Genomic DNA, 72,089 nt, shown 5'->3' on the forward strand with positions numbered 1-72,089 from the left:
CTGCTAGTTTGGCTTTAGAATAGTGAATCATGTGAAGAACTTTAAACTGCATGATACCTAGTGCACATGATGTAGTGGAACTTACCCCATCCATTGCTTCACCCCTCCAGTCGTCTGAACGTTCAATATTCACTTCTCCTTCCCCAGAAGTTTTGGCTTTATTGACAGATTTGTATTTAAATGACACAGAAACAAGTTATATCTGAAAAAAATAATGATTTCTGATGTGGATTTATTTTAAGTAGTACTTCTATAGCAAGATAGTTGGCAGTGAAGAAGATGAAGTAAAATGAGTGGACACAAAATGCTGTATTTGAAAATCATGAAAGAGATGACATCGTGGTAAGTCAAAAAGTATCTAAAACATGTCATCTTCTATCTTTTCCCACGAGGAAAAAGAGCAGTCCAAGACAGAGAGTTGGAAGAAATGGTTTTAAAGATTGGACCTGATGATAAGGCATAACTGAACTGAAAATGAAGCCGGAACTGACACTAGGTTTTTTAGGGAAGCCAAAACAACAGGATTTCTTGTGGAGAGAGATATTGGATAGGAGGAACATAGTAGGGCAGGAAGAGATGTTGACGTACAAGATTTACCTTAATTATACACCAGGTGTATTGCAACAATATAATAGGAAATTCCAGTAATATTTGTTGCTCCATTATTTGATATTTAATAGATGTATAACCAATCATTTATTCATGGAAGAGGAAGCATAATCAATAGTTGCGGCCCTAGTTGGAAATGTAGGGTCTGATTTTATGGAGTAAACATAAAATCAGGTCAAAACCTTCTTTTTGTCACCATTGTTTCTTCTTTTTTTTTTTACCTGACCTTTTTGATTCCCCTATAATCATGGAAGAGCCATGCTAAAATGAAAAGTGCCCAAGACTAATTTCAGTATGTCAAGTCAACCCAAGTACCACCATAGTACCACTGTCAAGGTTTCAGGAAAATGCTGATTACACACTTGACAGTGAAATCCCAATAACTAATATGTTCAAAGCATATGTGGTAGAGAAAGCTCTAAGCTGAATGCATCCATACATTTTATTTACTCCATTTTCACGTTTTGACAAGTCTTATTATTTTCAGTTCATTTTGTGGCGCTCTAGAATACAAAATAATTGGCTGGTCGCTGTGATACTCCAGACCATGACATGTTATGCTCCAATTTCACACTAGTAAGGTAAGTTAGGCCTACTTCTTTTTATATAAAGATTTATTTTTGGACTTTTATACATTTATTAGAGACAGGACAGCGGTAAGGGTCAGAAATCTGGTAGAGGAGAGTGGGGAATGACATGCAGGCAAGGAGCCACAGGTTGAATTTGAACCCGGTCGCCCGCTTTTAGGACAACGGCCTCTGTGCATGGGGCACGCAAACTAACTGCGTCCCAAAGTGAAGCCTATTTCTATGTTGTTTTGGGCTTTTGCAACTCTGGGTTTTGAGATAACTCTAGATCTCGAGAAAACAAAAGGAAACTACTCATTGTCCCAGGAAAACGGAGTTAACAAAATGTATGCATACATGTCCACCTAGGGCTTCCATAGTTGAGGTATTTTAAGATACGACAGTTCAAATGGAGACATATTATGGGTACTTTTTATAAATCATGAAAATCCCCACACCAATATAATCGTTTTGATTAAACCACGTTTTATTATTCCTAATATTAGATGTAGATACACAAGTCAACAAACATTATTTTCCATTTGTAATGAAAATGCTCCACAGCACACTGACATCGTGTGGAAGGGTCTGGTATTACAGACACGTACCTGAAAATGGACAGCAGTTACACGTTTTGCAATAGGTTGCATTAGTAACAGTAGTAGTAATAGTAACAACAGTAGCAATAATGTAATAATAGCAATTAATAATAGTAGTGGTATTAACAACTCTGAATTACAGAGGAAGGAACAGACATTGGTCAAAAGTAATGAGAGATGAAGGTAGGTGGACAGGCTTATCAAATGCTGCAAGAAAGACCACTGGATGAAAAAATACAAGCTCCCACTAGACAGCAAATATCCTGCCTTCTAAAAAATAAAGGAAGCTCAAATTGTCACCAGTCTGTTTCACTCATATCTAATACTTAACAAGTAAAAGTTGTTTTTTTTTCTTCATTAAGTACTCCATAGTTACAAGTACTGTCTTAACCAAAAACTCATCTCTTTGACATCAATAATACACACTTTCCATGTTGTGGTCAAAGCTCACCTGTAGCACAATGCCATTTGAAAAAGGATGCAGTATGCAACATCGAATCACAGCCGGGATCAGCAGGGTCGCTCTGCATTAAATACACAGTACTGTATTCATGTGGCCGTTTGTGTGAAAGAGAGAGAGAGACAGCTCATGTGTAGTATGTCAAGTACTGTATGAGAGAAATGTTTTTGCTTCACATGACCAATTTGGCCAAACTAATTTGAATCATTCACATTCAAATCAGCTGATAAGAAAATACACTGTGCGACCTTTAGACTCCCGAACACCAACTATAGGCTGCGTTCGACGTCCAGAGTAGAGAAAAGGTAGCAATATTCACTAAAACCAGCTCCGACACTGGGGAAGAATGACTCCTCCTTCAAATTCTGCACAATGTATGCTAGCTGCATCGGCTCACTTATGTATGCAATGACCTTATTTACTCGGTAACCACGCTGTAGGCTGCTATCATACAGCTAAGACTCAAAGTCTGACAGATACAAGGCGGTCAGTTTGATAAAGTTTCTGACCATGTGTGGCCAACTTGACTGAACTCTTTCAATAGTCACTAGGTGGATGTTCTGGTATCTCTCGTCCCTGACTTGGAGGATCTTGGATTTGAGCTTTTCGACCACTGGTTCCACATTCATTTTGGGACTGGAAAATAAGGCCAACCTGTTGAAACTGCAACCTAATACAAGTTTTGCTTCCAGCAGTTTCAGTTTAGTGCGACATTCCTGTGGTATATTCGGCTTTAAAGAGTTTCTCTCAAGATTAAAAAAAAAAAAAAAAAAAAAGAATATTTATTGATAAGTTGCAACCTCCTTGAAAGATTATCCATTAAGCTGTTAAACTCAGTTGTTCCCCTGTTACTTTCTGTTGCATTTTGGCAGTTAGAAAAGGCAAATTAAGTGGCTGACTTATTAACAATGAACAACCCATCTAATGGTCTCAAGTTATTTATATAAAATGCACTACTGCCTACAGTCTCACAGTATACTGTTCATTTATTTTTTTAGTTTAAACGTGTACAGTCATTTAGGAAACTAGTTGACACCTATCACTTATTAACATTTACTATATTTGATTGCCATTATCATGGTTTTTGATTATAAATGCCAATTACATGTGATTAATTGCTCTCCGGCCCTGATTATGAAGCGATCTCGTGTTTTCAGAGCACATGGACACAGAGGAGAATCGACGGCAATGATGAGACACATACAAGAATAAACCTACATGAAGTCATGCCATATACTCAAGAGCTCGTAGCTCATCTAAGAGACGATTTAGGACTTTTCCATCTCTGCAAACGCCAGAAAGCAGAGGTTTTACTGTTGATTTTTATTGTACCTGCATATATAATCCACTGACATACATTAGATCATTGCCACAGGGCACATTTTGAACACTCCTCTTAGTACTACAAAGGCTTCCTTTAGGACTGTCTCAATGGAGGATGGGCTTGTAAAAAAGGGTTCAGTGTATCTGTAGTGGGTTCAAGTAAGGCTCAGTACACCTCTGTCCGTCCGGTAGCACATTACGCGCAAATCTTCACTGCCTATCCAATCTCACTTCTACATGCCTCTCCTTTCACCTGCAATGACACCCGTCAGCTGTCCGTCTGTCCTGCTCCCAGTCTGTGGACTGCCACAGAAAATGTGCTTCAGCTTTTTGTCTACAAATTGTCCCCCATGCCTTCACACCAGTAGAGAAAGAACAGCAAGTTAGAAGACTTAAAAACAGAAATAATGGAACTGTCTTGATGAACTTCATTGGTAATGTCAGCTTACATATAATAAAAACCCAAAAAGCAACGAAAATCTAACTTTATGAAATCATTCTCGTCAAATTTGTCTGCGCTTGTGCCTGGCTTTTTGTCAACGGAGCTAAAAGCAGCATTCATCTGGCCACGTTTGATCAATAACATAAACGTGCAAAATCCACAGCACCACAACTCACACACACACACACACACGCACACACACACGCAGTCACGCACACACACACTAGAAAACTAATCTTCTCTGCTTTGTACAGAAAAAAAAAGAAAACTGAAAATCAAGCAGAAAAGATCACTCAAAAGAAATAATCAGGTACAGGCAAGAAAACAATCAAATAAAAAATAAAACCACTTATTAAATATATATATCATTTTCCCAATTTCACTTGTGATCACTTACTGCAAACAGCTAAAATTTATTGAGCTTTATTTTTCTCAGAACACCTCATAAACTCATTCCTAAAAAAGAATAATAATAATACATACAAAGGGGAAAACCCAACATTCTCCACTAGTTGAACCAAAGTTGTTTCTCTCCACAACATGAATCAAGATTATCTATTGTCATATGAATTAGTCCGTTTTTCAAACCAGCAAGATAAATAATAATAATAATAATAATAATAATAATAATAACAGCAATAATATCGGTCAGGTTAATAACATCAATACAAAGAACGGAAAGAGAGACTGATGTGATCCTTTTCAAAGAGAGAACGATTGGAAGAGGAGAAATAAAACCAGCGTGCTCCACAGCAGAAAGCAACCATTCATTTCTCAGCGAAAGTCCTCTAAACGGCTCAGCTAGCAAAGACACACTGAAATTATTCATGCTGAAAGAAGACATTTTTGGTGGATTTGAACCAGGTCTGGGTCCCTGCTAATGCCAGCCGCACTTGTTACTGACAGAGTGAAGAGTTCTGCTATTCAGCCGAAACTGGATGAGGGTGTCGTGTGCAGATTTTTGTGATAAATGCATTTGTTGAAGGAAAAAGAAACTTAACAGATAAAACTGGCGAGGGAGAGAATCAAAGAGAAAGAAAAGAAAGAAAAAGTTCTCTGTAAGCCACATACAGCAGCTGTCGACAAATTCCTCGGGGGGCCTGCGCTGAGAGCAGTGTGTTTGTGGGACCTGTTTGCAATTACTTTCTGCCTGCTTCAGTTCTTTGAAATTTTGACATGATGTAGCGTCCATCGATGATTTAACAAGTGTTCTATTTTTTCTTGCCAAAGAAGCTGAACCTCTTCTCGCGATCTCTGTCTTTCCCGTCTTTGTTGCGCATGGTAACTCCTCCTCCTGCATCACCTGAGCTGGGGGAGATGGGGGGCATCGTCATGGCACGACTGAGCGCCCGTGGACCTCCGGGCGAGTCTCCTGCTCCCGCTGGTATGGAGCCAAGGATGGATCGGATCCAGGAGCTCATTTCCGCCTTAGAGTAAAAAAAAAACCAAAACATTGTTATTCAGGCAGCGTCAGAACAATCAAGATTATTATTTTATTTAAACATCTTTTGTTATTATTTTTTTTTTTAGAAGAACTTCTCACCTCATCCTTTGCTTGGAACAGGTACTCTTTTCCATCTCCTAGCCTGCAGACACAGTCAGAAGAAGACCGTTAGTCAGGGTTAAGCTACAGGTCTGATTATCTGACTTATTTGGTATTTGAAATAGTCTTTTTTTCTTTGAGTTCATTCATCTTACAGGGTGACACAGCCTCTTTAATCTTTGCTCAATGGTTTTTACTTGCCAAGTCTCGACATACCTGAGCTTGAATACATGTTTCCTCTTCTTATAGTCATGGGCAACCTCACACACCGCCTCCCCGAGGCTGATGGGTACTTCTCCATGGTATGGAATGCCGTTGCTAGCGCTCCTGTTGTCTTTATAAAAACCAAGACTTCCTTTTCTTAAGACACAGTACACATTCTGCCAGGACCTAAGAGGAGCAGAGAAATGGGATTAAGAGCGAAACGTTCCAATAAAAGAGATTACTTTCTGTACTCGACAACAACAACAACAACACTCACCTGGTAGCTGCCTTTTTGCTGTGAGACTCCATCTCCTGTTTTCGATAAAGCATCCCCTCCATGGTTTCAGGTTCAGACTCTGCTCCGCCCCTGCTCGGTAACGTGGCGGACGGTTCAAGGCGTGAAGAAGCCAGCCCGCTGTCTCTACCTGGTCCGTTCACAGAATCCGTCTCCGAGCCCTGTGATTCAAACCAGAACACAAACAAGGTGGTGAGACCGGAGTAAAAAAGACGAGGTCGGACGGGGAGCATTGAGCAGCAAATCAGCCATTCACAGCCGTACATGGAGAGGCATGATGAGGCTCGCTCTGACGACGCTGTATGATTACCTGAGACAACAGCTTCACACGGGGACAGACAGTCAACATAATCACACAGTACACCGACTTTACACAGGACAATCACAGTCACGAGAGACAGAGGTAAAATAAGCACACATATGTGAAACATGCATTCTACAATAACAACAACATACCCACTTAACATTTCTATACTGAAAATACAATCAAAAGGTTCCAAAAACACTGCAATGTAAGATTTGTTTGGAACAAAGAACAGCTAATATCAGCTTTTAACTTTGGTCTCAGTTATTTAATAATTAGTGATGTTTAATTAACGTATCACTCTACATGGTTCCACAAAGCAGAGACAAAAACAGACATGAACACACTCACAGTTCAACTCTCTAAGGCAGGGCTATTCAACTCTATCGTTCAGGGGGCCACATTTTCAGAAAGCTAAGAACCCAGGGGCCAGACAAACAAGCCCACCAAAGCAGTACAGTGTGCAAAGCCGTATTTTTTTCACCCCCATCAACAACACAGGCTTGTGATAGGCTGCGAGCACAAGACCAAAGATGTTCTATTAAACTAGAGCGCTCTGCTGACTTTAACACTTTACTGTGGCAACAATGACAGTCATTCACATGTTTCCCCCCGTTTATTTTATTTTTTATTGTAAATAGAATTGATCTGCAGGCCAGTCTGATGTCACGGGCCGGAGTTGGCCTCTGGGCCGCCAGCTGAATAGGCCTGATCTAAGGCCTTAACTCCAAATAAATTTCTTAGAAAGGGAATATTGGCCCTTTGTAAAATAAAACCTTTAATGTGAAATCCAGAGACAGTACTTTTTTTTTTAAAGAACTCAATTGTTGCACTAATAGAAAGCAGCATCAGCTCATAAGAAGTTTGTATTTGCCCGAGGATGCAGAACAGATATAAAGACTACAGATATAAACAACCAGTAAAACAAGCTACATATAAAATTACTTTCCACAGTTACCACCACCACCACCACATTGACATTTAAAATCACGCCTGTCCTGGTCAATAAGAGCACATTTATAACAGCATACTGAGCCATGAAAACAATCTGTTCACAGCATCATGCCTTCAAAACAGCAATGGGACTCGTTAAAGAAATCGTGTTGTGCATGAATAAAAAAAAGCGATGGTTTGCATCTGTGACAGAAGGCGATGGCTTTCACCATTAAACAAAAAAAAAAAAAGAAAAGAGGCACTGCAGTTGACCAGGAGCTGAGTGGAGGCTGTGAAGGGGCAGGTGGGGGGCGGGGGGGGGGGGAGCTACAAAGCTGACCATGTCTTTGTCTTTGTACTCACACGCTCCGGCTGCTTTGGCTTACACACACGTTTAGGCTCTGATTTCTTTCCCACTGACAACGATAGCGATAATGACTGCTGGTAAAAACGCAATAAGAAAATGTTAAGAAGCCTTGAAACTTAAAGGTTGGTGGTTACAGTATCTGTCACACACTGTAAGCACCAAAACCCCACACACACACACACACACACGCGCGCACACACACACACACACACACTCGTCAACCTGTCCAATCCAGTCAGTGTGGCTGAGATTAAGTTTTGAACCCGTTCACCCCTGGTGGCTCTGATTCTTTTCAGAGAAGAGGATCCACACAAAAGACTTGATAACATGTCTCATCAATAGAACAAATAGCATACATATTTGAAAATAGATTGTTTGAATAAACACTGTAAGTGACCTCCATACTTAATATACATACTCTGCGGTCTAAGAAATCTGTTTAAAACATCTGTTAATTAGTGTTAAACAGACAGACACAGGGACATACAGCTACAATATGTATTATATGTACAGAAATATCACACCTTTTGACAACAGGCTGAGTGAAACAGTGATTCTACTTGTTACATATAAATGTCATGATGTAAAAGATGAGGTAGGACAACATGTAAGAAGACATCACAGGCCATTTCATGCTAGAGCTCTAAGATACAAACATGAACAGGAAACAGGATACAGGTTAGAATTCCTGCAACACTGAACGCTGTAATCTTCCAGAGCTACGTGTCTCACCTGTGACGTGTCGTTGTCGCTGTGAACTCCATTCACTGAGACCGACTGATTGAGCGTGGTCTGGTCCAGACTGGTTCTACATTTAGGAGCGAGTGAAGAACACATGTTTATGACAACAAGAAAAAATGTCAGCTGATAGTAAACGCCGTCTTAAAAAAGAGCTGACCCTATGGTTTACCTGGCTGCAGAATCGTGAACGTGACTTTCTGTCTCGGTCTGTGCGACTTCTTCAGCTGGGGGCGGTGTAGGGGGTCGCCGGGCTCTCTCCTCCTCCTCTCGCCTCCTTTGGATCTCATGCTCCTCCAGCTGAAAAGTAAGGATCTCAGTAGTGCTATCTTAACTTAATGCCTCATTAGTGAGGGGAATTCCATCCTGAATTCATTCATTAATGTCACTTAGAACGACCTTAAACATTCCCAAATACACGTTTTATTTTGGTAAGTGAGTTGAGGTGTCGCTCTACTTACTGTGGTGAGTTTCTCCAGCAGCACAAAGCGGTCTTCCCAGGCTGCGGCAAGTTTCTCAAAGGCCTCGTGGCGCTTTATTAGACTCTCTACCTCATCCACATTGCCACCCAGCTCAGCCGCTCGCACCAGAGGTTCCTGACCCGCCAACCAGGACTCCGCCACATAGGCGTCACGTCCAAACTGCAACACCTCCAGCACTGAGAGGTGGAGAGAAGGAGGGCAGGAGACGGAGAGATGTACACAAAAAGAAAGAAAGAGAGGGGTCAACAAACAAGACAACAGAAAAAAATTAAATAGAAATAACATAAGAAATATTTTCCAGTGAGTCTGGGCACATGCAGTAATACTTCGGGCCCTTCAAAACTAACAATGGCTCTTTGACAAAAACAAAACACAGGCTTTATTGATTTCACTAGCTTGTGTTTGTGCAGCAAAGCAAAAATAAAAACATGAGGACCAACCAAGAATTATACTACACTCCCTAGCACGATCAACACTTGTCATAATTGTGTGACCAGCCATGTTTTATAGATCTCTTTGTATTGTGTAACTAGTGATCTTGTGCAGTTTACAAATGTAGGCCTTCAAACCGGACCCGTTCATCCACCTCTTGTCTTCATTCTTTACCAAATACCATTGTGTCCACAACCATGAACACCATCACTTTTTTTGTTCTCCATACAACTGTTTAATCAATGATTAAATGATCAAATGATCTATGAAACAGTTTCTGAAACATGTAAGGCGTACCAATTTGTAAATGATCCATCTTGTCTTGCCAGTTTTTGTTGATCCTGTCCCTCTTTTCTTGGAGTTGGGTCAGTTTCTCTCGGATCTGTGAATCAAGAAACATTCATTAACAAGGGGAAACATAAAACGACTGATATTTAATAATAATCAACAATGTGGCATTAAGCATGTTTCCTTTTTTGAAATATGCTTTAATATTACCTCATCCGCTGCATAGTGATTATTGTTGATGAGGGTATTTCCCATCTCATTGCAGGCGGTGAAGCTGTCTGCTCTGGTGTCAATCTCTGACTTGATGTCTTGATGATTGTTAATGACTAACCCTGCAGAAGAAACATCCCTGAGAAACAGAAAGGAGGAAAAGAGATGATGAGTTATATACATCTGATTAGAAAAACATTAAGTTAACTTTCAAATTCAAGCGAGCATCAATATGAGATTAACCTGGGGCTATCATGTGCGTCAATCTGCAGGTTGATCCCGTCCATCCAGAGCATCAGATCCCGCACCATGTTGAAGAAGCGGAACTTCTCAACAGTGTCCAGCAGGAGGAGCCTGCGAGCTGTTCCAGCCTCTAGCAGACCCTCCCAGGCAGAGGTGACGGCATGTTCACTCCTGTTAATGTCATCAGCTTTCTCCCCGGCATAAGCTTTCTGCAGCCGCGCGGCATCGTCTTGTACCTGGTTCACCTAAAAGGTCAAAAGAGGTCGGACGTTCAGATTCATCACACAAGGCTCTCTAGGAAATCTCACATGGATGTCATAAAGAATATCTGACCTGTCCACTGAGGGCCTGGATGTCATTTTCGAATGTGTTGTGCTGTCTGTGTAGATGCTGAACGGTGTTAAGATCGCGCCCAAGGTCAGAAGGTAGCCCGTCCTTCTTCTCCTTAACGCGTCCAAGCACCTCCATGGCATCCTGATGGAAGCGGTGCAGCTCATAGGAGGCGGCTAACATTTGTGTGCGCGTGTCAATCAGCTCTAGAAGATCAGCCCAGGCCTCATTTAACCCGTCTTTCCACTCAGCCACGCTGGCGTTCTCAGGATGACCCGACTCAATCAGGTCATCTGCCAGCCCATTGACACCATCCACACGCTCTTGGCCGATGGTGCTGGTGTCACGAGCAAACTCCCGGAACTTGTCCCTAAGCATCTGCGGAAAGAAAACCAGGTCGAGGAGTTAGAAATATTAATTAATTCGGCTAAATTTCTCTGAGACTTCATGTCTCCAAAGCATGCGGAAAAACTCACAGTGACGTGTTCATAGTCCTGTCCTAGTTCGTGGGAGCCGGCAACCACCTCCCTTTCTGCGATCCACTGTTCCAGGTCATCCACCTCCCGCTTCAGCTGGGTCAGCCGCAGTCTCTCCTGGAGCCGCCCACGGCGCTCCTCAGCCAGGTCTTTTAACCCTGCGTAAAGCTTGTCAACCTGGGCCTGCCGTAAGGTGATTCTCTCGCTGTGTGAGTAAAAATATGAGTCAGAAGGATCCATGGGTTTGAGTGTAATACATCATTTTCACGGTTGAAACCGGTCAGGAACTTTTTCCGCTCTCTCACCTCTCCGGGTGTTCACTGGTGACCATGAGTCGGCTGCTGTTAGCCAGTTGGTGAATGGTTTGTGCGTAGTCTTCAAGTGCCTGTTCCAGCGTCTGGTGCTTCTTGACCATCACTAGTGCGCTTTGCTCGTCCTGATGGATAATGAGGAATTCATCACTTTTCCATGAACGAAAATATGAAAGACTGGCAGCGAGAGCTCTTCCCTTACGTTTCCTTACCTTAGCTTTTTCCTCTGACATCATGTGCAGCTCTTGCTCACCCATCCAGGCCTCTGCCTCCGCTGCGTCAGCATAAAACTGCTGGGCGCGGTTGGCTTCAATGAGACGGGCGTGACGCTTGTCTGTCTCCGCAATCAGTTGGTCCCAGAGGTCCCGCAATTCAACAAGACGCTCCTCCAGGACGGACTGTCTCTCGCCGTCCACCTGGCTCTGAGTCATGCCTCGTCTGTGGATGTCGTCGATGCGAGGCTGGTGGCCCTGGATCTCTTTCTGCAGCGTCTGGTTCGGAAACATAGGAGGTGGGTTGGCAATGTAGATCCAGACTCTAGACATGCACTGGTATTAATCTGCCATTTCATTTTCTATTTCTGGACGTTTTTTTAACATTGTACCTGGTTCTTCTTAATTACAAGCTGTACAGTTGGCAGATCTTTCCCGTGGTCTGTGGATGTTGCAAGGGGCATCCTCTCTCGTACCCAAAGCTGACAAACAAGAGAAATGAACAAAACATTAGCATCGTGCAAAACCTGGTTCAATACAAAAAACTTACTTTAAAAACAATACTTCTTCTTTTAATTGATGAAGTCAGTCAGGTTATTCGACTCACAATTTCATCCTCCAGATCTCGGTTGAACTGATGTGCTTCTTTAGAGGCGAGGAGTCGCTGCCTCCTCAGTTTCAGTGGATCCTGAAGGCCGGAGAAGTTGTCAGTGACTCGTCTCTGCTGGCCGTCTACCTCCGCCACTCCCGCGTCCTCCTGGGTCAGAGCCAGTGCCTGAGACTGAAGGGACTCTACCTCCTTCTCTCTGACCTCCATCTGGTGCTCCAGCATCTACACAGGAAGATATGACATTTGTCAGTGTCTTAACATTAACTTAACAGATTTAGCCAGTTCTACCACATGCACTTTGAAGTTGTTTTTAAATCACATTTCACAGTTCATGATGCTAATACAAACGGTTATGTAACATGATATTTTAGCTCGGTTATTCAACAATGGTTGATCAAAGATGGGATCTGTTGTGGTCTACCTGGTGCTTTTGAAGCAGAATGTTGACGCTGGTCAAATCTTTGCCGTAGTCGTCACTGTGCAGCTGGCCCTCGAGGTTTTTCAGCCAGACATCCAGAGCCGAACAGCTCTGTGTGAAGAGCTCCGCCCGGTTAGCGTCGAACAAACACTGGGCCTTGGTGCGCGTGGTGCCCTCCAGCTCATCCCACTGACGCTGCAGGTCCTCAAGGGTCTGCTGGACAACAGGTTTGAGCTCTGGCTTCTCAGCCACCAGCGCCTGACCCTCCTGTTTCAGACAAGTGACAAAGACAACTTTTAGATTTTTTTTATTAAGCTCCTTTGACAAGATTAGAGCTGGGTGACTGTCCCCATTTAATTATATTATATAAAAAAAATTATTTTATGCAACACTTTCTTACGTATTTCAATGGCTTACCCATTGAAAAGTAAATGAAGGCATTTTTAAGCATCAGTAAAACCTTTCTTCAGAAAATGTTTACTCGTTTACGACAGCAATTAATATAAAAATAGCGATACCTTATCAATTTTGTCCAGCCAGTCTTTGTTAGAGGCCAGCTCTGCCATGAAGGCCTGATGTTTCTGCCACTTGCTGTGCAGATTTCTGGCCTCATCATAAGACATGTCCTGTGCAGTTAGCATCTTCTCATTGATCCACAATGTGAGCTGCAGAAACAGAAAGCATTATGACATAAGCATAGTGTTATTATTATTGTATTGATATTATTGTATATGATTATAAAGGATACAAGTGATCAACACAAGTTGTATAGGTCAAGAAGTAATTTCTATTAAAAACACCATAAATATCTTTATTTGATTTTTTAAATTGATAGAAAATGTAAGTACCTCCTGTCCATCTTGGAGGAAGTGCTGAAGTTCACGGTTATCCTTGAGCTTGGCCAGTAACTCGTTTGCTGCCTCCTTATTCTTAAGATGTCTGGAGTGAATGAAGGAGAACGCTTAGTGAGACACTCTTTGAAAAATAAATGTAAACAAATAATTAACATCAACAGGGTATTTTTTCCCAGCTTTGACTTTTTCTCTAACCTTTCCTGGATGGAGTCGACTTTTTCCTGGATCTTATCAGAATTTGCATTCGAGTCGTTAATGAGGCGCCGTCCGGCTTCCACCACACCAGTTATCTTCTCCTCGCTGGCGTCTGTGGTGGTGAGGAAATCCTCGTGCTTCTTGATGGCCTCCTCGGCTCCCTGCAGACTGGTGGGCATCTCTGTGTGGGACAGCACGTACTCCTACACAGAAGGGAAGGAATGTACTTTTTTTTAATTTACAATTATCCAATCCCAAATATTTTTCCTGATAGCTTAAAGTGATGTGATTAGAATAATTATAGCTGTTGGAATCTGGGAATAAACAGACGAGTTTAAACTGGAGGGAATTAAACAGTATTTCTTGTTTCATTCAAGATTTTGTATTAATCTTCTACAGCTTGCTTTGAATCCATTATCTAACCTTGTATTTCTCATGAGTTAGTTTTTTGTTGTATATTTAATGTTTCCACTATGAAAATAGGTTTCTGGTGTTTATGACATTGTATAATGGTCTACCACACGGAAATCTAGACCTGTGGCCCATTTACAATTCTGCTTACTTCTCTCCACCTGGGTGCTCTAATTTGGGTTTATGTCTATTTAAACACATAACAGAAACCATAATAACTCACTCTTAACATGTTTAAGGTTATAGTTGCTACAAACAAATCTTTTTTAAAGATAAATGATGCTATTAAACTAATAAAACTTTACAAAAACCCCTAAATATCTAAAGACTTCTTCGTTGGATTGATTCATTATTTATTGAGGTTATAAAGAAAAAACATTTAGAATGTAATCATGTCTGGAAAGAATATGAGTGGCAGATTACATTTCTATTTAATTCTCATATGCTGTAGCCAATGTTCAAGCCTTTATCATCGACTTATATGAGCCAGTATTATAATGTATTTTATGGACTTGCAGTCAAGTGAGTTTGGTAATGACTGTTGCCCTACAATGCCATACGACAGCACATTAAAACATTATTTTGATTCAGAGAGAGCATACTTCTATAGTAAAGGCAGCAAGTGTAATTTCCTTACCTGGCTGTTGAGGAAAGCTTCTGCCTGCTTTGCATCTCTCAAGAAATTCTGGAAATCAAAGGCCTGGGCCAGAAGACTGTGCCGGTTCTCCCACATGCGACGCAACTCGTGCCAACCAGTGTCCAGTGCCTGGAGCCTCTGTGCCAGGAACATGTGCTGGGCATCTGTCTGACCCTGGGTCACCTCCTCACCAACTGCCCGCATCTTCTCATAGTCCTCCTTATAGTTATCCACCTCATTCTTGATGCTCTCGTGCTGGGCGAGCAGACTCTCAGCCTCGGGCAGAGAGGTGGGGATGTCTTCTGAGGCCACCGCTGTCTGGGTGCGGGACAGCCACGACTGGAAGTCATCCAGATCCCTTAGGAAGCCCTGCAGCTTGCTTGCCTCGCCGAGTGACTCCTCACGCCGCTTCATGGTGGCGTTCAACTCCTCCCACACCTCTTGAATCTCTGCCAGGCGTCCTTGAATCTCTGCAGCCTGTTCTGGATGTTCCTCGGCCAGCTTCTCTGCCTCGTTGTTCAGATCATCCAATTTGCCCTGAGAAGACATGAAAAAAAATACTGAAATAAAGAAGTGATGACAAGATATCTCAGCGTGTTTTGGATTATTCATTGCCCAGCTTGTGTTATTCCCTTCTCTTAACACTAATGCACTGCATGTGACCTTGCCTTACCTGAATGGCCTCCAGGTCTCTCTCCATGCCAGTGAGTTTGCGTTGCAGAGCCATTACTCCAGCAAGGTCATTCCCCAGGCCCTGAGTGGACTCGATCACCTTGGTCTTTTCCTTCATCCAAGACTGGATCTCATTACACTCCAAGTGATAATTCTGGATGTTAAGAGCCGACTCAAGGCCTTGTTTCTTTTGACCAGCCATTTTTTCAAACTCCATCCACCTAGAGACCAAACAAAATGTAATATTACAGTGCTCATCAAGTACAAATATATGTAAGTGTAACTACAACGTAAGTTAAGGTTTAACTAGGCCTTGTATGTCGGCTCTGACCTGTTATTCAGTTGGTCTCGTGTCTGGTGGATTTGCTCTTTGTTACAGTTGTCTGAACTCAGCAGCTGCTGGGCCGCCTGGTTCACATCGGTGACACGTGTGCCCAGGTTGTTCATCTCAGGTTCCAGTGTTTCAAACCTGCAGCCATAAATAATACACTCACATCAACTTAATCATTCTGAAAAGTTGAACCAAATTCAAACATGAAATCCATTGTAGATAAGGAAACTAATTGCTAGAAAAGGAAGTGGCTTATTTTGTCTGAATCATTTATTTTTCAATTTGGTTTCACATATGTAATTATATGATTAAATTCTTAGGACTGTTTCACAACCTGAAGTTTCAGCTTCATTTTCTCAAACTTCAACAGGTTTTGAGGGATATTAATGTTTCACTTCCATAAACCAAAAGACTAACCTCTGCTGCACCACCTCCAGATCCTCCAGTTTGGTAGGGATCTCCATGCCATCTAACCACTGCTCCTTCTCCTCCACCCACAGCTGGCAGGCACCAGCTTCACTGAACATGCGGTAGAGGGCCAGGGCCCCTTCCAAAGCCTGGCGGCGAGCTGCAGACAGAGACTCCAGCTCTTCGTAGCGCTGCTCAATAGCAGGTAGGCGGCCCTCCACCTTCGCAGGGCGATAAACATGAAGTCAGCATTGCAAACAGCATGTCATCGCTGAACCAGCATGAAAGACAAAGCACACATACCTCAGGGTAGTGTACATAGGCCTGTGGCAGTGCTTCGGCCTGTTCGTGCAGGGAGTCAATACCGGGATGGTGGCTCTGGATCTCCTCCTCTATCTCCCTCTGCTTGCGAGCGAGAGTTTGGGTGGAGAACTCATCGTGGCCAACCTCCGGACTGGACACCTGCCGAAGAGTCTCCATGATCCATGCCTCCATATCATTGGCATCTGTCTGGAATTGATGCAGGGCGACTGCTTCCTTAAGATTTTGCTCTCTGAGCTTAGTTGTCTGGGGGGGAAGGGAGAACAAGAAAATTAGAAAAAAACAAAACAATATTTGCACTTTTCAAATACAGAGAATCGTGATCACCACCCACCTCCTCCAGATTTGCCCACTGTGCACGGATGTCTTGAATCCTCTCATTGACCTCCGGGGCTCCAAAGTGTCCCTCGCTCACCAAAGCCTCTCCAGCAGCGATGCTGTTACTCAGGGGGCCATAGCGAGCAGCCATCTCATCTCTGAAAGCTTCATGCTTGCTGAGCAGATGAAGGGCAGAGGTGAGATCTCGGCCACAGTCTCCACTGGCCAGGATCTGCTCCTGCTCTCTAATCCACGCAGCCTCCTCCCCGACATCCCACATGAACTGCCAGAGGCGACGCGAGTCCTCCAGACGCTCTCTGCGCTTCCCAGCTAGCTGACCGAGCTCCTCATAGGCATCGCCGAGCAGGTCGACCTTTTCACTGACTAGTCCTGGTTCGCAAGGTTTGTACGCTGATGAAGAGAAAAGGCATGATGAAACACAACTTATTTTATTTTGGGTACAAACAGGTCTGACTGAAGCTGCATGGTCTGCACAGAGCTTGTGTGAAGGAATGTCAGTGAACTCACCCTGTTCGTGGGAAGTGAAGCGCTGTGCAGCTGCCTGAACTCCCTTGATCCTCTCTGCCTGTGCTGAAATGTCAGCCTCCACCAGAGTGTGTTTCTGCAGTAGATCCAACACGTCGTGCAAATGCTTGCCACTGTCTGGAGACTGCAGACGACTCTGAAACACAGTGACGTGTATTTGTTTTTCATCTTACATTTTTATTGTGTTTGACGGGTATGATAATATGGAAGACTTCAAACTAATAATTTGGAAAAGTTTTTGAATTAAAGACATTTTCAGAGGCGTACTTTGTGACATACAGTATTCAAACGGCCAAAAATCAATAATATCTGTTGAAAACTGAATCACAACATGTTGCAGCTTTCGTCCATAAACCTGAACAAACAATGAACAAGAGCCTTACTCAAATAAAGGCAGGGCAGATTAACTGAACCCGAGCAGAAGGTCATTAGATGACAGTGAGACAAAGAGTTCATTTTAAAGAAGAAATATTTGTAGGTCTTCCTCAAATCTATCCCAGACAAATATCTCCATCCCAGCTCTGTTTCTCTATTTAGTAATGGAGGGAAAACCTGAATTTCAGAACAGGTCAAAGCTCATAACAAACAAGTGATATATCTGTTTAAAGATGGTGGGTGTCTGCTTAGACCAGTGGTTCTCTAACTTTTGGGGTGGCCAATCAGATTTTAAGGATGGCCGAGGCCACCAATTCAGCAGCATTCTGCCTGCCCCTTCATGTCCCCACAACCCCCTACAGTAGGGGATTGACCACACAATTTGAAAAGTACTAGCTTAGACCAAGCCCTCAATTTAATAGATTGAAATTGTAATACTTCAAAAGGAGGCATAAATGCTTCTTTTTAAACATTTTACCAAATGTTACACAGGTTTGAGCTGAAAATTTCTGTGACCACACCATAACCAAAAACTTAACTAGCAGCTACATAGCCCTATTATGACCACCAGTAACTTGGCATTTAAACCAAATAAAAGTCTTGCACTGTCAGTTCAAATAGTCAACGTGAATCATAGATACAAAATGAATGACGCTGCAGAATTTTGAGGTTGCCAGGTGATGACATGGGTAAAAGGTTTCTTCAATGGCAGCAGAAATGTGGAACTCTGTGTCCTTGATTTTCAGATAACTGCATTTAGTAACACCAGCATTTTCAGACCAGCTGTGTATAATATCTAAACACGATGGAATTAAACCATGTGAAGTAAGAAAACACTACCAGGAAACTTCCTCCGCCAACCTCAGTAAAGCCAACTATGACAGGCAGCACAGCTCAAGCTAGGCCTGTGGAAAGTGATTACGGCTTTTAATGGTCCTTTCTTAAGAGCAGACACTAAAGCTGGCGGGACATGTGTGTAAAGCGACAACAAACCTAATGAGAGGATTAACTGAATTCCATTTTGTTAATTAAAAAAACAAAACAAAGCTAACATAAATGCCACAATGCAGAACATTGGTTCAAAAAGAGAGAGCTGTGTGAAACAGTGTGAGAGTACCTTCATGTCTGCCATCCAGTCCATGATGTAGCGCATCTCCTGAAACAGTCTCTGAAGGTCTCGATGGGCATTCAGACGCTCTCTGCGTGCAGTCAGAAGCTCTTTGAGGTATTCCCAGAGTCGAAGCACGTTGTCCCTTCGCACAGTCACTCGTCGTACATCATGGTAGGCCTCTGCTTCCAGCTCTATGGCAACAGCCTCCACAGCAGCCACACGCTCCCAATATGCCCCAATGTCTGTTTCAATGGCTTCATGTTTACGGGTGGCAGCTTCAACTGCTCCTAAGTCAGTCCCAAAGTTGTCCTTTAACAGAGGAAAATTAGCTTAGCACAGTTTAACTATTCACTGTATTTCAGTCAGAAATAAGATTACAATACAAATAATAGGACTAAAGCATAATATTTGGCTTTTTTGTTTCTGTGATAACCAATTTTCTCACACTACCTGAGACACCAGCCTCTGGTTCTCACTCAGCCACGTCTCTCTCATAGCAGCCTTGCGATCAAAACGTGCGGCAAGCATCTCCAGCTTCTCCTGACGAATCAACTCGTTTCTCAGCGCCAGCTCTCGTTCATGCTCTGCCTTTTCCAGTCGCTCCCATGCCTGCATCATCAAAAAAACAGGAAGTCTGTCAACAACATCCTGCTATCAGGGTACCAATACTGCATTCACGGTGAGGCCAACTTTGTTTAACCCAATAATAATAATAATACTTGTAAAGAAGACACTAGTCATTGTCCAACAAAACCTGCTTATTTAACACACAGAATTGTGACCTGCCGAGGGACTGCAGATGTAAACTAGCTCTAAGCTAACTCTGGTGCAATGCATCAAATGGCAACATTTATGTTTAATATTGTACATGGTCCCTTTACAAATAAAAAGTTAAGTAAGAAAACATGTCATTATAAAAGGGAGTATTTCACATTTCCTGGTGAAAAACAACAAAACTAGCCCATACCTTATTGATGTCAGAGATGAGTTTGCCCTCTCTTGGCATGTAGACCTTCTGATTGTTTGCTCTCATCTTGCTCTGGATGGTAAAGAGGAGGACCTCCAAGTTTCCTTTCTCTGTAAATCTGTGTAGACAGACATCACACATGTACTGAATAGTTTCCATGTTGGATCCTTGGACAGTCCTTGTGGATGAATCACAAGGACTGTCTCCTTCACTTGGTTACTCTGTTTAACTCTAAGCTCTTTTTTTTTTTGTCTTACTTGGGAGGTTTCTCAACAGTCCTGTAGGAGTTGAAAGCCTGCAGCTGGTTCTGCACACCATTCAGCGAGTTAGCTAGCTGCCGGTCGTTGAGCGTGCCAATGGTCTGCTCAATCCACTGCAGCAGCTCCGAAGCAAGGGTCTCATACTTGTCTATCAGCTGGTCTGCTTCGATAGCATAGTCCAGCACCTGCAAGCAAAAGAGACACATGAGGCAACTGGTGGTATATGGTGACATAAAAAAAAACAAAAACAAAAAAAAACACTAAAAAGGCAGCTCACCTTGCCAATGCGTTTGCCCTCCACTGCCAGGGCTTTCATTTTGGAGAAGTAATGGTAGTAGGTCGCCACATAGGTGATGATGGATTTTTCATCAGGCTGATCAACATTAACATCTGAAAAACAGAATGCAAGATCCATTTGCACCTTATTTTCTTGTTTGAATCTATGTAAACAACACATCTAGTCTTTGCTTATTTGTTTATTTTTGTGTTTATTGTTGATATTTAATATTATACCTTTTTACAAAGAGAGCACAGTTTACCAAAGCAAAATCCATTGTGTGTTTAAGCATACCTGGCCAATAAAGCTGATTCTGATTCTGATCCAAGTTTAGCTCTCACAACAGCACAATAAAAGAGCTTAATAGGTGCCGAAGTGTAACCGTCTTTGGACACGCTTTTTGTGGTGTCAGTGTAGCCGACATGTGACGTAGTGTTGTGTAAGATAGATTTAATTCCAGTAATCCGCCATAGTCTTACCCATCAGGCTGTTTTGGGACAACAGACACCAGCTTAGTGCCTTAGTGGGCAGTATCAGACTCTCAGCGTGACCTAGAGGAACGCTTCATGTTCTCGTGGAGGCTTTACCCACTCACCTTCTGGGTCCAGCAGCTTGGTTAGCCCCAGATCCTTCTCGGCCACATTGAAAGCATTCTGGAGATTGTAGTGAGCGTTGGATCTCTTCAGGTTGTCGAACTCAATCACGTCGGGTCTGCAGAGGCCAGGGAACAATTATGGGTTTAATAAGTACATGATTGTACTGGGAAAAAGCAAATGGTAATATCTTTAAGGTCGATAGACAGCATCAGCTCCTTGTTTTGCAGAGCCAATCAACTCCAGTACATGTTGGTGTTTACAGACCAAAGTATATTGAATGCATGAAAACAGGTTTTTCCATCTGTGGATTAGGCAAGCTGCTCCTGACAATTATTTCTTATTCAGGCCTTCATTGGATTCAACGACCAATTATCATGAATTATGGCTGTTGTCCAACTGTGGTTCAATGTCCAGTGATTTTAAATATACTGTGCTCACAAACCTTCCACTCCACAGCATAATACATTGCAGATACTTGGGGATCAAAAGAGGGAAAAAATAGCTCTTTGCTTATTGGAACTCCCTGCTGGGGAGCCTAATGTGTCGTTTGAATAAAGGACCTGATCGTGTGATCGTGGTTTACACGGGTATACCATGGCTCGCTGACTTCTTCAAGTATCAGGTATCGCTCAATGTCGCAAACAATGCTATCTGATGTCTTTGACTCAGGAGTTAAGGCTACACCTTTGGCTTTCAGGCCAACAACAAATCATAAGACGTGCTATAGATGACACTATTGCCAGCAGGGTGTGCAAGTGAGTTACCAAACATGGCTCTTCATAGAAAATAAATGGGTTATTATTTCTGTGATCTAGGTCATCTTACTCCCCATTTTATTTTCATCCTTTCATTGCTTTGAAGGATGAGAGAGTAGAGGAGACCTAAATAGAAAAGGGGATATAAAAAAAAAAAACACCCCAGAGAAGTGAAATGGTACAGCGACAGGTGCTTTTTGATTTATCAAAGACAGCTAAAAGAGTCTGGCTGACACCTTTATGATTTTTAGGATAAGAATCCTAAATCCACATTCACAAGAAAAGACCAGCTAACTATCTAAATCCAAGTAGAGGGAACGGTATGTGACATCGAGTACAGGAAGAAGTCAATGACCTGTGTTTGTGCACGATGGCACTGAACGCGAGACCATCTCTCCAGCTGGTGGTGAAGTTGTGGATGTTGACATTGGGGTATCTGCAGAGACCAGATCAGAAGTCATTAATCATTAATGTTACACAGCAAGAAGCAGCATCAGCAAGAACTTCATTAAAACCAGAAATAGCCCAAATGATCAAATATGTCTTTAACACATTAACAGAGTTTATGCTGCGTGCTTTAGCCCTCCCTCTGACTCTTCCCTCCCACCACTTTCTCACCCAGCAGTTTTCATTTGGCACCAAAGCAGGAGGGCATCTTTCGCTGATTTTTTCTCCTTGTTGTCTTCTGTCTCCACACTGATGTCCTGGATCTGTTCGCAGAGGATTCATTCTATTAACACCTTTTTCACATAATTGCACACCATTCCAAAATGTTTTAAATAATCTATTTTCAAACTTTCAGTGGGATACAAGCTCCCATGTGGAAGTATGGCATGTGGAATTGCCTTGTAAATCACATGGCAGAATAATTTATCTATTTCACCATATTTACGAGCTGCCTGAGGATGGACTAGGCTACATGCAGAGACAAACTCTCAGTCTGAAAAAGGTCAAATAATGTAGCAGCTGTGCTGACAGTGGAATGAACAGTGATCCCCAAGGCTACGCTGGATGTTACCTGGAAGCGTAGGATGATGGTCCAGATGAGACCCAGGGTGAGACGGTGATTCCCATCCACAATGTCATGTGAGCCCATGTTTTCTAGATGGACTTTTTGCTCTTTCAGAAACTGCAGGGCTTTATCGACATTCTCCAGGCAGTGGATACGCATGCGACCCTTTGTGGGCTTTGGCTGTTTTTGAGCAGATGAAAAAAAAAAGAATTAAGACTGTGTTACAATTATTGAACAAAAGTGATTACAAAATAAATGGAGAAAAGGGAACGTTAGAAATTAAAATAGAAAAACAAGTTGATTCAAAAGGAGGAGGAAGTCATGCTTTAGGAAAGAAGAAACGAGTCACATGAAATCCTCCTTCCAACGGACATGTGGTGCAAGACGAAGGTGATACAGAGGGCCGGGGTCAGGGTTAGGATAGAAAAGGGCGGTTTCTGTGCGATACTGACCAGCTGTTCTCCCGAGAGCACTTCCAGAAGGCGGATAAGCATACGGCCATCTCGTAGGTCAGTGTACAAGTCACCGATGCGACTGGTGACTCGGCCCAGGTGAGAGTTCACCCATTTGGTGAAGGTCTTCTTCTGCACTGCTTCACGCTCATCTGCAAAGCACACAACAGGGAGAGAAGCTAGAGTCACTTCCCAGCCAGATAACAATCCACTTTGAAGCCTCAGACATCATCATCAACATCGCTGCTGTCAGGGACATAAATAACTCTAAGGAATCAATTTGGCTCCAAACAAACAGTGGTGTTAACACCCTGAGGTGACAGGAAATCATAAGGACTTAAGCTGTGGTCCTGAGCAGTTCATTTCACAGATAAGCAACGCCATTAAGTCTCTTGGATCACAGCATTGACAGCTTAGGGAGAGGTTTTCACTCTTCACACTCTTTAGTTTACTTTTGGCTCTCCTTATGCGTGCACCGCTGATTACTCTAATGATGTGAGTTTACAAGAAAACAAAGTGACGATGCAAAGTTGCACAGACTGGGGATGGGATTTAATGAACAATTTGCTGTTCTCTTTTGGAACAGGACTAAAAAAAGAAGAAAAAAAAAAAAAAAAAGTGCCACGATAAATTAAGCTGTGGCAGCAGCTCAGACATATGGACCAGGGGAGTAAGAAGCTAATCCTGCTCCACGACCTGACAAGGTGACCTCATTTCTAGGACACAAGGTCTCCCTCTACCTTCTGAAAACACTGTTCTAGTGGTGTACTAAATGCACTGCATCCAACACAGGCCAACCTTTGTGACATGAAACATACTTGTGGTAAAGATGGATTGCATTATTACAACATGGAAAATAAGCAAATATTCATAGTCTTTCTTAAACAACTTAATTCACATTTTGAGTGAAACTGCACAATTAAAAACTGTACTTCACAAGAACTAGAAAGATCCATTAGACCAAAACCATGTTTGTTTTGTGACTGGTGTCATGCACATTGCACCACACCTCTGCACTGCTACACACTCGAGGGTGGTGCTCAACTCATGTGCTTCAGTGGTCATATCAGGAAGAAAAAGAAAATCAAAAAAAGAAACTGAATTAATGTGAAAGAAAAGTGCCCTGAGGTGTCATGTATCTGGTGAAGATTCACACATCTAAATACTGTACAACTCTTCTGTTCCTGCTGTTTCTTACCTTTATTGCTTAAATTAACATGAGCTAACCTCTGTGTATTCAAATGTTGCTCAAGTTTTTGTTTCACTGCCAAGACAGTGTGGTTTGATTTGAAAGAATTTAACAAATGAATGAACTGCGTAAATGTCAAAAGCATTCACTTGCTGATGAATAAAATCCTCTTGCAGATGGCTGTCCTGTAATGTTCAAATACAACACTTTCAAAGCCGACACTTTCAACCTAAAGGCAAGGTCCAAATATCAAGGCAGTTCATGTAACAGTGGGAGATTGTGAAGGTCAAGAAAGTGGAATACTGACATTTTCAAAGGAGATCCCCGAGATCAAATCACAAAGCCAATAAATCAGTGGCAAGACTTGAGGAATAAAAGTAAAGAGACCTGTTTGCACTCAAAGTGTTGTATAAGTAAGGTGGTCAGTAGCTCAGAAAGCACAGAGGAGTCATAACTGTCCATTGTTTATTAGGACTTTTTGGTTACTTAATGAATGCTTAACCACTTCAAAATGACTGAGCAACTTGTAGGTGACTAAACACATCATGTTATGCAATGAACCCATATCTAACGGCCATCTAAAAAAAGAACAGATTAAGAAACATCACACAACCTCTCTGGGGTGGAGTAACACCACAGGATGTTACACTTGATCTGCTGCAAGCTGACAGCTCTTCCTCAGTTCTTCAACTTTCATATAAGCAGCACAGACATATTCTGATGATGTGCTACCACACTGATGAATATATAAGCAATCCGTCTGATATTCAGTAACAATAGTCGAAGTGAAATACTGTCATAGCCCTGTATATTGATATATTTTATAATTGTGAATGTTCCACTAACATGCCCACAAGGATGCTTATCAGGATGGTGACATTTCTTTGGATTGTAATGTTTTCTGTGCTTTTTACAGCCAGCCTCGACTTGAAAATCTCAGGGACTGTAGACAAAAAAAAAACATTTTTTTTAAAGATGTGTTTTGTTGTAATCCTTGCTCAGACATAAAATGCTTTAGTTGCACTTTTCCCGACAGCACCATCTGCTGAAGTGCACTGACCAGCAAGAAAACAAACATTACACTATTATATTTCATTATTTGTTTTGTGGTGCAGGTTCTCGACCAAGGCTGAGGAATGACTGGTTCTTACAACATTTGTGTTTGCACTTGTCTGCAGAAGAAACTTAAGAACAGCATTTCTGTATGTGCAGCTCCAAAGTATCCGGCTCACCGTGTACCTCGCCGTTTTACTGCTTGGGTGCTCGGTAACAATTGGGAGGGTCATGCATTACAGACAAATATTTTAAAGCCACAGCCACATGACATGGATATGTTTGTCTTTAAAGAGATTGAACTTTTGACTTTGGTTACTGTGCATAAAAACACCAAGGGATCACAGGTAAATGGTGCAAAAGCAAACGTGTATTCCATTGAATACATTTCATGAAAAAGCCCTGATGAATTGTTACGGCTGAGGACTCAATATGAATGTACAAAACTGTAATGACAGCTGAGCTTCGTTGCGGCGCTGTTGCAGAACGGCTCTCTGAAAAAGGCCAAAGTAGAACCTTTAAAGACAGAGAATCGGTGGCTGTACAAAGATCTGTTAAGTTAAAGACGGTGACCCAGCCTTCAGGTGTTTTCGGGTTGGCTGGACCTGAGACAGAAACAGGCGTTTTTTTTCTTCTTCTTCTATCAGCCTGCTGGTCTCCAGGAAATGTGATCATTATAGTTTACTGGGACTCAAGGACAACAGGAAAACAGAATCATGTTTTGGCATCACACTGAAACAGCCACTATGGGTCATACAGTCCTGTATTTCTTTTGCCCTAGTTAGTCCTCTAATTACATTAAGGGTGTTGTTTGTCATTATTTTATACGATTATCCTTTGAACAGACTCTGCTTTAACCCGCTTTGAGTCTCTTCTCGACTCCGTCATGTACTACAGTAAATGATTATTCCAGCATTAAAAGAATCACTTTGTCATTTAGAGTTCTTCAATGAACCAGCAACGACAGGATACTGTGCCAGGCGAGGTACAGTGAAGTCGAGGATCTGCATTCCTCCTGACGCCTGGTCGTGTTGGGACAGCACCCAGCACTGACGAGGAGGCCGTGTTGCTGTGAGTAGGGGGTCCAAAAGAAGAAACGCTACTTCCCTGCACACACTGTGCTGCTAATAACAAGGCTACTGAACGAGAACACAGGACAAGACAAACACAGACTCCGGTCTCTGATGTGTTTGCTCATTATGGCAAGCAAACACAAACCTATCATCAGTTGCAGCCGCAGTCGATAAGGGCCAAAACCGGTGCAGCTGTTTGGACTTACAATGTGACATTTGTATATTGTGTTTTTAGAGCATGGGAGGAAATGTCAACTGTAACGTTTGTACGCCCACATCTACATGATCTTTCTTTTTTTTTTTTTTAACTCACCTGAATGAATGCTCAGAATCTGCTTGTGTATTTTCAACCACGATGGGCGAAGGTGAGAAAGAAAAGATAAAGGGACTGGATTGTTTTCTCCTCTATGTTGTCAGATGTCTTAAGTCGCACGTCACACAAAATGCCTGCAGAGCCTGCCAACACTGTTACACAACAGAGGAAGAGCCAAAGAAAAGGAGCGAAAACAGGAGCTTTTAGAGAGCCAGCCTTGTAATTACTTGTTAGTTTGACATTTTACAACTCTTGCATGCTTTTATGCCTGCCATGAAATGTGGACAATTCCCCCACATGTTAATGCAATGTGTCATTTTTAGGGGGATGTGATAAAACTACCTTTTAAACACACTTTGCAAAGCCTGTAATCCATCAGATCACACGTTTGTACCACTCTTAAAAAAGTGTTTAAAACTGTGTTTTTTCCTGCCGTTAAACACGTACAATTCTTAAAACTGGACTATCAGTAATATCTCACAGTGCGACCCTTTAAAGCTTTTTAGGATTAGATTGAAAATCATTCTCATTTCAGTTTGATAGAAGTGAGCCTTCAGGACTGTTTTTGAACTGTCCTGGAGCTCTTCTTGTCCTTCCTGAACTTGAGTGTGTGTGTAAACTAGAAAAACAAGTGGTTAGTGTTTTCCTCCATTGTTTACTATTTGGCAGATCTGAACTAGTGGTTAGAGGCATCACTGAATGTTTCAAAAGCATATTTGGGCATGTCCAGTCATTTTGAGCATGTTTGTCTCAGGTAGTGAGCTTAAAGTATATGTCAGGGTGGGGGAGGAGGGACGCTCAGCATGTGCTCTCTCTCTCTCTATTGTTAAGAGGTATGACATTTAGCTCACCACTCCTTTCATATTTAACCACCAAACAAACTTGTGTACTGTTGATAACGATGAGTATCTGAGGGTAATCTGAGCAAATATGGTGCTAAGTTCATGTTTGGTGATAAAATGGAGACAGGTACAGCGACCATGAACGAGTCAGTGGGAGAAAGTTCACGCAAATCTATGAAGAAAACACCATCACAACCATGACAAAAGAAAGGCTTTAGTTACCGTACATGAGCTGTGTCGTGGGTTAACTTTAAGAGTTTAGCAATCCTTTTATGAAAATAATGAAATATGTGCACAAGTGTTTAAGAGCTGGGAATCTTTGGGTGTCTCACGATGCGATTTCAACTCTTTGGGTCCCGATAACGATTCTGGATTCATGATTGAAAGTCTATTTTTGAGTTAGTACATACTTCAGGATCTACTCCAGTCAATCTGTGAGACTGGCTGAATATCTTGCTGCTCCCATTGCGATTTTTTGAAAGTTATGAATCAATTTAAAATCTCAGAAGATAAGAATCTTGATTTATAGAAAAATCGATTCTTTTGTTTCCCACCTCTACAAGTGTTCACTCAGATTCCCATTTTGACTTCCCTAGCGTAAAAATGACCTTTTCTTAACCCAGTTCAGTGGTTGTCTTCACCAAGAGTCAGTCAATCCATTTTGAAGAAGGGAAGAAGAGTGACTGCAAGAGAAAGTTAACAACGAGGAAATACGTGTAAGACAATACTAAAGGCCTTTCCTGGTTTCCCTTTCTGTAATTTGTTATTTAATATTTGAAGAGTGCTGCCTTTTCTGCCAGAAATATAATACGATAATATAAGAAAAATAACTGGATTTCGATCACATGACGACATACAGTCATTGTGAAATACATTTTCCCATTTTGCTGAGTGTACAACTTAAATTTGCAAACATGTTCAAACTGTACTGTCATGCAGGTCCTACCATTATGCAATGGTTAACTATTTTAGAAAGCCCACAGAGGCTTATGACATATCGGACAGTGTGCAGAATGTTGTTTGAGTGGAAGGTGTCCTGCTGGCATAGATTGTAATTAGATTAAGACTAGGCGTTGCCGTTCTGCCACTGAGTCGCCAACCTGTTCTTCTTGCAGCCAGCTAAGGTAGCATGAAGTCATAGACGAACTGCTGCCTTGGTGGCTCTGGACTCCTCTAGTTCTGTGTTAATACACAACATGTTTTCATTATTTAACAATGAATGAAGTTGGAGTGAGACTGAGAATAAACGCAGAGGCATCAAACTCTTAATCAGCTCTCAGCAACTCCAGAGTTTGTTGATCATCACTAATTGAGGATTATGTCCCGAACAGTCAGTATCTATCTATCTATATATATATATATATATATTTCTATATTTACCTTTACATTTAATTTCACCTCATTGATAGAGATATTCTTGTGTGGTAAGACAAAAAGCAGAAGATGCCCACAACAACAAGCAGTGTCTCCAACAGAATGACGCTGTACCTGGGTGATGGAGATGGTGAGGGGCTTTTTTTAAAGTTATATTTTAATATTCGGTTTAACAGTAATTTATTCTCTATTTTATTTTCATTTGTGAACACACAACACCTGCACTTTCTTACACAGTGGCTGTACGCCCTGCATCATTCATTAGCAGTATGTTAGAGACGCTCAAATAACATTACTTGCATTTTGAAATGTTTCTGCAGAAAAATATTAAAACGACGGCATAAGAAGCTGCAGCTTTAAAATAAGCGGTCGCACCTCAACGGTGCATTTACTGGAGGGGCGTACTTTCAACAGACCTCTATCTCTCTTGCATCTGGCAATTTGTATGTATAAATACAAATTTAAAAAATAAAAAAAAGGTATACTTCGGCAGCCATAAATATACGTAGGCAGCAGGCCTGAATATTGTCTGTGTGTGGGAAACACATAAGCGATGTCAGCATGGCTCCTTAACCACTGACTGTGCCCTCACACTGAAATCATCCGTTTGTCCATCACAGAGGCAACAAGAAGTATTAGTGGAGGAGGAATAGATGGATGCTGCTTTTCATTTTCCACTTGCTGAAGGCAGGTTTCCAATGTTGTTCACCATCTTCACATTGAATCCTGTGTTTCTCTACTGTGTTGCATGACACTGCACTTTGGCTCTCAGTGGCATCAGTCCAGCACAGAGGACAAGGAGTGACTGCATCCTTAAATAGCTCACCATAGTAAGCACTTCACACAGTGGCAACAAATGCATATTGCAGATTTTGTCCACTTTTCATTTCCCTGAGCATTAAACTACAGAAACTATAGAGAGAAAACAGTACAGGACTAAGCATGGGCTGGTTGGTAATCATTTAGTGCTGCAAACAATTTTAATCTTGTTTCATGTTCTGCACAGATCACACCTTTCTCCCTTCTAGGCATTCCTGGCTCCCTTTTTAGCAGGGTTGTAATGCCCTTGACTTGGTAAAGTACTGACCTACTGTATCTCACCAATCCTGTTCTTGCGTAACAGGTTCCTCTGGTCAACGCGTCCTAAGAAAGAATGAGTTAACTACTTCCATCAATCTGCTGGCTTTAATCTGATTTAATGACCTTCCCTTGGACATTCTCACACAGACAAGATTATGGTTCTGTGCCAAAGGGTACAGGGAGTCGGAAGTCAGTGCTGCTGTTGTTTAGCACGGAGGCTTGAGTGTAAAATATGAAAAAAGGTACGGGGACTTTACTCTCATATTTTACTACTAAATATATCTTTTTTTTTTAATTGAGAAAATGAGTAAAACTACAAGTGTTGTGCCACAGAGGGCGCCCAAAGAAACAGATCGGTCACACATTTATACAAAGAAACATTTCAATTTAATATTGATTAATGATCAAATTTTAGCTTCTTAATCCTTTTTTTAAACATACATCTTTTGTCAATCACTATTCAGTTTCTTCATGAAGCACTATTCCACAATTGGATTTGTCGCCAAGGAGCTACATAAACAGAGTTTGACTGATTTTTAACTAAACGTTATATAATAATATAACATACTGTAGACTTAACTTCAATTTATAATTTTTGTTATGGTTTGAAATTACGATTCAAGTTAGATTTAGGCAAGTCTGGTATATTTCAATTCAATCTAATTTGCTTAAATAAAAAGACATCTAGACTTTATTACTGCATTCATACAAATGAAGTCGCTTTTGCCGTACAAAACTGAACCGAAAATGTGTTAACAACAAACTAGTGTAAACAACAATAAACATTCTGCAAACAATACAGAACGCACAAAAAAGGTCTTCCCTTCCTAAAGCACACTCAAGAATTTTTAGTCAATTCAAGCATGACCGAAAGATTTACTCTTGATTTTGAGTATAGTAGTGCCACAATCGGACTTTACTTCAGCTCGCATGAATCTTCCCAACTGGAACTAAAAAGTAAGCATCAGACTCTGCACCATCATCTTCTGCTGTTTGAGATTACAGAGCAGAGTCAAGGCTATCATGAGAAGAATACCTTGACGTCTTGAGTTTCAGTTTGTTATTTGTCTTCATGAGGTATTCAACAAGTACAGTAGTGACCAAACTCAGACAGTCAAAAGCTGCTTGTAAGCGTTGTGACTGGTGATTACATTTCTCTATTGACATCAGCGGGTGGTTTTGAGCAGAGAGTCAGCTATATGGCTGGTGTGACGCGTCATGGGGTCCATGAGCAATGCAAAAAATGAGGACAAACCATGTCAGAGTGGTTGGAGGAGGAGTTGGTATTTGTTAATATGTTTCAGCAACAGGAGGGGAAAAAAAAGATACATGATGTACTCTGTACTTAAAGCTAAACTGTTCCTTCTCCAACTGCCTGCACATGACTAAAAGAACACTCATACTATTCGTTTTTTCCCTTGGGGACCGAAAAGGCAATTTGAAGAATGGCAACAAAAAGGGCCAAACAGAGGTTTTTTTTATTTCTTTTTTTATTCATTTTTTGAATTATTTCAACAATTTATCAATTACTGAATTCCAGAGTTTATACTTGCTTCATTTTCATAGAAGTTTTATGAAGTCAACCGATTTGGAAACTGGAAGATCTGCTCTTGGCACAACCCTCTGATGAGTTCTAATTGGCATTTGTGCATATCATCTGTCCAATGATATTGTTTTGCACCGACTCGGCCCCATTAAAAAGTCAGCAAACCTGCTCATATAGATGCACAAGCTTTCCTCCCAACAGAAGCAGAGAAGCGGAACTGCCCTCCTTTTACGCGCACGACTTTGAAAGTAGGCCTGTGGTGAAACTGACGCCTTGCCACATGTGGCATGAGTTATTTTTACGCTTTCAACAGTTTGAGGCCTCAAGTATAGCAAGACACTGTGTATTGCCCAACTCTAACAGGTTTGTAAAATTCAATGACAAAGACCTGACGGCGTGAATAAGACAGGGAACTCTCTTACGATACCCTCTTCTTCCCCTTTCTGCAGGCAGTGAAGAGGCACTGCACATGCCCTTCAGGTCATGGCCCTCTGCACCACCTGCAGCTGAGGCTGATAACGGGGGGAGATAGGAGAGGGGGGGGGGGGGGGGGGGGGGGAATGGCCAAGGCCAACCCCGTGAGAATGGAGCCCGGAAGCAGGCACCTAACAGCCACAACATCTGCACACAAACAGGGTGTGAAATGTCAACAACACTATAATTATCCTAAAGCCTCCAAAACTGCACTTTGTTGTTAGCCCTTCTCGCAGGACAGCGTCAATATTGGTAAAAACCGAACAAACAAAAAAGCATTTTGAGTGTGTGTGTGAGAGTTTGTGTGTGTATACGTTTGGTGAACCCTCCTCACTAAGGTAATGTGACTCTGAGTTACAGCTGCAGGCCACAGGAGACCGAGCTTTCACTAAGAGTGTTAGAAATATTAAGTTTCAACGTTCAATTCATAGTGTGCTACTGGTCTTGAAACCTGACCAAAATGTGACGTTTATCTCTTCCAGTCTCAATTCATATCCTTAAATAAATTATTAGATCAGAAAAAATACTTCTGACCCAGATGGCTTAGCGTTCACTGAGCAGAAAAAAAGATGACGTTTTATTTAACAAGCGAAGATATCAGAATACACGAGGGAGACGAGACTGTTGAGGTGGAGAGACATTACACATTTAAGCACTGAAGCTAGAAATCAGTCAACTCCGTACAAAAAGAGAATTTTAAGTTGCAGACTTTATTTGGACAGCTTTTCACTTTTCTTTTTTCTTTTTTTTTTCCTGTTTGTGTGTTTTAAGGCCTAGAAGGCAAACAAAAAAGCCTTCTAGCTTTGTCGTTCTATTTGAACAGTCACACTGCTAATGCCTGCAGAGTGCCAGTCCGAACTGAAGGCAGCAGTGGTTGCCTCAGAGGGTGTAAGGGGCCCGGTGAGTGACCCTTGGATGAGGATCTGCAAGTCCAAACTGACACACTGTAGTACCTGGTGCCAGAATCAATACTACAGCAAAATGTGAAGTAGAAAGTCATTTGAAGTCCATAGCGGTTTTTTTTTTCTCTTGAGACAGAATGATTGCATAATATAATGCGCAGACAGTTATTCCAGGCTTTGCAATAATGTATATGCTCCCTTAATTGGTCATGAATGATTTCATGGGTATGATGTGGGGGTGAGCCAATAAAAAAAAAAAAAAAGCTATTAAAAAGGCAGCAACTGTCCCTCCATCTGCCAATAGAGCCTGTTCCATTGCACACAGATAACGCCTTTTTCTCTCTCACTTCAATCTACCCATGTGGGCCAGTGTTTCATTAAACCTGTCCCCCTTGGCAGTAGTTATTTAGTTACCGAGGTTCATTCTTTACCAGTTAGATATCATTTACCAATGAGTCACGTAACAAAAGATGTGTACGGCGCTTTCATGGCTGGAAGAGGACCTACAATTCTGTTTTCCCCCCCCATTTTCTACTTCCATCCCTCAGTGAAGATGTTTCAATTTTACATGGAAGTGAACTATGGCTTTTTGCTTTTTGAAAAGTTGGAAAGCACCAACCTGGAGGAAAAAAGATGACAACAATTTCAAATTAAAGCAAGCCCAACTTTTAAATTGATTCCATTTGTCTAAAGTGCAGGTAATGACGCCAAACTATTTATATGCACATGTATTGATCTGTCAATCCTGCTGCTATCATCATATAGCACGGGGAGGGAGGGAGTGACACAAGGAATGAGCCTCAGGGGTAGACAAACTGGAAATACAAGTGAGTGTTGCCAACTGTGTTTTTTCGTGTCTGAGTATGTGTGTGCAGGAGTACATTAACAGTAAACTCGACCAAGAGTCTAACCGTGCTCAGAAATAACCAAACCAAGAGACATGTAACCCTGTGCATCTGTTATGTTGAATTCAATTTGTCTTGTTAATATTCATACTTCTACAGCTTATTTCACAACCCTCGTGTTGTAAGGAAGTGGTTTTAAGACCTGTCAGCACAATTTAGGTGACAGATATCTGCCCCCCCCAAAATTACACAGTGTGGTAAAGGTTACCTCGCCTGACAAGTTAGAAAGACAAGAATACATGAACCGTTGACTGAAGTTCTTTCTGCATGAGGCTGCATCATTGATCGTGACAATGATGCAAGTCTTAAAGAAGAAGAAGAAACAGATACAATTTCTTAAGTGAAGGAGTCAAGTAAGGAGTGTTGGGGCTGTCAGGAGACTTTATTACTTAGGCATCACTTCACAGATGTGACATACTGTACATACACATGTCTTGAGCAAATGTGCCTTTTCCTCGGTGGCAATGAAGATTAAACATAATACAGGAGGTGAAAATTTGTTTGTCCATTTATGGAATGTCAAACATGCAGAGAGAGTAGACTTGCCCCACAAGTACACTCAAGACAACTCTTTTCCAGACAAAAAACCAGGGAGGGACCGGATGCTCGCAAAACACTGCAATCCTCATGCACACCGGTGACTGACATGCCAGTTTCATACACTAAAGCACGAGCACTCAGGTACTGCAAATACCTTATCATGTGGCCTGTTACCAAAGGGCCTAAAACTCATAAGGACGGGCCGTTTCATAATGCAAGACGTCTATAAAGTTGTTCAAACGAGAGCTGTCACAAAATAAAATGGATGTAAAATTCATCCTACATTCTTGACCTTTTTGACTGTATTAAAAACATGCAAGTTAAAAACTCAGTTTTTCGACACGAGGTGCAGGAAGTTGACGAAGTTCCATTTAAGTTAATCATTGAAGTTTTGGGTTAAACTTGAGTTTCTATTCCATCTTTTCCAAGGCGGCATGTTAAACCACAGTCCTCTGTGATTTCACTTTGCAGCAACGTCACAGACCTTACAGGCTTTAGCCAGAGACAGAGCTGTGCATTGTAATGAGATAAGAAGGACAGGTGGCCCAGTGATCAGGTGCCAGACTGCTGGCCTGCTTTAGAGCTGAGCTGAAGCCTACTGAGCGTCTACTATGGCTCTCCTCGACTCTCTCCACATTAAGCTCTGAAATAGTACCGGATTGGGAGGCGAGGGGGGGGGGGGGGTCTTCAGTCTCTAACAGGTAGCCACTCAAGCCAGGAAAATGCTGAGCTATTTGGAGACTTATTTACAACTGAACATATTCTGTAGGACAACCAGTAGAGCTCCAGCTCATGACAGAATTGATTTTTTAAAGCACATTTGTGTTAGGGAAGGTTTCATCGCTCACTAGAGGAAAGTATTGACAATACCTCCTGAAAGTCGTCGTTACAGGAGGCAGAAGAACAATCACTCATCCTTGACGTCGCGACAACTGCGTATTCAAATATCTTATCTAAACAAACCATTAGAGAAACGTTTTCTACTCTCTTTTATCTGACAGAAATGTCTCCTTTCTACTAAATCGACGTGGAACTTTGACTCTTACCTTGCAGCTGTTTAAACCTTCCTTCCAAGATGTTGGAGTATTGCACCTGATTAACAAACGCTGCTGGGGACAAGCAGGGCTCTCTGTCCCTGTGGTCCCACTCCATGGCCTTTGCTTTGGATTTCTCCTAAATATTCCTCTCAGATACAGAATGAATGGGAGATCTCCTGCATAGCACAGCAAAAGCAACAGTTCCCACAAAAAAAAAAAAAGTGTCCGACCCAACAGAACGAGAGAAAAAAAAAGTTAAATCCAAAAAGCCTTGGTCTATCCTCCTCTCCTAGATTGCCTCAGTGGTGTAGTGTTGGCGCCTACTCTTTTCTTCATTCACTGTATGTCCCACCTTGTCCAATGAAAACACAGCAGAGAAAGCCCGGGTGGAGGTTTTTTTTTTTTTTTTTTCCAAAAAAAAAAAAAAAAATTATTTCAAACAAAACATAAGAACAAAATGTTCTCCTCTTTCACCTCCTCCTGTGAAAATCTCGCCACAGCACAAAGTAAAAGCTTTTGGTTGCACTCCCTTGTGGTTATAGCAACACAATACTGGCTATGCCTTCCCTTCCAACTCTGAACACGCATTTGCTGGAGCAGAGCGCAGCAGAGGAGGCTAACCGGCTGTGGTCGGATAGCTGTGTAAACAAAGCCTGCTGTGCCGTCTGAACATAGATGCATTTGCATAAGGTGTGTTTGAGGGAGGAGCACAAAGGAGGACCACGGCGGAGGGATGGGAGGAGGGACGAGGTGCAGAGGTGGACTAAACCATTAGAGTTCTTTAGTCAGTGTAGCTAGAGGCGGATTACTCAACTCCACCTTAATTCCACTGAGCAGCGGGGTGTGGCCTGCCAAGAAGGTATATCATGACACTCCCCATCAGATTGCGTCCTCTTATCCTGTTTTCTCGCCGTGTGGTTTCATCTCATTTCTTTCACTCTCCGAGATAACACCTGCTCTCTATATTTAATTTTTCTGCACACAGAGTCTGCCTCTCTATAAGGCGTTGAGACAGGAAGGAAGTTGTTGAGTCAGTCTTAGAAACATAACAAGCTCCCTCCTGCCTCAACAAGATTTGAAACGGTGAACTTGTGTGTGTGTGTGTGTGTGTGTGTGTGTGTGTGTGTGTCTGTTTATCAGGCAGATGGTTGGTAAAGGTGGGGGTGGACGAGAGTCATTACCTAAATTAAAACAATTATAGAAAAGCACTATTATGTCTGACTAGATTAGGAACGGAAATATTAAATCATTTCTAGCACCACTGAATAAAAAGAAAAGTCTCTTAAAGGCTCCTGTGAGGAGCTTTCAGTTTGCACTGATTTCAGTGCCTCTCATGGATAAAGCAATACGTCTATCTCATTGCTGAATTTGTCCTCTACATTTGTAAATAATGTTTTCTGCTGTTCCTAAACAGTCAATGTTTCTCTCGCTATGAATCATTGCTGTGGGAAAGGTCAATGGGGCTGTTTGTAGTGCAAAACTTTGACACCTAACCAGCGGAAGCGGTTGAAGGTATTCAAAATGACAACATACAAATTATCAATCCCATCACTTGTGATCTTGTTTGCCTTTGTAGGTTACTTGGAGGCATCCATATTCGTTTCAGTCTGTTCCATAACCAGCTCAAAACTCTTCACATTTGCTTTAAATGTTAAAAATGGTCATTTCATTTCTCCACCTTCATATAAAGGTGCACTCTAGAAAAATTAACATTTGAAATAGTTTTGGGACTCCAATCACTGTCTCCATCACTAAAGAAAAATAATATCAGAACCATTATTAACAGCTTTTAAGATCCTCAAGGCTGTGCTACGTCATCTATACAATAATAAAGTAATTATTATTACAATAGTAAATAATTAATGCACACTAAGAAACCATCAGCAGACTACGCATTAAAAGAAAATGTGTTTACTTTTGAAGTTATCTATGGGTAATTAATTACAGGCAGGGTTTCCGCTTTCTTCCGGCAGTAACTTATTAACATGCCAAAGAAATGCAGCAGTGAAGTTACACTTGCAATAAATGCCCGGGTGTGCAATTATTACACAAGACGGTAAACACAGTATGGATTAAGGCCAAAGGTCTTACAAGCAGACTGTTTTTTTTTGGTGGGGTCAGGGGGCAGCGGTAAAAAGGGTCTGGTCGGGTTGTTTTGATCTATTTGCCATGATGAGCTGGGAGCATCTGGATGGGTCTCATTAGCAGACAAAAATGCTCCAGGCTTTCTGCTACTGGGTTTTTATGGGAGGGGGGGGTGACTGGACTAATGAGATCCAAAGAGAACACACTTCCTTCTGAGGAACAGATGATATGCGTTGGTCACATGCAGGGAGAGATAAAAAGCAGAGAACTGGTCAACCTCAGTAATGGCCATTTGAAATCCCATTTGGCTCATATCAAACATTACAATTCCAATTAACAAGAGAGGCAGACGTGAAGGCAGGTTTGTATGTCTGGCTTGTGTATCTTCATTTATTATGTGGAGGTGGTTAACTCCCTATAAAAGCCATCAGTCATTTAGATACATTACGAAGTAAACAAAGCAGATGGGGTTAACAGTTATTTTCTGAATCTTGTGAAACACAACAACAAACTGTGAGAAAGTCTGCCAGAGGGAGATGTGGGAGAAACTCCTGCTCAGAGCAAACAGGGCTTAATGATAATTAATGATGGTCTGGTGTGGTGAGTGAACACAGAGGAGAAGAAGAGAGAAAAAAGATAGAAGCTGTCGGGGGAGTGAGCACTACCAGAGGGAGAAAAGGAGAGATCTATTGCTGAGAATGTACATTTTCTCCATCCTACAGCACAGGCCCTTCTACAAACCTAAGGGAGGACTGAAGGCCTGACCGCACTCCAAACACTGACAGTAAATATATGAAGGGGAATCCCTCTGGGACAAGTAGGGTTGAATTCTCATGAGTCTCACAATCGCTCAGTCAGTCTCAGTATAATAAAAGTGGACAAAAGGGAGATTGACTTATCGGATTTTCTAGTTTTTTTTTATGGTTTCTGTGTTTTCTCTGAATTCATAATATACTTAAACACATGACACATTGAAGGCATAGTCTGACATTATTTCTTGATAACAGATGACGATTTGAATGTATTGCGAAAAAACATTAAAAAGCAGGTGGATGCTGCAAAAACGTTGCTCTTTCAAACTGGGGAAGTTCATACAAGACCATGTTACTGTTTGAATGTGAAGCAGGCCATTTGCTTTAAAAAAGGCTAATTTGCACAGCTTGCCTTGCTACCCACCCACACAGTATAAGCTTATTTCAACAAATTGCTATTATTTTTACTTGGGTGAAGTTTTCTATGGTGAAACAAGTGGCAGCCAGTGCTGCGACGCTGAAAGCAGAATGATTGCAGTGGATCACAAGAGTGTAAAGGGGTGTGAAGCAGGAAACGAGGTGATCGTATTACACAGAGAAAAGCACAAGGTTTCAGTGAGAGACAAGGGTAAGTAAGCAAGCAGCAGCTTACAGGATGCATAAGGTCTTGACATGTGGGGATTAGCTGTAAAAGGTGGGCAGGAGTTGTGCCTGGGGGGCGGAAGAACTGCTCCAGCATGTCAAAGAATGTGCACATCAAGCCCATACTTGTCAAACAGAGATGGTATCACAGGTATTCACAGAAGCACACACACACCACCATAATTGTATGGTGGGAAGAAACAAAATATTTAAATGCAGAACACTGGCAGTGCCCTAAGTGTGTTTTATGTTGGCAGGGGGCAATGAGTCGAGCTGCATTTGTAAGTGAAATGAGGTTTATCAGTGAGAGGTACTTTGACTACAGCTGTGCACAAAGATTAAAAGAGCATGGGGGTTTTTCACTGCCAGTGTGTGTGTCCTGGTTCCTGTCTGCCTGTTGCTCCCCCCTGCTGGGGTTAAAGTGATACTGCAACCTGTTTTTTTTTTACAATCAAAAAGGAAAAAAGGATACTTTATCTTTAGGATGTGTTGCCAAGAACAAACAGCCTTACTTCAATGAACACACAAGCACCAAACAACACAAACACACAGGATGGACTGATGGAAAGGCACTCCCACAGGTTGGAAGGATGGCTGTAAACCGCAGGCATGTAAATTAGGAAACAATGCTGAAGACAGATATAAGCATTGTATTAAGACATGCTTCTTCATAAGTTTCCCTAAGATCACTAAATGTAATCAGTTTGAGTGTAATTCAAATAAAGTCCATATGGAATTTTTTTTTTTTTAAACATGTTGATGTGTAAAGACTTGATGGAGCATTGTGAATATTTTAGATGGTTGGTTTATGTTTCAGCGTTGATAAAAATCACAGAAAAATTGTATCCAATCTAGATCAATGCCTAGTCTCATCACCTCATTCCATCACAGCTTACTGCTCTTTGGTGAATTGACTCTACAGCCGCCTGCCTTTGTCCTCATTTTGGAAGTATTTCTGTCTTGCCCTATAAAGGCAGAGTTGAGCCTTTAGGGACAGGAGAGAATGAAGTTTGGCTTTGTGCAACTGGCTGTTCACCTGTGATTTTATCTCTTCATGTAATCTGTGATTTTAACTGTTGTTGTTTAGGATCTTTAAAACATTGGTGTAGAGAACACTATTTTCTCTCTGATGATGGATGAGTGTAGTCTCGAACCATAGCTCATTCCCCACTCTCTCTTTGATTTCCATCCACAGTCTTATCTCTGCTGAGAACAAATTAAACCATTTCCAACTCAAAAAAATGATCAACCAGGCACACAAACAGAAATTCAGCAGCTTTTCCAGTAGTAAGCACCGACAGTATTTGTATGATAGAGACCAAAATAAAAAAGTAATAGTACTGAATGTTTGACATGGTGGGGGATGTATTTTGATCGTGATGTTAGAATTATCAAATCATCATTCACATTATACTGCTCAGCTCAGCAGGACTGAATGGATCCCTGCAGTGCAATGTGTCCTTCAATTCAAGCTAATGGTGTAATAATAAGCTTCCTTAATATTTTCATTTCACGGCTCACCAAAACTCTGTTAGAAGGATTACTACGCACTATTTAAGTTATCCCCAACATTGACAATAATATTCAAATATTATTTTTGATTTGTGTGTGCTATCCAGCTTGTAATATGCGCAGATCTATTCTGCAACACACTTTTCAAAATTTGATAAAAAGGTATAATTTTAAAACAGTGACGAATGTTTTCATCAATTTTCATCTCATAAACACGGAACACATAAGTGCAGGTTGACACAATGCAAGCATACATCTGTGGAGTGATGCCTACCTGCTAGAGCTTTGATGCGTGAGCGCTCAAAGAGGCGTGCTGAACTGTTCTCATTATCCCAGTCAGTCTCTGCTGCCAGGTCCCAGCGGTTGTTGATGTCATTGTACTGCTGCTGGATCTCCAAGTTGTCAAAGTCTGTCGGTGAGATGGTGCTCATGGTGTCAAGGCTGGAGGAAAACACATTCAACCTAGAGTGTGGACACAGAGACACAAGAGCATTTAGAGTGAGTGCATGCAGAGGAGATAAGAGGACATGATATGAATCCACAGGCTTCAATGAGACTGACCCTTGAAATGTTTGTGAGGCTACGATGTAAGATGTTTAGGAGCCGAGCGTCTCTTTCTATTTCATCAGCGGTCAGATGATGGACTGTAACATCCATCAGCCACACTCTCCTCACAGACTCACAGCTGCACTCAAGTTGTATTTAATCAAATGACAGTCATGCAAATAGCAGCAGGGACAGTACAACTGCCAGAGTGTGTAATGAGATAAAAAAAAAACTTTGAGATAAGTTCAGCGACTTCCCAGTTGTTAAGTTAAAGAAGCAATAATTTAATATGACTGCTCCTGTAAGCCAGGGCAACGCCAGTAATCTCATTTCAGCCTTAAAAAACTCATCTATACTGATTAGATCTTGACTTGTACACATGCAAAGCCTAGAAACAAGACACACACTCAAAATGCCAATATGATAAACCTAGGGTGCAAAGCCACTGCACACACACAACAGTTAAAACTCTAACCGCATTAGAGCTGAAAAGCAAAAACAGAACTGTAGCTGAATATTAAAAAATACTGTAAGACTGCAGCAATGTTTTACAACGGATGATGGTATTCCCAGGTGACACTTTCAACTCAACTATGTTTGAAACAGAAATCTACAAATCAACAGGATGTAACATCAAATGGTTATTCTAGTTTCAGAACACCTTCCTGTCAATTGGATCACAAAAATAGAGAAAAGAAAACTTTTTTCATGTATTTCAGCCTTATCCAAGACTATACAAATGCCTCAATAACATTATGTTGAGGTATCATCTAGCAGTTGCTTTGAAGCCTATCCAGTAAAAAAAAAGACACTTTGGGAGGGAAAGCAAGGAAACATAACGTAAAAGTTTCTCTTCCCTCAAAACATTAAAAGCTTGAGGTTAACATTTGCATCCCTTTGCACATCATGCTTGAGCGACAGTATGGAAACCAGCTCATCAAAACGTTGCTCTACAGCCTTTCTCCTGGTCAAACTTCCACAGAATACAGTATATTCTCATTCCCTGTGTACTGTAAGCCATGCAGCAACCCTCTATTTGTACTAACTCAGCATCCAGTTATGGGCTGCATGTGAGGCAGTTATATAACAAGGCTTCCTCATATGGCAGCAATCAATACCTCATAAACAAGGAGGTCAATCCTACTCGCTTCCTCCGGCTGGCAGAGTTACTGTTTTTTTTACAGACAGATCTAACGTGACCCAGAAGATACATCTGGTCCTTTTTTTTTTTTTTTATTACATTGTGGGTAGCGTGTGACAAGTTTTCAAATGACTTCAAAATGTTACAGTACAAATCTTTTTTACCAGAAATGTTTTACACTCATCAGTCATCATGCTTCAATGTGTGTAGATGGCCGGAGTGGCTGATCCTGCGCTGGGTTTGGCCTTTAAGTCGACCAACATGAATGCGTAGAAGACAGCTTAGAAAAGACAAGATGATACATTGCAATGGTAAATGGACTTGAGGTTGTATAGAGCTTTTCTAGTATTCTGACTACTCAAAGTGCTTTTACACACAGCTACCTACTAACACACTGATGGCAGGGGACGCTATGTAAAGCGTCCATCAACAAATCCCGTTCACAAACACTCACACACCGCCAAAGCATGAGCAACTTGGGGTTGAGTGTGCTGCCCAAGGACACATCAGACATGTATCTGCAGGATGTGGGTATGAACCCCGACCTTCCTCAGAGCGCAGCTGTGCATATTGATGACGGTATCAGTATGACAAGCGCCTGAGTGAAAAGCACACTTTTTGATGAATCGGATCATAATGTTTTCCCTGCTTGTTTATAAAATGGACGATAACGGCAAATGTACAGACAGGTCCTGTCTTAGTATAAGACAGACACCCAATGGGGGATCTACATAAGGATTAAATCCCCCGCCAGACAGACCCATTAACTAACTGGGGCCATTTGTTGAAAAGCACCGAAGGGATTTATGAACGAGGTTGAGTAGACAGTTTGCTAATACCTTTTTGGTTTATCTTTTGTTGTGTCTAGTAGCTGTGGCTGACTATGGAGAGGATCGATGAGAAAGTGGGGGAAAAAAAAAAAAAAAAAAATGTTGGAGAAGGTATCTCTCAAATGGTTCTTATCATGGAAACTGCAGTTTTTAGATGTTGGTAATATGGTATACCTGAAATGTCTGGCATGATGGGGATTAGCTCAGTTCACGTTAGATTTCTTTGCACTACACTTAGAGGATGGAGCGAAGAGATTCCAGGCAACAAATGAGGTGGTTCTCTGGAGAGATTAAGTAGGCCAGCTAAGCAACACATTGCACACTAATGAGGTATTCATGTATTCACTCTCTGTTCTTTTCCTTGAGGTGTGCTAGAGCAACACTTGGATCGGTCACGGCAAGCTATGTCAATGCATCCTCTAAATCAAACCTTAAAGATCGATATCAGACAGCTGTGAGAACCAACACTTGTTTTTAATGCCGTTATCAAGGTGTGCAGTCAAGTTGGGACCAAACATAATCCTTGCATCATGAAGCTTAAACAGCGCCACGGACACCAAACAGCATCATTTGGCAGAGTTTCAGAGAGGGAGGTTTTTAAAAAGAGGTTTAAAAAGATTCAGAACTTCCGATATAAAATGCTCAAAGAAAAAAAATACTCATTCATATTTTTGCAGCACTGAGCAAGCTATTTTGTGCAACAACTTAATGAATAGAGAAATTGAGTCAGAGTAATTATCTGCATATCAGGGGGGCCTTAATGTTGGATTTAGCAACATGAAGAGGCTTTATGTTTCTTTATTTTTAAGGATGATATGATGTTTATTTAGCATGTATTGGTTAAAGCACAGACACAGAAAGAAAAAAAACAAGGGAGGAAAAGGAGACCAGATTTATAAGGTCTATGGCTATTTACACTGGCAATTATGTTGTAAGCAATTTAGATCCACTGGGCCACCAGGATGCATGATCAGAGGGATAAGATCAGGGAAAGCATGCAAAGCTATTTCTACAATACACAGCAACTCATCCATTAATACATAACGTGAATTATACAGTAAATTTGTTATTCATGCTTTGTGAAATCAACTGACTGACATCAAAATTTAAAATACTACTGTCGCCTTAAATCTCTGAATCAACAGACCGCCAAATCATCCCCACCCCCAGGTAGACCTAACTTTTGTCAAGACAAGTCAAGCAAGTCACACTCATTCTAGCAATAAAAGAATAAAACAAAAGCTTGGCAAATCCTATTAGGGGAAGATTAAGAAGTCACTGGGAATAGAAACTAAATGCAGGGATTAGAGGAGAAGGCAGAACAACGCCTCCACACTGCCCCCCAACCTGTCACCTCCCCACAGACTGGAACCCCAGGATCCAGCTAATGCTTGAACACAATATGCCCGTGTGCAAAGTAGCCAGTGTGTTTATTTATGAGTCCCTTATTTAAAGATCGGTCGGTCAATCTACAAATTAATTATGACAACTCCAACCCCTTTTAGTGCAACAACTCCAGGTCAAGTTATGTGGATGGTAAAATTAATAAAAGAATAAATAAAATGTAAAGGCACGGCCACACAATGAAACTTATTGAGGTGTGGAGACAAAGAGGTAAGAGGTAAGATTTCCACACAGCTTAAATGACCAATAAGTCACGGCAAGGAAGCAAAGACGACACACCATAAAGGACAGGCCTGGCTGTCAGCAATGAAGTCCATGACAATCCGTCAGCGGACCCTAATAGGTGGTGGAGTGGGGGCAGGACCAGCGAGGTCACAGGAGTCTCGACGTGGCGAATCGAGGGCAATCCTACCCCTTATTGTCTGCAGGAAGAGGGTCGGCTCAGTGTCCGCACTAATCGCTCCTCAATGGATCAGACAAACAATCCCCTGACCTACTATGATACAACCTACTGTGCTCATCCTCTGACACACACAAACGCAGGCATGGGCACTGTGGCACGGAAACCACACATGCAAGCTGAGCTACCCTTTACCACCAACCCTTTTTCATATGCACACACTTATCCTGAAAGCCACACAGAGACACGACCCACTCAGTACATAACCAGAAAATGTATGAGCTTTCAGCGCACACACACACACACACACACACAACTACTTGGTTCAAGACCAACAATCATAGCCTGAGCGATGTTCAACTAAATCACCGTGGACCAGACGGAAACTGAATATGAAACAGTAAACCCCTTAAACTGTAACTGTGCTCAAGAGTCATAAAAAAGGAGCCTTTCGAGTCCTGTTTTTCCCAAACATTAACCGTCTGGAGACATCAGATGTTAGCCCCAAAGCTACTGCGATGCAACAATGCTGCTCATATCAGACAGAGACACAGACAAACAAGGCAGTCGGGACAGATGTGCCACATAAAAGGGGGACATAAAAGAGGTTCCATGAAAGAAAATCCCCTCAAGGCCTAATCCGCAAAAGACATGACAGAAAAACGCACATTAATATTATGACAGATTTAAAAATCTGTCACATATCCTTCATATGACAATATGCATTCAAATCGAGTCCCTTAACACGGACAAGCGCAATGATCAATAATGTATATTATATCTTATTTTAAGGGCTTCTTTAAGTCTGTTTTTGCAATAGTATGTCCTGGCCTGTATGAACACCATGAAAACAAAAGTGTAGCGCACATGCATACATTGACTTTAATGTTATTATGAAATATCCTCAAGCTGGGTAAGTTGAGGCCAAGACACAATGCTCTCTCTCAAATAAAATAAGAAAGCCCTTAGTAAGGACATAGTAAGAGCGTCTTCAAAAGAGAAAGGCTTATGAGAAAAGGAAAGAGTGAAAGTGGGACAATGAGGATCGCCTCAGGGATAAACCCCAGCTTCTGACCAGGCAGACACACATCAGGCTATCGCTCAAAGCAGAACGACACCGGCTAAGGAAGCAGGGCAGAGCCAGCGGCTTGAGAGGCAGTGCCACCGACACGCTCCTCGTCATCCCTCCTCCCCTCCCCGGTGCTGCTTCCCTTCACCCAGCTGGTCTGTTTGTCACTGCACCCGTTAATCACAGAGGGAAGGGAAGAGAAATAGAGCCCACAATCAGTTGCCTGCAGGGAATTAGGCCTGTGCACATTAGCCAGACACACTGCCACGAGCACCAAGGGAATAGGATAGAGAGACACACACACACACACGAGCAAACCACACTCCCAGGTTTGCCAAACAAAGAGATATTAGCCTTGCCATACAACTCTTACTAAAAGAGTAAAATACACCGTTCTTTGCTGAAAACATATATTTTTAGAACTGTAAAGCAGCCAAGAGCTTCAGATAAACTAATTTTAATGAGTTCAAGCTGAGGTGGCACCTCTGTGTTGCCTGTCTGTGATATTCAGATGAGTCTGGCGGGTGGGGGGTGGGGGGGGGGCGGGGATCCCAAAATGCAGTGCACAAAGCCTGCCTCGCCAACCTGGCCCCATACAATGAAGGAGTCAGCAGAGAGCTGAGGCCAGCCGTCGAGCCTTTCCTGTTTGCAGAGATGAGGCAGCCAGAGGCACATATGCATCAGAGGCCCCCCTCCACAGGCCGCTGATCCCCGGCCTGAATGCCCAGCTGAATAGGACAGCAGAGGTCCTTTGTTGACCTGTAGCATCACATTCATCAAACACTCAAGCGGCAGCATGCCACGGGGCATAAACATAGACAATTTGGGTTTTTTTTTAGGGGGGGGGGGGGGGGGGGGGGGGGGCATAAGTTCTGCTCACAACTCAATTGTATAAAGTGAATGTAATGATTTCTTGTTTTTTTGAGGGGGTGAGCATTTTTCTTTTCTTTTGTGTGGTAATGCAGCCTTGACTCGTCAAAGGTTAATGGGTAAGAGAAGCAGTGCTTCTCTGTCAATGTAAACAAAATGAGTAAGGAGTCAGTGAGTAAGATATTCAGATCTCAAAGTCTCCCCTTAAGAATCATGTGTAATAATCCAGGTGAAAAAAAATGAATCTCAGTCAGGAGTATGCAATATTATGTAACATTAATTTTACTACAAAGTTGGAACAATTCAGCTGATACTTTCTCATAACATTCCCCAACCTCCCCTTACAATATTAGCGCTATTAGATCCAGAACTTCAGAAGAACGTCCAAAGCCTGCATGGTAGCACAAGCAGGGCAAAGCTGTAGTTGCCTGCGTATCCTGCTTCTGTTTTCTGAATGGGTCCTGAGCTCAGTCTGTGCTTTGAAGTGTACTTGGCTGGAAGTCACGGGGGCAGCATCAATCTCCGGAGCTGCCAGACACCCAAATTAAAAACATCGCTGAATGAAATATTCATGCAGATCAGGATAATCTGCCCCGAATTGGCTCTGTCCATTTTAAAACACAGAAAGACCAAGTGCAAGCGTAAGCACTGTAAGCACGCCTGCAGAGGGGTGTGCCGTGAAGTGAGGTCAACACACCCTTCACCAGGTTTTCTTTGACCACGCATGAAGCTCCAATTTGAGTATGCAGGTACCATGAAGCAGGCTGTGAACTTGTTGTGAACTCACGCTTTCTGCTTCAAGCTCTGTGCTCAAAAAGAGGATGCTTTGTGCGTTATTTCACGCAGTGATCACCGTCTGTATTAACAGTTTTGTTTTATCATTTAATAAACCAATGCTTCTCATATTTCCTGACGCGACAACTAAACATAGGATAACTCTTACACTGAATGATACACGTGGTTTAAGCAGCATAATCAGGAACTATATAACTGATAGCTTTTACTTCATGAAAAATGTGGAAATAACTTCAGTAGCCTTTTTTTTTGCCACAAACTAAGAAGACAAATTAATTTACTATGCGATAAAACATAACAAACAAACAAAAGAACATTTGTTTCTTAAGTTGACCTAATCTTTTTACTGTGAGGCAGATCTACTAAGATTAAAAGTGTGAATTTGACAGAGGCCAAACAGGTAAAAAACCAAGGTAAAGTTGGGGTTGCCAATAGATCTGGCTCCTTAATGTGATGCATGCATTGGGCTGTGTTACTGTAACTGCACCGCTTTGTTTTGTACCATTAAAAAATATAAAATAATGAGTAGTAACAGAAGTCTTGAAAAACATATTCCTTCTATGTAATAATGATATTATTATAAATTACAACGAGGATCTAGCCAGGTTAAAGAGAGCCGGCTGTGTGACACCAAAAACTGTGACTGTAAGCTCAACAGACCCAGCTTACCCTCTTATCTCGCTTCTTGGTACACTCCGAGGTCTGCTCCTGTGTGTGTGTGTGTGTGTGTGTGTGTGTGTGTGAGGCTTTATGCATGGTTGATGGAGAGGCACTCTGGGAACAAGGCTATAAAAACTGAACATGCTTTTACCATTTAATTAACAATATAAAGTACGTCACACCAACAACACCCTTCATTTATACAGACATTTAAAACTACAGTAGAATCCGCTCAACACTGGTTCATTTTCTTCATTTTGCAAGATCCTTAAAACCTGTGGATCTACAATTCATGATGGACAAACCACAGATACACATGAATCCACAGCCCAAACACCCACAGTCCATGTGCCTGTGTGGAGGAGGTGTCAAACAGCTGCTGCTTTAACGAGTGATTTCTTGTGACTTGATATTGCAATAAGAGAGTATTTCTTAAAGTAATACAAGACTAATCCTAGGGATGTGCGCATTTAGTCGACCTAACGGTTTAACGCCATCACCCTCACAAGTAGGCACCAGAATTTCCAGTCGGTTTAACCACTTACTAATATTTTGGCCATTCATGCCACCCAAAATGTTATGCTCAAACTGCAATGCAGCCACACACCACTAGCTGGGGATGTGACTGACTGTAGCACAGTGAACAGATAATATGTCGTAGGAGCAGCACAGTTTGGCAGTATGCTGATCTAGAAATTGAGAGAGAGATGTATGTAAGCTGTTTCAGGTTAAACTTGCAAATCAACTGGGGCAATATGTAACTACATTTAGCACAGGCATGTAAATGAAAACCTGCAGGGAGGACTGAAGGCCAGCGTTGCTAGCATTGGTAACGTTAACAACAATTGGCAATCCAATTTACATTGTTTACCAAAAGACCGTTATGGTGCTCGATTTTTACTCAATTCCTACCTGAAGACTCGTTGTTTAGTCTGAATTTTAATAGTCTTTTAACCGACAAGGAAATAAGTCACCAAGAAACATCCCTTACCAATTAACCCCAGAAAGAAACTCATATTGACAGTTACATTGTGTTGAGAGCTACTAAATAAAGCCTGACCAGCACAGCACTATTAATATTCTCGTTTTCTTAAGTTGATTTAGAAATGTCGTCACAGTTTGTCCAGCAGAGAGTTTTTTGTTTTGTTTGAGAGAGCAGTCTTTAGAATAACTAAGCTTAGCCATATCATTGCAAACTCCAATAGGAAATAAATCTATCTGCGTGGAATTTTTTTTGCTGCCATGTAAGCAAACATTCATTTTTTCCCCCTTTCTAATATTGGTGTTCGTATCGGCTCATAGAGTCCATATCACTAAAGGCTCTAGTGAAAAGCAAACACTTCCCTTTTTGTGAGTCAAATACGGCCCGGATCAATATCAGAAATGTTGGAATTGCTTAACATAGCCCCATGCTGAATTGGCAGGGAGATTTTACTCTCAGATTCCTGCGGGGGTGGCAACACTGTGAGCCTGTGGTGCACATGTGCGCAACAACTGCACAGAGTTTCTGCCTCTGCATGAAAAGCCTGCCCACGCACTGGGGCACTGGCTTTAAAACAAAGTCCTTTCTATGACCTGCTATTTTTATTTTGTAAAGAACATACAGTAACATTTCTATTGAAGTGCATTAGGTGCCATAAATATACATCTGACAACTGCAGGTTTTCCACATGGTTGAATTTGTTCCCCTGTAATGCCCTCTTTAGTGCCGCCCCTCTTCTTTCTGATTATTAAAAATTGATGAGTGGCTTTTCCTCCTAATTTACTATTGAGTATGTGACATTATCTTACTCACTTTTATATTAGCGTAATATAATCATAAAATCCATAGTTATGTGCTGATAATTTATTCAGTTCAGACAAGAAGTGCAATATAACGCTTGTGCATTACATAGGTTTGGAAAATAATACACTTGGAAAACTCGATACAAGCCAAAGGCAGTATATGTAAAGAGAACTATGCCAACAATGTTTTTCTGCTGACTGTAACTGCCATCAAAGCACTTAAATACCTTTCAATCCACTTTGCTAATTGGCCAAAGTTTAATTATAGATGCAAGATGATTTTTGATATTTACATTCATGACAAAGCTCTCCAAAAAATGTATGCATATTTTATGCAGAAGACAGTTTTTCAGGACATTTCTCCAGTTTAATTGGTCTCAGTTGGTTTCAAGATGAAATAAATCTTATGTTGCACAAAAAATGTTATGTCCCGGCATCACTTTGTTGAAAAGATGCTGTAATATTCATACTTATGACCTACTTTTTAAGATCCAGATAACACACTGGAGTGTCCTAATGACTGGAATGTCAACTTCTTAACAGCAAATTTAAAAACTGCATCAGTCTTATAATCAAAAAAAAGCCCCAATGTGTTTTGACCAAGCTGCAATTTCTGGTGTTGAAAAATGAAGCCAATGCAGAAGTGCAAAGCCTGCAGTTTCTCAAGTGTCACTTTGAGGCTCGCTGCAAAAGCCTGGATCATAAACATCCAAAATTGACAAAATTTTTACAGCTGAATTTTTTTACAGTCCTTGTTTTTGTAATGAATTTGGTCTGAAACGCTCATTTCTTTATCAGCAAACGCTGTACGGAGGTTGAGATTTTTTGTAACTCATCTGTTTTGATTTTAGGAAGGTTAAGAGTTATTCATAAGGGGGGCGTGGCTGATTTGACTGACATGCAGGCACGTTGTATCTGTTTGTCCGGAGACTTAAAGCCTGCCTCAGCTCCAGCTCCAGCTCTTGGTCTGTTACAAGGTTGCCCAAGAATTAGTTTTAATTTCCAATATAGGGTGTTTTTCACCGATTGTCTTTAAAAATCTGCTTCAGAAACCAATGGATGACATCACTGAGACTACATCCATGTTTATATACAGACCAATGTTTGATCAAACTTAATATATTTATATCAAAATAGTTCAGAAACGCAAAAACTCCCCTACAAAAACTAATTTTACAGCATAATAAATATTGTAAAAACCAAGACCACACTCAGTCTCTTCCATATATTTGTTTTATTCATGCTTTGTGTGTTTTTGTGAAGTTACAGCTCTTGTAGAACAAGTGCCACCACGATTTTCCGTGTCACTTTCTGACCTTGTAACACAGCACGAGTGCATAAGTGTTGTGCTTCTGCTAAACACTTGAATGCAGAAGCATTCAGGTTTTTTTTTTCTCCATTTACCAAGACAGTATTTGGACGATTTAATTAAGTGTTGCAGAAAACATGTCAATAACTAGCAAAAGTCAACTCTTCACTGCAGTTTGATGTGTTTTTACAATTAAGACTGGAAAAACTGTGAAGATACATAAATACTGCACATCAGAAAGCAGCACTACTTACACAAGGCTGGGTGGTTGTCACGGTTCACTGCAGCACAATAGAAGTGTGAATGGCAGGAACTGGAAAAAAAAGCTTGTTCAAGAGGGATTTTGAGAATCAGCACTATGGGGGGCCCACATTCACAGCCCAAGTCCATTGTTGAATGCTGTCCATCTCGCCAGCCAACAGCCATGTCTCATCCATCTAACATCCCAACCACTCTGTCACTCCATCAAAAGCCATTCAGTTTTACCTGCTGCAGACCTTAACACAATAACATGGTATGATATGATTTTATGAGCAACAAACCACCAACCAACCACTTGTCAAATAAAAAGGATGTCGTCATAATTTGAGATGTTCCAATCTTCATCAAATACGACACTTGTCCTGCAAATAAGCTCTCTTCTTGTCAAGCTATGATTGATACACATATTTTGTAGAACACACAGTTTGAGTTTGTATTCTTAGTTGCTAACATGTGGATTTGAGAGACAGAACAACAATACTCAGATCAGGGGATGGCACTCCTGATACATACATAATGTGACTGTATATTATCTCCAAGTTTATACCATATATGCAAAAATGCATTTGTATTAGGAACAGGTTCAGCTTTGTGTGTGTGTCAGTTCGTCCATCTAACCTGCCAAGACAAAGAAAACACAAGAACAGCTCAATGGCCCATGAATTATTCCAAGAACACAGTGTGTCTTAATGCACAATTACACAGCGTTATTTTCACCTTTGTTGTTTCGTCATATCACAGCAGGCCTCTGAGGCTGGATTTCAGCGACAGCTCCAAGGGGAGAAGATTGTTAATTATTTAGCATGATGTCTGTGGCCTGCAGACAATGCTCCACGAGCGTCACTGCAACTAGATGAACAGAGAGAAAGGCCATCATGTCGCCCTCTGGTGGTAACCCTGCTCAGCTCAATTAAAAACGGAAGCCTTTAAAGGGAATGTGGTGTTACTTTATGTAATAATTTCAATAAAGAAAACTTAACGGGTAATGTCTTCAGTTACCTGATGGATTAGCTCTGTATTGGTTCCATCGGACTGAAGACATGGCTTACATTTTGCAGGCATGACTATTGTATCGTGTTTGTTTTTGAAGAGAATTCAGCCTTATTTGCATGTAAGGTAAGATATGGTATCCTTAAAATGAAAATGAATCGATGTGGATACCAAACAAGAGGTGGCTTTCTGTTGCAGTCGAGCTAGAATTATAAACATGAACGTATTACTTGCAATTGCGGAAATGGTCAAATGATACATGCAATACAATTTTCAAGCATAACAGAATGAACCGCCTCGCCTGCTTTCTACACCATCTTTGAGAAGACAGTCACTGAAATGAGTCACCGAATATAAAGCCATCTGAAAACCTGTGATGTGTTGAGCACTGCTGACATATTGTGTAGTAATGGCTGCAGCCTGTATCCTGTAATGAAGAGGCCATTTGGTTCAACCAAAAAGGCAAAGCTCTTATACTGTAGTGAGCATTGAGAGGTTCGGGGATCTATCAATGAACATCAGCCAAATGCCATCAACATAGACGTTTTTACAGGCACAGGTCAGTCAACACTGCATGTGAGGGGCTTTCTTCTTATAAAAACCAATGTGATCCACTACTCCTTAACTGATATTCAGTCTTGATCTTTAGTGTATCCTTGGTTAAGGCTTCCTTTCTCTGATCTCTTCTTCAGTTTGCCAAATTATCCAAAAACAATCAACCATCCTGGAAGACAAATTTACAATAACTTCTTTGAGCCATAGATGCACCTGCAATTCATAGTATGCAAAAAATAAAATAAAAAAAATGACATTTCAAAATCAAGCATGATGATTCAAATTTGAATTAATTAACATACACGCCCATGTGTTTTCCTTTTCAGTCACGATAATAAATTAACAATGGGCTGATGTTTCTGGGTCATTTCATTCTAAGAGCCTCCTCTACACGTGGCTATCAAAACTCAGCCCCCAATACTTGCATATTTAAGGGCTACACATCAAAACGCTTTTATTGCACATCAAGCATCCAACACATTTCCAAACAACGTGTTCGCAAGCATTTCTCTTTAAATTAAGTGCACTTTTTCATGTTTTTTTTTTTCTTACCTGATGCATCTTTGCCATGACTCACGGTATAGGCCAGGCACGCAGTAGACTATAAATTTCAGTCCTAGACTCCAATCATAACATAACCACACAACAGCCCACAATGTCGAAGGAGGGAGGGGGGGGGGAATAAAATGCAGCTTTACAAGATGCCTGCACAAAACTACATATTGGTGAGAGGGGAAAAATAATAGCCTGGATAGCAGGAAGGCAACAAGGCTTGTTTGGTGTCCTAGCAGATGATGAATCAAAGATCCACAGGCTGCTTGTTACAAAACGCGCAGATACAATGTGGCTGCGTTTGACATCGATTCAAACAAAGGCAAGGAGAGACAGACACACACACAGAGAGATGGAGACCCAGTAACTAACATGAGGCACTGCAGTCACACACACACACTTCTCCTGCAGCCGGCTAACAACCCAGAATTAACATACGTGGTCCATTTCAACCAGCAATTCAAACCAAAAATGCACGCTTACCCTTTATTTTGTCTCCTGCAGCAGGAAGGTGTCGTTCTTGTTACTATAACGACAGTATTTCACCAGACATCAAAGGCCGTTCTTGTTACTATAACGACAGTATTTCACCAGACATGAAAAGGTATCTTCCGTTGCTAACGACGCGCTAATTCAAAAATTTTTAACCATTAAAAACAAAATCCCAGGTGACTCTCATATCGTCTTTCCGTCAAATCCGCATCCTCGGAAAAAAAAAAAAAAAAAAAAACATGTATTTTTCCTCCGCGCTGCTACCGGTGCAGCGTGTTACGAAACCGAACCGGTTATCTTAGCTTTCATTCAAAAACGTTCAGCGGGTCAGAAGAAGAAGAAGAAGAAAAACAGGCGACGAGAGGAGTCCCTTTTTTTTTTTTCTAGAAGGCAGGTATACAAGACGGATATCCGCAGCAGCTTCTTCTTCTTCTTTCTCCCCGCGGCCAAGCATCCGAAAGGGCCGTGCGTACCTTCGCTCACTCCCGCTCCCCTGTAGCGTTACTCCCGTTCAACAGGGAGAAGAAAGAAAAGTGGACGTGGTGGTGGTAGTTAGGGGTGTGCGTTGGGGGGGGGTGGGTGGGTGGTTGAGGTGGTGGTGGGTAGGTGAGTGGGTGTGTGTGTGTGGGTGGGTGTTGACCCTTCACAGTCACATGGGAAACACCGTGCACACTATTCTCAACAATAAATGCACAATTACTGAGAGGAGCATGCATGTGGTGCTGTCCCTGGTGCTAAAACTGAAACCATTCACACAGTATGCTGTTTTCGTATTTGAATAAAGCTTTCTGGAAATGATTTGCAGCCTCGTAATCCGGAAGTAGCACGCTGACAATGTGCCAATGCAAGCATAGAAAACGTACATTGAATGCATCACTGTGAATCTAAATGGGGGTAGAAGCTCAATAAAGCATTTCTATGGTCCTCAGAGATTCGCATTTTCCATTATTTAGTCTAACTTCCTTGAATCTGGTGAGGATATGCTTAAAAAAAAGGGAATTAGTGTAGGATGATACTCTCCCAATATTCACTGTTTTAAACACACATTGCCTTACCATTGAAACATACCAGCCTACAGGCACTTTATTGAGTCACAAAATCTTCAAGAAATCAAAATTTCTTGAAGATGTCCATTAAGCTTTTTTTATTTAAGGACTGCGGATCACTAAATTATTTCTGAGACACCATGCAGCACCTGGCTGGTGTGTGACCTCAAGCAAGTCATCAAGATCTGGGTTATTCATAAGTTCCACATGCAAAGACCCTCCTTGAGAGGGTGGGTGTTCTCCATATTCTCTTTACTGCACAGTATGGTATTGTCAGCAGCGGTTTCATATGCATCAATTTAAAAAACGAGAGTCTTGATTAGGTTGTTGCTGTTGGCCTCTAGGCAGACACCAGACACCTTTTACTCCTACATTAAATCAGTTTTTTTGCGTGTTTTTCTTCTGCACTGTTTCCGTCTCACCAGTGGGTGTGTTTCTGTGAGCATGGGTGTAGCTGAACCAACAAAGTGGTAGTGGTGAGGGTTTTATGGGATGATGGGTCTCACAGGGAGGCCTGAGCAGTTTGGAAACTAGCATGCTACTCATTATAAGCAGTTAGTGGTAATGAAAAAGCTCTGCTGTGTTGTTAGTGCCGTTCCAGTATTTTGCATTTTCGCTGTGAATGTATTATTGTAGCTGAAGCCACCCCAGTGCGCCGGATATTTTCAAACCACAGCTACAACTTCAGTGGGGCTATTGATTTGCACTATCAACATATTTGAGAACATTTGAAACTGCTCAAAAATGTTGACATGCTGTGTAAGCTGCTGACTCAACACACTCTTTTTACTCAGGGTTGATGGACAGCTGAATTAAGGAAAAAAAGGGGGCTATAAATATTTCAAAAAAAAAAAGGGGGCCATGTGCCACATGCAGGGTTCATCAGAGTCCTGGGTCAGTTAGTATTTGGACCAACACGTTTGATTTTGGTTTGGATTCAAATATCATTGTTAGATTCTAAATAACCCAGGGTGAGAGAGAAAAAAATCCTCTCTGATTAAATGTATTCAAATTACACGAGGTTGTGTCTCTGATGATGGGTCATTAAGAAGCCGTTATTCTTTCCAATGTCCCTGTTTTGATGGAGAGCTTACACGGTGGTATAACCTCAAGCCAGTGTCACTATCACATAAATTAGGAAACCTGACGAAAAGTTTGTTATCTTTTCACTGAAATGGACAGAATTCAAAATATAATTAAGGGCATAAACCAGATGCACAGTGGGCTTTATTTGGAGGTACTACAACACATTTGATAACCAGTAGGCGAGCCTAAATAAAAAAACTCTCCAACCTCTCCATATAAAATGATATAGTCAAACTATATATAATTTAAACCCACCACTAAGACTGATAACTTTTTCTACTGTATTTCTGCATTTATAAGCTTAATGTATATGCTGACGATACTCTGCTTTACATTTATATTGGTTCTGCTATTTATCTTTATGATATGATACATTCTAATATAAATATTTCTACAAAAAAATATACTTAAACTTGTATTTACCCCATTTGCTCTTATTTATCATTTAAAATCTCTCTGCAAAAGACCTTAAACAGATTCAAATAGGTTTTCATTTTAGAACATTATAAATTCAAACGTTTAGTGGATTAACAATTTAATTCACAAAAGAGTAAGACAAACCAGTGTCTTTTTGTGCAGATGCTTCCCAGTAGTGTAAATGCTAAAATAAAGCCCCGGGGTATCAGTAATAACTCATTTGAGCTGCGCGTATGTGTGTCAGCATTGATGGCACACATACCCACAACCTGTTTACGCCCCCGGCCCCTGTCCCCACCCCTGCTCACAGACCCACACCCCTGCAGAGAGCTCATCCACAATCCTCCGTGACAAAGGGAAAGAGCTGAGCGCAGGATATAAGGCTGCTGCTGGCTGCCAGAGTGTGTCCAGCACAGAGCTTTCTGCAGATTGCAGCAGTTTGAGCTAAACCCCCTCACTGTCTGCTCACTATAGACGGGACCTCGGTGGGTGGGGGTCATCATCAGTGCGTGCGGTGATCAGGGTGGAGATGGGGGCTTGTGTTTGCTAAAGTTACTGTGACTGTAAAGCTTCACAGCCTGTTGGACATGATCTCTTTACTTTTTCCCCCCACCCAGCACAATATGTCTGTGTGTGACCGATATTTCCAACCTTAAAGCTGAATCACATGGCTCCAATCCCACGTAATTGAGGGGGTCCATGTTCTGACCTGAAGTGTCTGAGGCAGGGACACAAACTTAAAGAAGCACACAAAGAGTTTACTTTGGATATAACCAACAAGTTTATGTGACCCGGAGCAGCACAGTGAAGACTGGCCCTGTTACATACAAAATTAGTTCACTGATATAAAATGTAAACCTTTTTCAATGAACAAAAACAAAAGTTAAAAAGCTAATAGAAGAAGTCATAGATGCTCAACATAGTCACTGATATAAAAAAGGATAACTAATCTTCAAAATTGTATTTCTTATATCTGAGTTGAACACTTTGCTTGGACCCTTATTGTAAGGAGTAGAATTAATCTTAACCTGCTACATATTTTTCTAAAGATGTGTGTCTTCCATATAAGGCTGCCTGGCTCTGTTGTTTCCTTATTCGCAACGCCTCTGATGTTCAGATAGCAACCCTTCTTCCTAATTTGGCCGGTGATGGAATTCTTTCTTTGCTAATGCAGATAAACATCACATCCCATTCGTCTCAAACGAAAGCTACGTTTTGAATCGGTTGCGACAACTCTATTGATTCCTGATTCTTAAACATAAAAGAGACGCCCTGGTTCCCTTCTTTATCGGCATTGACATAAAATCTATACGTACAGTTTACTATTTTAAACCACTATAGCGTTTGATGAATGCATAAATCTCAAGGGAGGAGTGATGGGGTTGATTGATTTAAAGGCACAGCATCTATTCTCACTATTGACTCAACCTCTCTATAAACCCGCTCTGTTAAAGCCATAAAACAGCAGATATCGGCATCTCTGTTTGCCAAGTGACAGATATGAAATATGCAAGTCATGTCATGTTTGTCCCCTCGACTCCCAAAAGTGAACTGCAGCTGTATTCATCCAACAAAGAACAAAGTTTTGTGACGGCAGTCTGCAGCCATCACTGGGTTAGAGTCCGGTCATGGCGACCTACTAAAAGATATTTATATCCACAAAACCCTTTTTTGAGTCGTCTCCCAAGGACAGCTGTGCTATTTCTGTAGTGCTTCTTGTTCATTCTCTATCGCTCCTGTCCCCTTTCTTATCTCTCTTCCTCCCTAAACTAGTTGCTGGAGGTCACCCTGCTGTTCCAGTTGAAAATTATATAATTATTCGACAGAATGAAACCAGGACAGTACTGTGGTGGAGCCACTATGGTGCAACGTGACTCACTGGGCTCACAGGATGAGGATCATCTATAGATGGAGACAAACAGCTCTGTGAGTTATTGCACCTAATTCCTGGTGTGCAAATCAGCAGACGAGCTGTTTCACATGCAGTTAACATGTCTGCATCACATGATCACGTGGTGGGTTCATTCACATGTTGCTGGTGAGAAGTTCCTGGAGAAAACATTTCAGAAGACTACAAAACAGGTGTCATAGGTCATAGAAACTCACCCACAGTATGTTCAAAACATGGTGCTAGGGAAAGAATAAAGTGCTGCACAACATTTTTTATTATTTTATGTTGGAATCAAACTATTTATTATTGGTGTTAAGCAAGCCAGGGCAAATTAAGATATGTTAACATTAGAGCCAATGATATGATATGAAACAATGCAATGGGATGTGGTGCAGTGCGGTGCGGTGTGGTAGGAATAACTTTTTTGTCCCCCTTGGGAAACTTCAGCTGTCTTCACAGTAGTACTAATCAATGAAAAATAAAGATAAAAAAAGATAATAATTATACTTAACTTAAACTTTTTGCCTGATGAAGGGATAGTACCGAAACAAGTACCGAAACAAGTTTTCAAGTTAGACAGTGTGTGGGAGTTTATCTTGAAGTCTTTGATGGACACATTGCTCTCCTACACACCTGACTTGTGAAGTGGATGTGCAAAGGTTTTTCCCCTTTGCAGAACTGAAGGAATCTTTTAGAAGATATGCATAGTATTCCACCAAATGAACCTTAGACTAAGAAGCCTTATAATGATTATTTTTCAGAACAATATAGATGCAAAATAGTGCAATAATGCAAAAAAAGGACCATTTGTTCTTAACCCTATAGACAAAAACACAATTGAGACAGTTGTGAAAGCTGATGTCCAAAACTTATTTAAATAATCATGGTTATTTTTTCTTGAACAAAAGTTACCACAGCATTTTGCATGTGATCTGTTAAAGCAGAAAACCCCAAGAGGCCTTTGTATTTAATTTATGAAGAATATATCTACATACAGTATGTCTGCTTGATAGATTTGAAGAAGAAAAAAATGTATAGGCTACATTTTCTTTTTTGCAGGAGTGATGGGATACTTGTTTCACACACCAGACATGATGACAGCTAAGACCCATAGAACAGAAAGATGGAAAGCGTATTTAGGACTAAACATGTAGCTCCCTCTAGTGGAAGATAAGGAAGAGTGCCATTTGATGCTGACTTTGACATGCAAAATCTCTGCATGTCAAAGTGTAGGGTTCAATAAGTAAATAGACCACATATTTATGTGAGAAAATAATTGTTTTGTTTAGAGAATTAGTTTATTTATGGCACTGATGGTTAAATAAAGCATTTTGATGACTAGACGGTTTTGCTCTGTTTTGTAAATGTTGGACTGATGGTAGAAGAAGAGGACACAAACATTAAGAAATGTTTACATTGAATTTAGAATATTTTATTTTATGAAAGGTTATTGAGTTTTTTCCTGATATTGTGGATATAGAGATAATGTCTCATTTGTTTTATTCCTAGGCTGACATATTTTCACTGACAGTTTGAGTCTTATTGCAGCTGCACCAGCATGTCAACCACCTCAAATTAGGACTTCACTTGATGTAAACATTTAATGTGGTGTATGAAATTGAATGTATATGAGGTATTATGAACTTTTACTGACTGTGTTGGTCATCCTGAAAGAGGGTTCTTCTCTGCTTTGGCTGAAACAGGATCAGGGACACAAACATACAGCTGGCCTCAACGGCATCAACATCACCATGTGGGTGACCAACTTCAATCTATCCCAATTATTCTACCTAAGAAAACAAGCAATGTGTGACATCTAGTAAACAGTAGATGTCCACAAGATAGAGCTGTTTTACAGGCAGCTGTTGAGTTACACGTCCTCATTCACCATCACCCAATCACCAACTTCCCTCAAAGTTTGCAAACCCACAGTGAAGCATGAAATCCTCCTTTATACAAATAATTATCATACTGTTTTGGTTTGGTATCTTGGGTGCTTTCTGGTTCGATCAAGTCAAATGAAAACTACGCCCTGAGTTTCAACATAGAAACAATATGATTGATTCCTGACGTTCACACAATTTATTGGCGGGCTTTAAAAAAGGGTTACATCAACCATTTGGAAGCAATCCTGTTGCAAAAACATCTCTGTGAATGTGCAGCGCAGAAAAGACAACACATTCTCTCTTATTTTGATACTCTAGACCTGCCCTGTTTTCAGTGATCATGCTGCAAAATCTGTTTTAAAATAGTCCTGCAGCACTGAAGCATGTATGCTGGAGCACTCTTTCTCAGCAACACAAACGGGCTCTCAGACTAGCAACCGAAAGTTTAACGTTAAATCAAATTATAAATGTTATACAGACTAAAACCAAATCAGTAATGTTCCAGCTATGTGCTGTGTTTAGCTGCTTAGAAGATGTGATTAAAGGAAAGCTGAGTCAGCTACAGGAGAACCTCTCTACACTACTTACACTGACTCTTAAACTGACCAATGTGTCCACTTCTTGTTGATATATTGTTTTCATAAAGCGAAACATAAATCCCCCAACCACAAGAAAACAAATCCACACGTGGTTAACATCATTTTTTTAATTAAAATTCTTCTTGTTCAAAACATCTTTGGTTTTTTCAACATACTTGATGCAGCATTCATGACAACAGATGTCAAACTTTGTTGGGTTTTTTTTTTCCAGAAAAGGCTAAATTGAGCAACTATTTCTGCCATTCTCTTTGTTAAGTGCATGACTTCTTTTTCTAGCTTACAGTCCACTTAGTCGCACATGTCAAATTATACAAAAACTTCAGGTTTGTCATTTTCTTTACATCAACAAATAAACAGGGATAGTACAAGGACCATTCTTACAGAAGCCGAGGATCCGTCGAACAAACTGTACAATAACAACAGAAGAACATTGTGTTGTAAGAAAATATGCTTCAGATGACGTCGGTTAAAGAGCAAACATGGAAGAGAGGGGAATGTAAAGGGGAATACCGACTTCTCACGGCGTTATGCAAAATGTTGAATGGGCTGAAGAAGACATCCAGAATACCAGGCAGATCTTTGGATCTGAAATTCCATTTCAAAATAAAACATCGATGCAACAGGGAGATCAAATAAAACAAATAATAACACAAAGAAGCACAATTTAAAGTTAACAAAAACGGTTTAAAAAAACAACAATAATTACAAAAATGTTTAACAAACATCTGAACTGTAATGGTTATTTCTGTCATCGTAAAATGGCGAGCGAAAGAGGAGCTGACGGTGATATGTTTTGTACATTTTATATCAGCCCGTGCTATGATTTGGCTGCTGATTAGAACTCCTTTTTTTTTTAGGAGTTCATACACACAGTCTCCTGTTCGTACTATGAACAAGAACTGCATGTACAGGCGTGTTTGAGTCTGTCTTGTACTGTGGAGAGGGATAGACTGAAAGACACACAGAGGTTACCGGGTCCTACGACGGACACATATGTTCGGCCTGCGTGTGGCCACAAAGCCGTGTTTGCAGAAGCACTTGTACGATCCGGCGGTGTTCACACAGCGAGCGTTCTTACACGGACTCACCCGAGCTCCGGGTTCTGCACACTCGTCAATGTCTACGAAAACAACAAAGAGAAGGACTCAGAAATTCATTCAAGATGTAAAATACATTCATGTGTAGTTGTCCGCGCTGACGCCTTATTTAAAAATAAAAAGTTTGCTTTTGAAAATACACACCTATACAGCGGGTGCGGGAGTGGTCCAATCTGAAGCCTGTGTTACATTCACACATGGTGCCAAGGTAGGAGCGGACGCAGCGACCGTTGGCACAGCTGCATTCGTCTGAATCCTCCTCTGAACTGTCGCCTTTGACAGACAACACGAGGGAGTCAGAAGAAAACAGGAAATGGTTAGGCTGCAAGTAGATGAGTGTGTCAAAACACGGTGACAGAGATGGCATGATGGGTTTTTTAAAAAGTGTTTTCATGTAATTTAATCATAAATCCTTCAGTACGGATAGACAAACAATATGACAAACACACAAGTAAGGTGCACTGAAGAACATTCACGTTCACAACCAGACACTATATAATTATGCTAAGCTTGGACAGGGCAATACAACAAAACATTTCTGAATGCAAGGGAGATTAAAAGGAAACAGAACCCCTTAAAATATATGTACATTTATAAAATAAACAAAAAGATTCACATCAAATTTGACATCAACAGATTTAAAGCACTCTCTAAACGCCTTAAAGAACTCCTTATTTTCTCAGAGAGTACTTTCACAAATCGTCAGCATGCGTTTTTCTCAAAGCAAGAGTGTGTAAAAAAAAAACTCAAGTCTGCTCTGTACGCTCCATTATGAACAGATTATCAAAACCTGGCTGTAGTATGTGTCGCTTGTAGAAAACAAAAGATCATCTTTTTCTTATCCGTATTGCTCCGTTTAAGAATTTGCAGGAAAAACTCAAAGGATACATAGTTTAGAGCATACTGTCAACTTTATACGGGTAACAAAAGACATTTAGAATGAGTGGATGATTGGGCAGACACATAGACAAGATAGTGTAAATATATTTAACAGGGTGGGTTATATTTACTGTCTCATGATCCATTTCTATTGAAGTAGTTTAAAAAGGGTACATGGTGTTGGTTTTACCTGGGTTGTAGTTGGCAAAAGCTGCAAGGAAATCCTGCTCCCCATCAGACTCAGTCTCCAGATGCATCTCACACAGACGACTGAACATCTCTGAGCACAGGGAGTAAATATCCTTTCAGCTCAGAAAGCAAATCGAACATGGCAGCCCAGAGTCAAAGCTTGGGTTAAGTCAGTTTTCCTCGGCTGTCTTACCTGAGTTTCTGGGCGGACACGTGTTACACTCAGGTCCCCAGCCTCGACCGTAGTGACAGCAGCACTCTGAGTAGGTCACCACGATGCCGTTCCTGGGCTCGCTGCAGATCAGACCTTCGTCGACCTGCAGGAAGCACACGTCTTTGTGGGCTGCGGTGCGATCTGGATAAGAATGGAGGTAATCAAAAAATAATTATTAAAGATACATGAAGAATTTAGACACTGCCAGATTTGCAAAAAAAGATTCCTTAGAATGGTGCAGCAATCCAGTGTTAAAAAATACAAGAAGCCACATTCAGCCAGTTCTGAGCTCTGAGATTAGTACAAGGCTGTGGTGTGTGAGCAGTTAGAAAATGTGCACATACAACAAACTTTAAATATAGTTACTGTCGAAGGTGTATTTTGTACGGAAGCCCTAACAGATCATGATTCAATACAGATTATTTACTTATTTTTCATGTGAAAACCTTAAACGTCTGGTTGTTTTCTCAAAATCTGGATTTATTCATCTCGTAATGTTGGGATTATGAAACTGTTTAAAAAAAAATAATAATAATCAAAATATGATGTACGGTATTTTTTTACGATCTAGAAAAAAACCAACAGGCAGGTAGCTGTGATAGGCCAAACCAAGACATGATCACACTAATGAGGTCAGAAAGCCTATTTCTATGATGGTTTTGTGTTTTTGAAACTCTAGGGATACAAGATCAACAAATCAAGATCTCAAGAAACAACCGACATTTACTCGCTATCACGTTAAACAGAGTAAATAAAGTGTGTGTATACATGTCCGCTTTAGGCAGTTTTCATTGTTCGTCACAGCTGACATTCACTTATGATGGATGTATGAATCATGGTAAAATATCTCAATATTAAATGTATAGGTCAGTAAAGCCACATGAACATGCCTCAGAAGAAAATATTGATCAAATTTTTTTTTGAATTTCATCGATCGATTAATTTTGAAAATGTGCTCAAATGAAACTGTCTGTCTTATTTCTATTTGATTTAATGGTGGAGAGTTACAGAAGTCAGAGGACTATCAAAGTGCTATGTATCAGACAAACTGTGTCAACAATCCACCTCATTGTAAAGTTGATTTCTGATGTTGGTCATGAACTCTCCCACAGTAACATTAAGGCTTGTCAATTTGCTTACCTACTGTAAGTGACTCATACAGCATTATAAATAGCCCAGAGATCCTACTATAGTATATATTGCTCATGCATTATAATGATGAAGTCTTTTCAAATGGAAACTTGTAGCTTTAATAGATTTTTTTGCATGCTTATAGTTGGAATTATTTACTGATACATATGTAAGAAGAGTCTGTGTTTGTAGTTTCTGTTTGGATGGTTAATGAATTTCCATAGTTACTCAAAGTGTTGAAGCTTTGATGATGAGATTCTAATGTAAAGACTGGCCTATAGGACATTATGAATCATATATCAAACATGCAAAGTTAACACGAGTGAGCTCAGGACATCTCCAACATCTTTTTACATCTTTTCCTTTTTCTATCAGATCCAATCAATATTTTCAACTATAAGAACACAGACAAAAGAGACACAATTAGTTTGTAAAAGGAGACATGCAGAGGAATCATTTTCTCTCATACTGAACATACTCTGATATTGCTTTGTGTGCATGAATGCTTCTCATCAGCATTTTTTTTTTTTTTCAATATCAGCACAAATTGGTTTCCCTCCAGTAGTGCAAAACTGTCTCCTTTATGTGGGTGAGAAGTAAACTGGTATTACATAAGGCCTGTACAGGCCAGATGGGACACCAATCGGGAAGATTGAAACAGAAACCTGAGCGGCAGATGTCGACGTAAGCCAAAACTCATTTTGATCAGTCATGCTCAGCTTAGCTGACTCTGATTTTTACCCACCGTCATAGACGCACTGTTTCAGCGCTGCACTGAAGGTGAGGGGAGGGTCACAAAAACAGTGAAAGGAGCCGGGCGTGTTCTCACACCTCCCATTCTTACAGTACGAGGGGTCCTGGCACTCATTCACATCTGCAAAGGGCACCACAGACACTGGTTACAGTATGAACATCTGCTTGGAGCCAGCTCTTACTCTGTAGGCGATGGACACAATAAAAAAAAGATACCTGTGCTACATCATTAAATCATACAAACATAATCCTTAATATCCTTTATTCTTTTTTTCAATGCAGAGATTTTTTAATGATTTGGATAATAATAAGTAAAGAGCTATTGTGTCCATCTCCCTGAATGTCCTGCTTGCTTTCTCTTTTCCTTTGCACCATAACTGTTGTACGCAGGATGCTGATCATGAAATAAATGAGCTTTGGTCATGCATCAAACTGCAGTTGGTCTCTAGTAAACATGCAAACAAACTGCAATATCTGTAAAAGCACAACAGATTAACACAGAAAACTTGGACCCAGTAACAGTACAGCTGAGGAGTCTTGTATCTGCCCAGATGTTTGCTGTCAGTCTACAAAAAAAACAATACTAACATGCAGGTCAGTGTGTTTGTAGTAGAGGCCAATCTTTTAATTTATTATCTTTATTAGGCTTGAATAAAACCAAATAAGGAGTGAAAATAAAAAATAATGAGGGTCTGGTTAACATTTATGAGTCATGTTAAAAATAATCTACAAATTTTTTAAACAACAGATGTTTGGTTATTCAGGCTGTTAAAGATCAAGCAACATTCACATCCACACAGTCCCTGGAACATTTGACCCAATTTAAACGTTTTTATTTGACTTAATAACATCAAGCTTTTAACTCATTTTGAAAAAAAAAAAAAAAGATGAATGTGATCAGCATCAGTACAGAATACTTTGTCAAGGTGTGTCCTGCAAAGCCAAACCCATCTAAGCAACCTCCTTTACCTGCGACTGATGCTGGGTGCTAAAGTAAACAGTGATAAACACAAGGACATTACTATCTGCAACCAACACCATTGACATCCACGGTCACAAAACCAGAACTTTCGGGACCTATTCTCAGATGTGTCTATAAAAACGAGCCAACAACCCCATCCATACCTGATGGGAGTCCAGAGGCCACCATGAACATGTTGGCCCTGATAGCAAGTAAGCGAAAACATCTCCCATGCAGAGTTTATTCTAGGGAGCAGGAGTCTTCCACGTTTACTTTTGAAATGTGTCCTTTGTGCTCAATAGCCCCCATCAGTGCAAATCATTATTTCAAAGATAAAACTGGATTCAGGTTCATGGAAAACTAAAAAAAGAACAGCTTTTTTTCCAAAGTAAGGATTGTTGCTAAAGAAGCATTCATTCAAGCAGCTCTTACAGAAGCAGTTACAAAGGCAAGTACTTATAAGAATCTGTTCTACTTTAGACTTTAACATTAACACCGAGGCAGAGTTTACTGCTCAACTCAAGATCCAAAAGACGTACCAAAGCAATATGTCATGACAGAGGGTATTTTGGCTTCACTTATTTACAACGGGAGGAGGTGGAGACACGTTGTCCATCTTTATATACAGTCAAAATGTCTGTACTCACCAGCCTGCTCCTCAGGAGTCACACAGCTGTTGCGATCAGTAGCCAGGGTCCAAGGCAGAGAGCAGATGCAGTAGTACGACCCTGGAGTGTCCACACAGTGGCCGTTCTTACAGTTTTCAGGGTCCTCACACTCGTTCACATCTGTGGAACAGAAACACCCCTCGCTGATCAAGATCATCTCCTCCAGTATCAGAAAAAAGCATATACTAAGCTGCTAAGATGACCGGGAGAAGATCCTTTTTTTTACTCACCTGCTATTGTTGTCATCACACACTTCTTCTTGTTGGTGTCTGGAGACCAGGGGCGGTTACAGTTGCAGTAGAAGGAGCCTTCGGTGTTCACGCACTGACCGTTGGTACACATGGACTCATCGTGGCATTCGTTTACGTCTGAGGGAGAACAGGCAGACACAAACAACCAGAGTTATCCGTCACAAAGTTATTAAAAAACAAAGCTCAAGGTTTTAATAGTCTGTTTCTGAGCACTTACCAATGCACTCGAGAAGGTTGTTGTCATAGTAGAAGCCTTGTTGACAGTAGCACTCATAGCCCGGCAGCGTGTTCTCACAGCGACCCTTCTTGCAGATTTCATCAGCAAACAAAGCACACTCATCGATATCTGTAAAAAAAGAAGGTGAAAATATCTTCAAAGATAATAAAAAACAAGAAAAATTACAATGTGGAATGGATTTTTAGAAGTGAGGAGGGGTATACCGATCACACAAGTGACTACAGCTGTACACATGACAGGAACTACAGAATATTTTGACAACATTTAAGATAAGTTAATTCACTTACGTGCCATTTTATGTTAAATGCAACACAACATTTTAGTACATTTGGATGAATATATTATCACTCAGTCGCTCAGATGTATGTCAATATAGCGAGTGATATATCTACCATGGTAGGCAGGCAGGCTGTACATGAGTCCTTCATCGTAGTAGAGACCTTGACCGTTTGGACACAGGTAGTGGAACTCGGCTGTGAGGAGAAGACCATGCAGAGATCAGAGACTGAATCTTTGTGAACTGTTGTGTCTTCATAAAACAAACCAAAAACTGAACACTCTGAACGTCACAATCCTTCAATACCTGCTGCGCATGAACAAAGCTTCATGACTCAGTTTATTGTGAATCCACTAGAACTACTACAGAGTGCACTCTTCTGTGAATGTACCTGAGTGGGAGACAGGACAGGGGTAGATCTCACAGTGATCTCCCCATCCCACTCCGATGGAGCAGCAGCACTCCTGCTTGGTGACGTTGGTGGCGAGGACGCTGTCACAGAACACGGTGTCGTCCAGGTTCAGGTAGCACTCCTTCTTCTCATCAATCTGCACATGAACCGCTGCTCCAGCGGAAAAAAGAGTGGCTGTTAGGACACACAAGTTCTGGAGCAAAACAGGAATGAGTGAACTAGACCCTCGAATAGATGTGCCAAGCTGGCACTTCTTTTCTTTTCTGGGCTTTAAATTGATGATAATTGTCTGGCTTACAGATTCGCCCGGTTTGGGGTTTGGTTTTGAAGTTTGATGTTTTGGTTTTGGGACATGCAGGGATCAAATGTGCAGGCCTGGGTAAAGCTCTGGGATAAAAATCGTCTCAAAAGTAAAGCAGAAGGAATTAGAGCAGGCTTACCCTCGCAGCTGTGTTTGTCCTCCGAGAGGACATAACCGTGATTGCAGACACACAAGTAAGAGCCCGGTCTGTTCTCACAAGATCCGTAGGGCTGGCAGAGACTTCTGTCTGTGGCACACTCGTCTATGTCTGAAAGGGGAATCACACATGATGCCGCTTTAAGTACATATTTATAGCATAACAACATCTCGGATGAAAACAAATAGATCATTTTTTCAAGCAGCTTTCTTGTTTTTGTTGTTGAGAAAAGTCATTGATATAACAATTTAGATCATCTTAAATATCAGCAAATGTGCTATCAATAGCATGTACACTAATTTTGAACTAAAATCCCACAATGCTTGTTCGTGGTGATGTGTAAATAACATTTTTTTTGTGATTATGCAAAAAATGATGATTCACAAAAGTACCAAACCCAATTTAACAGTCAAATGTAAACTAGATGTAAAAAAAAAAAAGGCTGTTTTGGACATGTGCAGTAGCTACTAGTTACTTCTTGCACTGGTAAGAAAAAAAAGGGAAAGCATCTTGTTTTCTCATTCAAACAGCATCATGAGTTGAAGAGACTGACCTTGGCACCTCCGGCCTCCGACTAACGTGTAGCCTTTCTGGCACTCGCAGTGGTATGAGCCCATGCTGTTGATACAGCGGCCGCGCTGACAGTTTGATGGCCTCTCGCACTCATTTATATCTGAAGGGAAGGAAATAAAAACAATGTTGAAATGTGAAGCTTGTGGTGAGCACTTTCCACAGTAACTAATGACCTGACAGTTGCACTGTAGTTGGAAAGTCTGATGCAAATTTGGCTATGTGACAATAACACTTTTTTTCATTTAATCTGTTTTTTTTACCAGGAAAATATTCCTGTTGAGATACAAGATCTCTTTTTCAAGAGAGTCCTCGTCAAGACAGCAGCATAAAGGTTTAAGACAGAGAACAAGGGCAGACAATAAACAAATAAAACAGTCAATAAATCAAGTGTTTAAGCAGAGAAACATGTACATACAGTCGTCAAATGATCCTTTATCCTGTCTTTTTTGGGGGGTTTCAAGTGATATGTCATTGCATATTGGTTGCATGTGAATAATGTTTAAAGAAAAAGGGTGGTTGAATAATTCATGCCTTCACAGTGGCTGCCTTCCTGTGTGCGCTGGTATCCTGGGTAGCACTGACACTGGAAGGAGCCCTCTGTATTGAGGCAGTGACCGTAAGCACACAGTCTGTGGTCCTCACACTCGTCAATGTCTGTTTGGAGAGAGACAGAAAATCTCACAATCTGGAAACATTTGTAAAATATGAATCAGTCAGATTTTCTCATTACATCTCCAGTACCTTGAAATAGCTCCACCATAGTACGTTAGTTCAAGCCTGTCATGCAGAGGTTGTGACTTACCGCTGCAGCCTTTGCTGTCTGAGTTTGGGAGGAAGCCCTCGTTACACAGGCAGCGGTAAGTACCAGAGAGGTTCTCACAGCGGCCGTTAGGACAGATGCCGGGCTTGTGACACTCATTAATGTCTGATGAAAAAGAGAGGAGAATGAGAAGATGATTCAATTGTATTCATATATGAAGGCAAGTGGAAAATAAAGAAGTTGCATTGCACTTTAAATGTCTGATGAAAAATATTTATTTCCAAATGTTTACGACTTTAAAGAAGTAGGAAAAAAGATTCTGTACTATTGGGGGCGCTGGTAGCCTAGTGGTTACTGCGCCTGCCCCATGTTCAGAGGCTGCAGTCCTCAAAAGCGGTTCAAAGTTCAAATCCAACCTGTGGCTTCTTCCCCCCCCCCCCCCCCCCCCCCCCCGTGATTTCTGACTCTATTCACTGTCCTGTCTCTCCAATGAAGGCCTTTCTTTTTTTGCTTCCTTGCACTCACCAACCTGCTCTTCAGGAGACACAGCTCTTGCTTTAAAAAAAAAAAAAAGTGGTTCTCATCTGGAGGAAAATATGAAAGCTCTGAATCTTTTTTAGAACAGGCAGGAGCTGTGAACTGAAGCCTCCTGTGGCCAAACTGAGGACTACAACAGCAACTTCAAAAACAGGTGAAAACTGGTTTTTGCACCTGTTTTTGAAGATTTAAAAAAAAGTATTGTTTATTTGCAAAAAGGATGTTTGTAGGAGGTTGTAGTCTTCTATTTAGTCTTTTGCTGAGTTCAACTGAACAGTATTTATATGTCTTAAAATCCCCATGAAATAAAGCATAACAAAATCCCGGTTTGAATCCAGCGTTACCGTGTTAACTGAACTATCTGACACATATATTTCAATAAATCAGTACAAATGTATTTTCTCTTCCTGTGAAACCTTTCAAATATCTGATGACTCGTCCTGCACTCAGGGGCCTTTACTCATTTTTTGACCAACAAAACAGTTTTGTTGAAGATAACGATTCACTTAATCGTAATCTCAACGTTATGCCCCGCCTTCTATCTTGCGATTGGTTCTTCCCCGTTTCAGTTGGAAATACGTCACGACACGGCAGAAAGATACTCTCGAAGTTCAGGTTCATGTTGACTTTAAATAATGGGCCGTAACAGGAACTGATTCAATTCTTTATTAGCTTTATGGCACAGATTCATATATTGAAATGATGTGGTTTATATATGTTGTAATGGGATTTGCTTCATTGCAGTGCTAATACATCATGTGAGGTCTATCTGTCACTATATGATATGGTGCAGTGGTGCACATATAATCACTGAAAATGTATTTTTAAACTGGTGCACCGATAGGCTAACGGTTATGATGCATGCCCCATGTATGGAGCAAATCTGACCCCCTCTCTCTCCTCCTAACACTTCCTGTCTCTCTTCAGCTTTCCTGTCTAATAAAACAAAACTCGCCCAAAAATATAACTTTAAAAATGTCTTCTTCAACAACTTATTTATTACAAAAAAAAATCACAACCTTTTCTCGTTCTCGAGGTGGACAAATCATATTTGAAAGATGTATTTTTATAATTGTCTTGACATATCTTTTTTAATCAGTGTGATGTTGTTGTCATGGTTACACTCACCATAGCAGATGCCAGAATGAGCTTCGTGACCAGGCAGACAAGGAACGCACTCGTATGAGCCGGGTGTGTTCTCGCACTGCTCATTGGGACAGGTTTCGGGATTCAAACACTCATTTATGTCTGGAATGAGTGAGAAGAAGTGTCACAGACCTGAATTTTCCATTTGTACAAATATTTAGGAACCCCAACACAAACCACAGACTGAAGTAACACCATAGTGGGACAGGGATACTAAATGTTGAGTCAGCAGAAAGTCTGAGAACTAATGTCATAATGATCACTGTCTTTGTACCTTCACAGGCTGGGTGACGGTGTGACTTGCTCTTAAAGCCGCTGTGACATTCACATTTATAAGACCCGGGGAGGTTCAAACACTGGCCTCCGAGACCGCAGATGTCCGGCTTAGAGCACTCGTTCACATCTGCAGAACAGAGAGGACAGAGCCAATGCAGGACCTGATATGTTTTTTTGGGGAGAAAAAAACACTTTAATATAGAGATCGCGCAACCCAACTTACCTACGCACTTGAGTCTGCCATGCTGCACCATGTGTTTATAGCCCTGACGACAGTGGCATTTGTAACCTCCATCTGTGTTGATGCAATGTCCTCTGCCGTGACCGCATGGCTCTGACTCACATTCATTATTATCTGGACAGCAGGAGACAGGAGTGGAAAAGCACATATGATGAAAAACCTGTGGAATATTCCAGAAAGACAAAAAAAAAGCCTTTCCAGGTCATAACCAAGCAGAAATACTTTAATGATG

At 41.1% G+C, this 72,089-nt stretch overlaps 2 protein-coding genes across 11 annotated transcripts in view; both read right to left on the minus strand.

The window, feature by feature from the left end:
* Positions 1-1,641: 1,641 nt before the first annotated feature.
* On the minus strand, positions 1,642-54,315 carry sptbn2 (spectrin, beta, non-erythrocytic 2). Of its 5 annotated transcripts, none has more exons than XM_061054708.1 (40): positions 53,863-54,315; positions 40,487-40,674; positions 22,894-23,045; positions 22,448-22,621; positions 22,048-22,139; positions 21,785-21,865; positions 20,674-20,789; positions 20,079-20,191; positions 19,799-19,986; positions 19,542-19,659; positions 19,025-19,183; positions 18,581-18,883; positions 17,071-17,224; positions 16,559-16,953; positions 16,207-16,470; positions 15,913-16,124; positions 15,496-15,633; positions 15,166-15,385; positions 14,493-15,029; positions 13,445-13,647; positions 13,244-13,334; positions 12,914-13,060; positions 12,399-12,662; positions 11,975-12,199; positions 11,760-11,849; positions 11,368-11,646; positions 11,150-11,280; positions 10,845-11,049; positions 10,372-10,746; positions 10,039-10,283; positions 9,796-9,934; positions 9,595-9,679; positions 8,845-9,041; positions 8,556-8,683; positions 8,378-8,453; positions 7,642-7,716; positions 6,024-6,202; positions 5,759-5,932; positions 5,543-5,585; positions 1,642-5,426 (listed from the first exon to the last, which is right to left on the minus strand). In XM_061054708.1, the coding sequence occupies exons 2-40, from the start codon at positions 40,641-40,643 to the stop codon at positions 5,211-5,213; spliced, it is 7,140 nt and encodes a 2,379-aa protein (XP_060910691.1). In that variant the 5' UTR covers positions 40,644-40,674; positions 53,863-54,315; the 3' UTR covers positions 1,642-5,210. The 5 variants fall into 5 exon arrangements, with proteins under 5 accessions (XP_060910691.1, XP_060910690.1, XP_060910693.1 ...); XM_061054707.1 differs by having other exon boundaries at positions 7,642-7,719; XM_061054710.1 differs by lacking the exon at positions 7,642-7,716 and having other exon boundaries at positions 53,863-54,303.
* Positions 54,316-60,883: 6,568 nt separating this feature from the next.
* Positions 60,884-72,089, minus strand: part of ltbp3 (latent transforming growth factor beta binding protein 3) — a 38,323-nt gene continuing 27,117 nt past the window's right edge. For 5 of the 6 annotated variants that reach the window (XM_061054713.1, XM_061054717.1, XM_061054714.1 and 2 more), the window contains 17 exons: positions 71,840-71,971; positions 71,615-71,743; positions 71,323-71,442; positions 69,700-69,822; positions 69,429-69,551; positions 68,878-68,997; positions 68,307-68,435; positions 67,846-68,016; positions 67,570-67,650; positions 67,157-67,285; positions 66,919-67,056; positions 66,668-66,808; positions 65,052-65,180; positions 63,155-63,316; positions 62,963-63,052; positions 62,038-62,166; positions 60,884-61,916 (listed from right to left, as the gene is read on the minus strand). In XM_061054713.1, coding sequence (XP_060910696.1) covers positions 61,765-61,916; positions 62,038-62,166; positions 62,963-63,052; positions 63,155-63,316; positions 65,052-65,180; positions 66,668-66,808; positions 66,919-67,056; positions 67,157-67,285; positions 67,570-67,650; positions 67,846-68,016; positions 68,307-68,435; positions 68,878-68,997; positions 69,429-69,551; positions 69,700-69,822; positions 71,323-71,442; positions 71,615-71,743; positions 71,840-71,971 — 2,198 coding nt within the window. In that variant the 3' untranslated portion in view covers positions 60,884-61,764. The remainder of the gene's footprint in view (positions 61,917-62,037; positions 62,167-62,962; positions 63,053-63,154; positions 63,317-65,051; positions 65,181-66,667; positions 66,809-66,918; positions 67,057-67,156; positions 67,286-67,569; positions 67,651-67,845; positions 68,017-68,306; positions 68,436-68,877; positions 68,998-69,428; positions 69,552-69,699; positions 69,823-71,322; positions 71,443-71,614; positions 71,744-71,839; positions 71,972-72,089) is intronic. The other variant, XM_061054716.1, reaches the window with a different exon arrangement.

Source organism: Labrus mixtus, chromosome 14 (genome assembly GCF_963584025.1).
Source record: "Labrus mixtus chromosome 14, fLabMix1.1, whole genome shotgun sequence".
Taxonomy (NCBI): domain Eukaryota; kingdom Metazoa; phylum Chordata; class Actinopteri; order Labriformes; family Labridae; genus Labrus; species Labrus mixtus.

What these genes read in the sequence shown, in the direction of transcription:
- sptbn2 (XM_061054707.1), bottom strand. Translation starts at nt 40,643, where the DNA reads ATGAGCACCATCTCACCGACAGACTTTGACAACTTGGAGATCCAGCAG. An exon ending in GAGATCTGGAGGATGAAATT is followed by an intron (nt 11,850 to 11,974) that starts GTGAGTCGAATA and finishes CTTGTTTGTCAG; the next exon opens with CTTTGGGTACGAGAGAGGAT. An exon ending in ATCACTATGCAGCGGATGAG is followed by an intron (nt 9,680 to 9,795) that starts GTAATATTAAAG and finishes CTTGATTCACAG; the next exon opens with ATCCGAGAGAAACTGACCCA.